The sequence below is a fragment of the Gracilinanus agilis genome, chromosome 1 (genome assembly GCF_016433145.1).
Source record: "Gracilinanus agilis isolate LMUSP501 chromosome 1, AgileGrace, whole genome shotgun sequence".
In the NCBI taxonomy this organism is placed as follows: domain Eukaryota; kingdom Metazoa; phylum Chordata; class Mammalia; order Didelphimorphia; family Didelphidae; genus Gracilinanus; species Gracilinanus agilis.
In genome coordinates this window covers 750,077,735-750,148,315 of record NC_058130.1, presented here as the reverse complement: position 1 = coordinate 750,148,315, position 70,581 = coordinate 750,077,735, and the positions used below count along the sequence as shown (strand labels likewise).

The 70,581-nt window shown below is 45.9% G+C and overlaps 3 protein-coding genes and 5 non-coding genes across 8 annotated transcripts in view; 2 read left to right on the top strand and 6 right to left on the bottom strand.

Annotated features, from left to right (window-relative positions):
- The window catches only part of UBC (ubiquitin C), a 12,654-nt gene extending 12,232 nt beyond the window's left edge, over positions 1 to 422 (bottom strand). Inside the window, exon 1 of the mRNA XM_044658737.1 lies at positions 347 to 422. The gene's annotated coding sequence lies outside the window, so the exon portion shown is untranslated. The remainder of the gene's footprint in view (positions 1 to 346) is intronic.
- A 7,438-nt stretch (positions 423 to 7,860) lies between these two features.
- Positions 7,861 to 7,932, bottom strand: TRNAA-UGC. Its single transcript has one exon. It is a non-coding gene; the product is annotated as a tRNA-Ala (tRNA).
- A 12,956-nt stretch (positions 7,933 to 20,888) lies between these two features.
- On the bottom strand, positions 20,889 to 20,960 carry TRNAD-GUC. The gene has a single exon. It is a non-coding gene; the product is annotated as a tRNA-Asp (tRNA).
- A 431-nt stretch (positions 20,961 to 21,391) lies between these two features.
- Positions 21,392 to 21,464, bottom strand: TRNAF-GAA. Its single transcript has one exon. It is a non-coding gene; the product is annotated as a tRNA-Phe (tRNA).
- A 3,584-nt stretch (positions 21,465 to 25,048) lies between these two features.
- TRNAD-GUC lies at positions 25,049 to 25,120 on the bottom strand. Its single transcript has one exon. It is a non-coding gene; the product is annotated as a tRNA-Asp (tRNA).
- Positions 25,121 to 25,414: 294 nt separating this feature from the next.
- TRNAA-UGC lies at positions 25,415 to 25,486 on the top strand. Its single transcript has one exon. It is a non-coding gene; the product is annotated as a tRNA-Ala (tRNA).
- A 3,127-nt stretch (positions 25,487 to 28,613) lies between these two features.
- On the bottom strand, positions 28,614 to 64,539 carry DHX37 (DEAH-box helicase 37). Its single transcript, XM_044658736.1, has 28 exons — positions 64,352 to 64,539; positions 63,177 to 63,346; positions 61,331 to 61,443; positions 59,617 to 59,959; positions 55,140 to 55,288; positions 54,279 to 54,371; positions 52,091 to 52,187; positions 49,992 to 50,105; positions 45,720 to 45,821; positions 45,122 to 45,236; positions 44,390 to 44,476; positions 44,037 to 44,110; positions 42,546 to 42,548; positions 41,760 to 41,904; positions 40,411 to 40,487; positions 38,818 to 39,050; positions 37,097 to 37,208; positions 35,100 to 35,206; positions 34,666 to 34,854; positions 34,244 to 34,368; positions 34,053 to 34,169; positions 33,198 to 33,370; positions 32,540 to 32,654; positions 32,275 to 32,412; positions 31,519 to 31,613; positions 31,318 to 31,391; positions 30,281 to 30,378; positions 28,614 to 29,391 (listed from the first exon to the last, which is right to left on the bottom strand). The coding sequence occupies exons 1-28, from the start codon at positions 64,455 to 64,457 to the stop codon at positions 29,309 to 29,311; spliced, it is 3,447 nt and encodes a 1,148-aa protein (XP_044514671.1). The 5' UTR covers positions 64,458 to 64,539; the 3' UTR covers positions 28,614 to 29,308.
- A 5,635-nt stretch (positions 64,540 to 70,174) lies between these two features.
- Positions 70,175 to 70,581, top strand: part of LOC123256843 (BRI3 binding protein) — a 17,762-nt gene continuing 17,355 nt past the window's right edge. The window contains exons 1-2 of the mRNA XM_044685399.1: positions 70,175 to 70,210; positions 70,317 to 70,568. Coding sequence (XP_044541334.1) covers positions 70,175 to 70,210; positions 70,317 to 70,568 — 288 coding nt within the window. The remainder of the gene's footprint in view (positions 70,211 to 70,316; positions 70,569 to 70,581) is intronic.

The following is a 70,581-nucleotide window of genomic DNA, read 5'->3' as shown; positions in this document are numbered from 1 at the left end:
CCACCCTCCGCCGCGGCGGCGTCTCCCGCTCTCGACCTTCTCTCCCGTCCTCCTCTTCCCCGGACCCTCCGCGACCTGGTCTCCCGCTTTCACAAGGACTTCCGTCTCGTTAAGGCTCGCCACCGGGCGCCATCTTGTGGGTGCCTTTTTCTCCTTCCCTATTCCCCCACCCCCCCCACAACCGACACCGTCGGGGACCGGGGGCCGAAATAAGCTGCCGCCTCGGCTCCACACTAAGCCGCCCAAACTCGCCTCCTCTGTAGCCCGGCAGCCACAAAGCCCATCCCACCTACAACCCCCACCCTGCCCTGGGGTCCGCGTAGCCTCGCGTCCCCTCCCCCCTCACCAAGCGGTGGCGACGGCGACACACACTGAACAACAGAGTCAACTCCGGTCCTCGGCGGATCTAACTGCGCCACACCCGGTGCGTCCTTATATAGGGGCGCGGCGCGACCGTTCTGAGAGATCCCTCCGCGGAAACGCCGAGAAGGGACTATTTCTCCCACGCTAGCACCGCCCCCTTACACCCTGAATCAAAAGAGAGAGTTCATCGTTCTCACCGTCCCCCGACCCTCCTCAAGACGCTGGCTTCCTCTCATAAAACTCTCTCCCGAGCTGGTTTAACGAACTGGCGTAAGGGCAGGCAGGCCAGGGAAGGGGGAGGGGCCATGGCGTGGAGCGGAAGGACTCTGCAGCGTCCTAGGGAGTGCTTTGACCCACAGAGGCGGACGTGGATCACGGACCTGGGGGAGGGGCGATGGAGTGAGCGGTGGGGGCAGGGGAGGGGGAGGGGAGGCTGGCGCCAAAATCCGGCTTGGCCTCGCGGAACGAACCACCCCTCCCTAACCCCCGGCGCGGGGAAGCTTCCCTTTTACCTACGGGGGTGGTCCGTTAGATTCGAGCACCTAAGCTGCGTTGGGGGAAGGGTCCTGATAAACAAGAGACTTGGAGGGCATTCCCTGGGCTCGTGACCATGAGGGACCCCTCCCCCATCTCCACAGACTGTACTCGGGAGTTCTCCCCAGGCCCAGCCCGTACTCCTCTCCCGGCTACCCCTGCTTTATACATCCCCAGTTATGGGCCTCAGTTTCCTTATCTGTAAAATTAGAGTTAGCTGTTGGCTCTCCTTCACAAATCCCTCGCCTCAGTTTCCCCATCTGTAAAATGGGGGAGTCAGACTCAATAACCTATAATTCTGAGACTCCAAGTCTTCTGAGGTCCCTCCCATCCCTGGAATTCATGACAGGCCTAATCATTATTGGCAGTAATTAGCCACATGTCTAATAACTGATTTGATTTGACAAAAAAAATATTTAGAGGCTTCCAAAGTGTTTTCATCATCCACTTGAAACTCCCACCCCCTGGGATCCTGGAGAAGGCTTTACTAGGGGGAAGGGCCCTTTCCTCACAAGAAGTCCCTTAATCAGTGCTTATTAGCTGGCAATTCGTTTGGTCCACAGTAAAATCAGGAAGTTAGGAGAGAGTTTCAAGGTGGAAAAAGCCCTTTCCTCACAACCCTGAGGCCCTAGGATGGTCACTGGCTTGTTCCTCTCCTCCTTCCCACTTCCGGACTCCCCCAGCTTCCTTCAGGTTTCAGCTAAAATCTCATCTTCTACAAGACACCTATTTATGCCATTATATAGATATATATGCATATATATATATATATATATATATACTGTTACTCTATTTTTAAAAATAAATGTTTTCTATCCCAGTAGTAACACCTCTAAGAAGGACAAGGGCTAAGCAAACAAGCTTAAGTGACTTGCCCAGGGTCACACAGCCAGAAGTGTCTGGGATTGCATTTGAACTCAGGACCTCCCAAGTCCAGGCCTATGCCCCCCAATGACTCAATGCTTATTTCTTCCCTCTGTTGCAATTCCCTAGAGCACAAAATTAGGGAAATGTTGGTCAACCTGCCCCTGACCTAAAGACCTGTAAAGAGAGTTAAAATCCAACTCCAAGAGGAGGCTATCAAACATTAATTGTGTTTTGGGGCAAGAGTTGCAAATTGATGTCTTGAATTTAGATAATTTGTCCCGTTGTATCTAAACAATGAAGAGTGTTCTAGCACGTCCCTGGGGTCTCCATTTCCTCATCTGTAAAAGGAAGGGATTGGACTCAATGAGCCCTAAATTACCTTCTAGCTTTAGATCCAGGATCCCCAGTTCACTAAGGTCCTTTCCAGCTCCAAATCTGGTCCTCATTAGATCTTACGGCAAAAACAGATCCATCACCCTTGAAAATCTGTGATCTCACCAATGGGGCCATGGCCTGCACCATGCTACACCTATGAGTTTGCCACAAGGAACCATCCAGCATGCTGGGGACTTTCCTGAGTTCTCCTGAAGTCCCTGAGCTGCCAAAGGAAGACAAAACCTGTCTGTACCTCACTCTGTCTACATGGCCAGCTCATCTTCACTAACAGTTCATTTCTTTGTGGCTGTCCTTCCTAATTTGTAATGTGGGCCAGCCAGTTCCTCTCTTTCTCACAATTGCCCTTTGTGCAATCCTCACCTTCAATACTTGAGGGCCTGGAATTAAAGCTATTTGGCATCAGAAGAATGAAATGGTGGAATAAAAAATGGGTCTTTGTTCCAGGGACAACCAATTAAAACAATTTTGCCCTGTCCCAAAAGCAATCCAGTTTGTCAGCCTCCTCCTCTCTCTATTCTGACCCCAATTCATTGTCCATCTTCAGTGTTAGTTCACAGTAGATGACTTCTATAGAATTTCTGGCATCCTACTGTGGACAATAAACACTCAAGTATTTTTGTCCACTTAGTTTTTCAGGTGTGGATAGTAAAGCCTAAAGTCTTTGAGAGGGTATGTCATTTAGAAGACTATGAAAGGTTCCTGTGTTTCTTTGTACCTACACACCTTCAACTCTGCAACTGAAATATTTATTTTTTGTTTTTTTTTTTTCATTTTAAAAATATTTTCCATATTTACATGATTCATTTTCTTTTCCTCTCCTTTTCCCTCACCCCTCCCAGAGCTGATGAGCAAGCACAACAGGAATATTTGGAGGACTTCAGATTCAGAAAGGTTTTGTTCCACATGCACTCAGATAAATCCAAGTATACATCTCCCTGTTTTATGCCTCTGTTCTTGTTGCTAATCAAGAGAATTATAAAACAAGGCTGTGTCTGTTACATCTTCCAAGGAATCCTGTATTATTTTGACACATATATAAACCATATCAAAAACAAAAATACAATACAGGAGAGAGAAGACTCTATAAATATATATTTATACTTATGCCTTTATGAAAATCAAACTAAGCAAGGCCAACAACAACAAAAACATTTTCCCCTGAGCTACTCTTGACACTTAGAAATTCTGTTGAGTTTTTCTTCCCCCACCTTTAGATTTTCAGATTCAAAAACTCTTAATTTTTTAATTGATTTAAAATAAGCTCTAATGGCATTTACCTCAGAAACCCCTCTCAAGAGACCAGAGTGTTTTATGATGTCAGCTGAGTATTTATTTATGGTGTCACTTAAGGGAAAATGTGTCATGGAGCAAGTAGTTGGCAAACCATTTCGCAAGAGTGATTTCCACAGGGGTAGGGGACTTTCATCTGAGAAAAGGAAAACAGAGCTATAAATAAATGGCTACCAGTAAGAGTTTACTTAAAAACTTAAAAAAGAATTCCTTTTCCTAACAACCTCCATTGCTCTGAGTAGCATGGTCAGCTACTCGGCCTAGTTTAAAACTATTCAGATGATTTTTTAATGATAGATGGGATTTAGGAATTGAAGGAGACTTTGAAGTCATCTAAGTCCAAATGTCCTTATCTTATAGCTAAGGAAACAAGAAAGTTTCAAAGTCAAAATAAGAGAAACAGAAAAAGACAGAAAATTGTTTATTATTATTAAAAATGTTATTATATATAATTGTGTATAATATTAAATTACATCTATATAATACTATAATAATTTGATACAGGTTTAATATATACACAAATTTACATTTCAATGTCTTTCATATTTAATTTCTATTATGTTTAATCTTCATGTATATAGTTTATTTTCTAGAAAATTAATTCTTTTTATACAATAATAATTAAGTATAATCAATGATGTACATGTCAATATAGAATCATTTCTATAAATTTAATTTCTATTATATGTATTTTAAATCTCTGCAATCAGAAAAAATGTTTCCCTTTCTGGCTGTTTTTTCAAAAATGTATAGAAATCTTCATACACTTTAAACTATTTCAGGGATTTAAGATATGACCTTTCAGGCCAACATTGAAATACAAGTGAAATGTACAATGGAAATTTAAAAGAATTCCCCCAACCCCCCAAAACATTCTTTTAGGTTAAGCACAGAATGGGAAAAAGCCATGTTTCCTTCTGGCTGACCTAGTTTCATGTGAAAACTAACACCACACCCTGCTTTTGTTTTTTGTTTGTGCGCAGTAGGGCTGCTGATTAATATACACACATCACTTGGGTCACAAGTTTTGAAAGACAGAGAAAAAACAGCTGTTAGCAGACAGGCAGGAACTGGTGACAACCCAGATTTGGGAGGTGGGGAAAGGGATGAAAATCACACACTGAAAAATCGAATTCTGAAGCCTGGCCTTCCCCTGCCATCTTGGCTGGAGGTGTACAGGGGGTGGAACATTGCTTATATTTTCAGATTCTTGAAAAATGTACTGAGTGGTTTTACTGATTCTTTTTTTCTTTAAAAAAAAATGTCATTTGGAGTGACTCTTTGAAGGATACAAAAACTAAACGTGTTCATAAAAATGCATTTTTTTTATTTTTTTAAACGAAGATCTTACAGGGATGGGTTGAGGAGACCTTTGTTGCGTGGTAGGCTTTTGTCACAACGAACACCTAGAAATTCAGGGACAATGCCCAGTGACTCTTCAAGGAAACAGGATCTCAAGGCCAGGGACCTGGGGATGAAAGGCAGGGAAATCAGGAAGGAGGGGAAGTGGTTCTCTAGGTGACTTAGGGGCTGGGTTGCTTTCTTTCTCCAATGCCCCACTGGGGGAACTAATGGGCATCCCTCCTTGGATCAGCTGTCCCAAACTGGGCCAGACGGGTGAGTCGTCCATCCTGGGAACAGTGACAAATTCAATGCCGCCACCCCCACCCCCCACCCCCCCATAATCCTTCCTTTGCAGAGATGCTCCTGAGCAGGCGTGGGAGAGAAGGAGCCTTCTCAGGGCATGAGCCAATGGAAGAAGGAGCAGGACCCAGCAACAGATACTGGATTGGTGGGGAAGTGAGCGCATGCACGACCTCCCAGCAGCTCACAAAGGGTTTGGCAGGACGGGGAGGGTGGAGAGGAAAGAGAGACACCTCCTCCAGCTCTTCTCTCTTTCTTGCCTCCCCCTCCCTGCAGAGAAGTAACGGCCCTGGAGAGTTACCTCATTCTCTCTTGCATCTGTTGTTTATCCTTTAATTCAGCTTTAGCTGAATCCTGCTAGCTACAGGCTGAGGCAACAAAGGATGCTCCCAACGGAAAGAGATGGGGAGGCGCCTGGGTTTGAAGGGTCGGGGTACCTCCCCGTCTTCTGAGTGATTTGATCTTAAAGGATGCAAGAAGGAGGCCCTGCAGCTAATCCAGTAGCCAAGGGGGCTCCTTTGTAGTTTATCCCTGCCTGGCTTGGATCTGGCTTAATGAAGTAACCAGTTCCAAAGAATTAATTGCACACCCAGCCCCTTTCTAAGGGAAGGCTTTTCCCTCCCTGAGCACACTCAGAAGAAAAGCTTCTTCAAGTATCTTCTTTCTCCTGATGCATAATGATGGGAGGAAGATTTCATTGCCCCTGGAAAATAACTGGGATCCCATCAGTCCCATTGAACATTCTTGAAGTCTGAACAATGACTCCCAATAACAAGGCCTTTCTTTTCAAAGGAGTATATTCTTGCTGTTTCTAAAGAGAAAAGCAGCTCATCAAAATCCCATTCTCGGCAAAAAGCCTTTCCTGGTCCCTCTGATTTCTAGTGCCTTCCCTGGAAATGAGGTAATATGTGCAAAGCCAGAGCACAACGTGTGGCTCCTGGAAAGCATTCCCATTGTTTCCAGTTTATCTTGTCCATCTCTCACTTGTGCATGGTTGTGCTTCCTGAAAGCTGCCTCCTCCATTTGCCTATGAGCTGTAATAGTTAAAATGAAATGATGAAGGGGCAGCTGGGTAGCTCAGTGGATTGAGAGTCAGGCCTAGAGAAGGGAGGTCCTGGGTTCAAATACGGCCTCAGACACTTCCCAGCTGTGTGACCCTGGGCAGGTCACTTGACCCCCATTGCCCACCCTTACCAATCTTCCACCTATGAGACAATACACCGAAGTACAAGGGTTTAAAAAAAAAATGAAATGATGAGGCTGCTAGGGGCTTTAATAACTTTAGTACATCAAAGATCCTGGAAAGAGTTTGACTGAGGCCCAGGGTCACACCCGTAGTGTCTGAGGCTGGATCTGAGCTCAGGAAGATAAAGGCTTACCTGACTCCAGGTCCAGCACTGGCCTTCTCCAGCTCATTTGACAGATGAGGAAACTGAGGCAAATAGAATTAAGTGACTTGCCTAAGATCACACAACTGGTGTCTCTGCTAAACTAATACAGTTACTAATTAGGTCAATTCTAGCAGCTCATTTAATTCTTTTGCCTTAGAGTTGAGGAATCTACTCTGGTCTTTAAAACAACAATTGAGGGGAAAAATGATTCAGCAGGATTGCTTATCCTTGAAATAATCTACAGCATTTAGTCACAAATTGAGTAGTATTCATTGAGCTTTGGGATGTGCTACAAGCGATGGGAAATTGAGAAATGGCTGCATTTTGTCTTGGTAAAATTGGAAATTTATTTCAAAATGCACCTCCCTCCGTCTTGGCAGAGGTGAAGAAGCCAGGGTGGAAAACAAGGCCTACTCTTAGATCTATCGGCGTCCTCCCCTCCTCCCCTTCTTCTGCCATTGTTCTCTGCGGCTGGGCATGGCTAGCAGGATGGGGGAGGGACGGGATACCGCATGAAACGATGGCTTCACAAATAACAGAATTATTTCAAATGAAGCTGTGAAAATGAGCTTTTTGGCTACGGCTTTAGTACTTTAATAGTGATTTAGACTTTATTCGTTTCAGACAAACTTATTCATGGCTTCCTATGTGCAGGGTGTGTGTGTTAGAGCTGCCCAATATGAACGTGACCCCCCCTCCCCCATCCTTGACCTCCCAGAAGTTTTTAATCTGAGCAAAACGGGGCCAACTTCACAAATAACTCAAATATAATAAAATAAAAAAATAACTGGGGCTTGTCCGCCCCAGACGAGAAACGTTCGGGGCTGGCACCGCAGGAGGAAGGGCTTACAGATTCACAGTGAGAGGGTTACAGTAGTCAGGCTCCCCAAATCGGCCTTCTTAACCTGCGTCTGTAAAATGCTATTTAAAATGGTTTAATAACCGTGTTCAAAAGAAGCGATTTCCTCCTTCCTCCCCCGGCTTTTATTTTATTCATTTAATAAAGTGATTCTGAGCCGGGGCGGGGGGTGGGGGGGAGGGGAGGAAGGTGGCGTCCAAGGGCTCCGCCCCTTTGCCCCAGGTGGGAGGGGCACGGAAAAAGCGCCCTAAAATGGGAGTCCGGTAATGGAAAAAAACCCGGAAGGTCGTTTTATATTGTAGCCAAAGGGTTGTTGAAAAAATACAGGCGTTATTTCCAGGCTAACTGGAGCGGAGGGAGGAGAGAGCTTTAGTAAAAGAACGGGGCTCCCCAATGTTTTGCTAATAGAACATTGGAAGAAACGTAATGGTAACGGACCAGCGCGGGGGGCGGTTCTGAGGAAGCCGGGAAGTGTAACTGACATCAGCTTTGGAGACCCGGGACAAAAAGACCACGTGGAGATGCCGGGGATTGAACCCGGGGCCTCATACATGCAAAGCATGCGCTCTACCACTGAGCTACATCCCCTACTCTGACATCTGCTTGCTAAGAAAATCTCACCAAATTGTGGATTCCTTGTTTTGCTTTTCCTCCTAAAATGTGTCGTTTTGAGATTAAATGAAATTGCTCCATGTTTGGTAACAGAACAATCCACAGGAAAAGTGAGCTAAGGTTTAAAAAAAACAAATCAATCTGGACCTCTCCTTGGAATCACCGACAAAAGTAGATGCTTCTTTCTTGCAAAACTGCTTTGTTTGAAAGCTCTGGTTTTCCAGATTGCTCTAGGAAAAAGGAATGGGGGGAGAAAAAAAGGGGGGAAGAAAAAAATAAGGGAGGAGACAAAGAAAGGGAGAAGGGAGTGGAGGATGGGTTAGGAAAGAGAAAGAGAAAAGGTAGGGAAGAAAAAAGGAAGAGAGAGAGGAGAGAAAGAAAAAGAGAAAAGGTGAAAGAAGGGGAGAAAGAGAAAAAAGAAAGAGGGAGCGAGAAAGAAAAAAGGGAGGGAGAAAAGGAGAAAGAAAGGGGGAGAGAAAGGAAGGAGGGAGGGAGAAAGGAAGAAGAAAAGGAAGGAAGGAAGAAAACTACCCTTTAAGGCCTTTCTTTGTGGAGTTGCAACAAATAAAAAGGATTGTTACAATCTGGAGAAACAACTAGAAAATAATACCAGAAAATCAAGTGTTAAATGATCTTCAATCTGTAAGTAGGAGTGCAGAGAAATCTTTGGAAGCAGACTTTATGGAGGAGGTGGAATGTTGAAAGAGACTTTAGAAATGATTTGTTTCCACTTTATCATTTTAGAGGAAAGAAAAAGATAGTTACCCCAAGGCTAAGGCTAGAACAAGAGACAGCTCCCCAGATTTCTAATCACTTACTTTGGGGGGGGGGGGAAGGGATGAGAGAGGGAATGTTACCTGGGGATGGGAACAGCTCTCGCAAAGATTTAGGGGTGGGAGGTGAGCCTGATGTTTCTGGGGTGTGATAGGCACAGCAGTTTGATTTGAAGGGAAGATGTGGGCTGGAAGGTGGTAAGAGGACATTTTGGATACATCAGATGAAGTCATATTGTGTGAGAACACTGAAAGCTTGACTAGTTTGAATTTGAATCCTTTCCAGGGATTCTTAACATTTTTTTTATGTCCTAGACCCTTTAAATGGACTTGGGAGCGCTATAGACCCCTTCTCTGAATCGTAAATGTATGAAATAAAAGACATAGGATGGCAAGGAAGCCAGTTATACTGAAATACAATTCTCAAAATATTTTAAAAGAAACACATTTTGAAGGTCAGGTAAAGAAGCCCTGCTGAGGCAAGAAGAGGCCAGAAATTTAACAGTAGAAAGACCCAACCAAAGATGGAGTTTGAAACACATGACTTCATAGATGTGAGGATATGCCTTTTCAACTTGAATAGAGTCTTCCAATGAAATTCCAGAAACCTGGATCATAGATTTAAAGCTGGATAGGACCTTAGGGCCCTCAACCCAACCTCTCTGCTTTCCAGATGAGGAAACCGAGCCAGAGGGAAATTAAGTGACTGGTACATGATCACAAAGCTAGTAAGAATCAGAAGCAAAATTTGAACCCAGATCTTCTGACTCCTCTCTTTCCAATGTATCACATTGCCCTGCTCTTGGTCTCTTAATGTTTCATAGATAATAAGATCATTTGTCCTCCTTTGCTCACATTCAGTGCCACCGAGGGGGGCAGCTAGGTGGCACAGCGGGTCGAGCAAAAGGTCTAAAATCTGGAGGATGTGGGTTCAAGATACTTCTGAGCTATTTAACTCCAATTGCCTACCCCCTCCCCTTCTGTCTCAGAGTTGCTACTAGAAAGTAAGGGGATTAAATAAAATTGTCACAGGGCTAAAATGCCTTAGTTTTCTCTGGTCTAGGTTCCTAGATTAACTTCTTTTGAGTGGCCTTGGATTCCCTGGAAGAAACCATGTGGTATTCCAAGCCTGGATAAAATCAGAACAATGTCTTCTTCAGAATGACATGAATTTTCATAATCACCCTCTGCAGAGGTTGTGCCATGATGCCTCATCGTGACACTGAGGTTATTCCCCTGGAGACTCCTTTCCCCAACAAGCAACCTAAGGTAGGATCATAGAGAACCATCAAGTCTAGGGGCTCTCAACCTGGGCCCATCAATCCCAGAGGGGGGAAATAATTTTATCTTTTTTTTTCACTAACCTCTAACTGAACTATAGCATTGTCTTCCATTTAGAGTCTGTTTTTAAAAACTTGATTCCAAGAGAATCCAAAGGTCAAGAACCCCTTAATGCAGGGGTCTGCAACGTTTGGCTCTTGAGCCATATCTGGCTCTTTTGAGGGCCAGATGTGGCTCTTTCTGCAGGAGCCATAAAGTCCATTTTTTTTCAGGCGCTGTTACAGGAGCCACACTGTGAGCACTGTACGGCTCTCACGAAATGACATTTTAAAAAATGTGGCGTTTATGGCTCTCACGGCCAAAAAGGTTGCCGACCCCTGCCTTAGTCCAATCTGTTCTACAGACAAGGAAACTGAGTCTCAGGGGCTTAAATGATGTCTAAAGGAAAAGGAAAGACTCAGGAAAACTTATTCTGAGCATCTCATATCATCGAAAGTCCAGGCATCTTCTTTGAACAACCACCTGAACATCTGGTGATAAGCCAACCCTGCGTCATCTAGACTTCATCCCTTGACACTTGGCAGCCTAAACCTTTGGTGTGGATCTGTAAACAACCAACCGGACGGCGTCTGGACCAGATATGCTGAGATATCTTCCAGGCCAGCCTCCTGCCTCTGCTGAGCACCTCAGTAATCCCAAATCTGAAGAGTCCCAATAAAAATCTCAAATGATGTCTGTAGAGTCCCTAAAAAAAAATTCTCTGTAACACAGATTCGATTTCCATCCTTCAGCAAGTTCTCGCCTTTATTGGGATTTCTCTGGACTGTGGCCTCTTTTTGGGTCACCTAACCTCTCTCTTTTTTTTTCTTTAAAAGCTAGCCGTGGGGCAGCTGGGTAGCTCAGTGGATGGAGAGCCAGGCCTAGAGACGGGAGGTCCTAGGTTCAAATCTGGCCTCAGACACTTCCCAGCTGTGTGACCCTGGGCAAGTCACTTGACCCCCATTGCCCACCTAGGAGCCAATACACAGAAGTTAAGGGTTTAAAAAAAAAATGGAAAAAAACAACTAGCCCTTAACTTCTGTCTTAGTATCAATTCTAAGACAAAGAGCAACAAGGACTAAGCAATTAAGTGACAGCCAGAGTCACACAGCTAGGTAGTGTCTTGAGGCCAGATTTGAACCCAAGTTGTCCTAACTTTAGACCTGCTTTTCTATCTACTGAGCCCCCTAGTTACCCCTCTTCCCTTTGGGTTTGGTTTTTAAGTATCGGTTCCAAGGCAATTGAGGTTAAATGACTTACCCAGGGTCACACAGTTAGAAATGGCTGAGGCCACATTTGAACCCCAAACCTCCCCCCTCTAGACCCGGCTCTCCATCTGCTTAGACACCTCACTACCCTCTCTGTAATTTGATCTTAAAGAGTTGCCTAGAACACAACAGGGTCAAACAGGCTCTAAGTGTACAACTGTAACCCATCTTTTTTTTTTTTTTTCCCCTCACTATACTATCTAAATAAAATGTCGCGTGCTATGACGTTTTCTGTCTGAAAGCTCCGTGTTTTTCTGCTATTTTCGACAATGACTAGCCAAGTCTAAGTGGCAAAGCTCGGATTTTAATCATATCTTCTCCCGGCTCCTCCCCACACCCAGGTATGGCAGTGAGCGAAGGAAAGATCGGAATGGGAGAGACTAGATAGCTGTAAGCTCCTTGAATGGAAGGGACTGTCCCCCTTTAATCCTGGTATCCCCTGAACCCAGCCTTAGCGCCTGGTCCATACGTTGTTGTTGAGTTGTGTCTGCCACTTCCTGACCTCATCTGGGGTTTTCTCAGCAGATCCTGGAGTGGTTTGTCATATCCTTCTCCAGTTCATTTGGCAGATGAGGAAACGGAGGCAAATGGGGTTAAGTAACTTGCCCAAGGTCACACAGCTTGTCAGTGTCTGAAGTCACATTTTAGCTCTGATCCTCCTGACTCCCGGGTAGGCCCTTTATTTACTGTGCTCCCTAGCTGCCCCTGGCACATTGTAGGTACTTAATAAATGCTTGTTGTGGGAATTCTGGGAAGATGGCGGCGGCTTAAATGAGCAAATCTTAAAATAAATGTTTGTTGTCTGTTTTTTTAGATAATTAGTTTAGGGTTCTGTTGGCATGGTGCCATGTAAAAATTAAAGGGGAAGTAAAAATTAAAGGGGAAGAGGGGAATAAGCATTTATTAAGCACCAACTATATGCCAGGAACTGCTAAGTACTTTACAACAACCCTGGGAGGTAGATGCTATCATGATCCTCATTTTATAGTTAAAGAAATTGAGGCAGATAAAGGTTAAAAAGGAAGAATAGCCGGGAGAGAATTCTCTCTTCCTTTACTCCTGAGTTAATATACACTCAGCAAATGCAAGCTAATTATAATAACAGAAGAAGTAAGCCATTGTTAACTTGGAAATAACACAGAACTGCCAAAGTAGTCAGAAAAACCAAGCCTTTAATCAGGAAGGGATAAGTCCAATATTTGGCCCTTTACTCAGAATCCGGCGCCAAGACTTTTACAGGGTCTACACGCTGGGACTCTGGGGACGTTATCCCTGGTTGTAATCCCTCACTAGATGACGACTCCAGAGCCATTAAAGTGGGAAGCTTAAATACCTTTCTTAGGGAAAATGGGAACTGAGGATGAGAGGGATAGTTGATTGACTTTACAATGGTAACAAGGAAAATTGAGGAGTCCCAGACAGGAATCACAGTGAGGGGCTGACTGGGGAGTCATTTAATCTTTCTAGGCTACAAGTTTGGGGGCTTTTGGATTCCTTCATTAATACTAGCCAACATTGGGGTAGCTGGATAGCTCAGTGGACTGAGAGCCAGGCCTAGAGACAGGAGGTCCTAGGTTCAAATCTGGCCTCAGCCACTTCCCAGCTGTGTGACCCTGGGCAAGTCACTTGAACCCCCATTGCTCACCCTTACTGCTCTTCTGCCTTGGAGCCAATGTACAGAAGTTAAAAAAAAAAACAAAAATAAAATAATAGCCAACATTTACATAGTACTTTTAGGTTTGCAAAGTGCTTTACTCATATTATTTCACTGGATCAGTCTGAATAATGCATTTATTAAGCATGTCCTATGCCAGGCCCCAATAAAGCACCACTGAATAAGATCACGATGTGTGGGATAAAAATGACCGCTCTCCCCAAATTACAATTATAAACCTGAAGTCAGAAAGCGAGAGTGGAAGAGACAGAAGTTTATTTCTTTTCCTCGCGAAGAAAGGCAAATGCCCTAGTGCCAAATGCAACGCCTGGGTGCAAAGACAGACAGTATATAGGTTCCCCCTCCCTCCTCTGTCGGATCCGCCCTCCCCCCCTTGTCTGGGGGCCAGGACTTACAATCTAGGCAGAAAGCCTACCCCAAAATAGCCAGACACACGAGCTCATCACATGGGAGGGGGTGAAAGGATTGCCCTGAATTTTCAAGGGCGAGAAGAGATAAGGGGCAGCTGCAGCTGTTTCCTGAACCCTGACGATGCCCTTGAAGTGAGATAAAAAGTCTGGTCCTAAAATAACTAGAATTGCTTGAAGCTGAAAACAGCCTTATTGACTCATTTCATTTCTGGGGTGGGGATGTTAGCTGGGTGCTTTACTTTGAGAATTACACACTTAATTCTCTCCCATTCAATCAGGTCCCAAGAAGGCAAAGAGAAAACGTTTTTTGTATTATCCACTATTTCTAATTAAGTCTACCCAGAGAGGCAGTGAGATGAATGGGTAGTGAGTCTATCACCAAGATCTCATCAAGTCCCACCTTGGATACTTATGGTCTATTTGATCCTTTTGTGTTCTAGGCAATTCTTTAAGACTAAAGGGCAGAGAGGGCATGGAGGTGTCTCAGGGGATGGAGAGCCAGGCCTGGAGAGGGGAGGTCCTGGGTTCAACTGTAGCCTCAGATGCTTCCTAGTTGTGAGACCCTGGACAAGTCATTTAACCTCAATTTCCCGGCCCTTTATCTCTTAGAACAAGACTTATATTATTTTAATTTAAAAAAAGTTTATTTAGAATATTTTTCCATGTTTACAAGATTCATGTTCTTTCCCTCCCTCCTCCTGGAGCTGACAAACAATTCCACCGAGTTATACATGTCAAACAAGACTAAATATTGATTCTAAGATGGAGGGTAAGGGTTAAAAAAAGACTAAATTGCAGAGTTGACCTTCATTGATGAAAGGACTTTCCTCCTTTGGGAGATCCCATACTAGTAAGTCCAGTTTATCCTTACAAAATACTTAGCAAGGCATTCAGGAACTCACTATTTTCCCAGGCCCATCCCTCTCATCTTCCCTTCAACTAGGTGCAACCTTGATGTAGATAAGATAAACTGAGTGCAGTCTCAGAAAGAAGAGTAAGAGTAAGCGGAATCAGGAAAGTATTATTGCAGAAGGCAGGATTTTAGTTGGGACTTGGAGGACACCAGGGGGAGCCAGGAGGTGGGGATGAGGAGGGGAGCCATTCCAGGCCTGGGGGCCGGCCCAGAGATGATGCTCTGAGGTGGGAGATGGAAGTGTCCTGTTTGAAGAACAATTGAAGAACAATATTACTCAGTTTGGGAGGGACTGATGAGAAAGAACACTATCCACATCCAGAGGAAGAACTGTGGGAGCAGAAACACAGAAGAAAAACAACTGCTTGATCACATGGGTCAATGGGGATGTAGACTCTAAACGATCACCTTAGTGCAAATATCAATAATATGGAAATGGGTCTTGATCAAGGACACATGTAAAACCCAGTGGAATGTTGGCTATGAGGGTGGTGTGGGGGGAGGGAAAGAACATGGATCATGTAACCATGGAAAAATATTCTAAACTAATTAACTAAATAAAGATTTTCAAATAAAAAAATGAATGGATTTACTGCCCCCCTCCAAACGTGTATATATATATATATATATATATATTACTCAGATTGTGGAGTAGTAGATAGACAGGAGTAGGAAGACTGGAGCAGGTAGGGAGAGGCCAATTTGAAAAGCAAACAGAGGATTTTCTATTTGATCCTGGATATAAGAGGGATCCAGTGAAGTTTATTGACTAGGGAGGTGATACAGTTTAGGGTTAATGAAATATAAAGATCTTCCATGTTCCCAGCATATTGGCCTTAAAGTGACTCAGGCAATCTTCCTTCTTCCCTTGGAACATTGGCCATGTTCCCAGAGGAACAGGGAATTGAGTACGTGTTTTGACGGTTCTCTCTGTCCTTGGAATGACTGGCCACATTCCCAGGAGGGTCAGAAGAAGCCCAGATTGGCCTTGTATGTCTGGAAAACCCAAATGTCATGCCTAGAAAGTGTGGCTGTTTGGCACCTTGGACTAGGCTAGTTCCAGATGGTACGGGGTCTAGTGCTGACTTTAGCCAAACTCGACTTCCTGCCTTCTCTGTTCTGTGCTCAATATAAGCCAACTCGTTCTACGAGGTCCATATAAGCCATCCCTTTCTACTGGCTCATTATAATTTCACCCATGGAGAGGATGCTCTGCCAGGCTCCAAACTGGACATCTGGAACTGAAGCAAAGTGTAAAGATTAAAATTAATATCATTTATTAATTTTTATTTTATTAATTGTTATTATTATTATATATCTTCATATAATAGACAAATAATTATATAATTAAAATTAATAAAATTAAAATAAAAATACTAAATATTCTATTTATGAATATTTTATTAATAATAAACTAACAAAAGAGACTCACTAAAAGGTACTACCCAGCTCGCTCCCAGGAACCAAAGAGAAAAGAGGGAGGAGTTACAGCCAGCCATAAAACAATAACATGACTCACAAATGTGGAGGCCTAGGAGAGACTAAAGGGAATTTTGGGAAAACTAAGGGACTTCTGGGGGATGACGTCCAAGGTTCAAAATTTCCATTTATACACAAGGAACCCCCCCAGCTAGAAAAACCAGATGTGGGTGCTTCCCGATTTGGGGATGTATTGGATTGTCGGATTCTTCTGCAGCCTCTATTTCCGTATTTCCTTCACTCTCCTTGTCTTTCTTTAAATAAATCTATGAATTCTCTTAGGCAAATCTGTGTGTGCTTATTATGCCGTGCAATCCAAACCTAAATTCAGCAGTGCAAAAACAAATATTGCTTTTATGAATATTCATGGCCCGACATACCTTTTAGGTAGGGTGATGAGTTTGCTGAGTGGAAGACAGACTGGAGAGAGGAGATGCTTGGGATGGGGAGACCCACTAGCAGGCTATTACAGTAGTCCAGGAGTGAGATGATGAGGGCCCACACTAGGGTGATGGCAGGGTCGGAGGAGAGAAAAACATGGCAGGGTTCCACCAGTGATTGGACAGAAGGGATGAGAGCAACGAGTCAAAGATGACGCCTAATTGGGAGCTGGGGAGATGGGGAAGATGGTTGTACTTCAAGAGGGAATTTAGGGGCAGCTGGGTAGTTCAATGGATTAAGAGGTCCTGGGTTCAAATCTGACATCAGACACTTCCCAGCTGTGTGACCCTGGGCAAGTCACTTGACCCCCATTGCCTAGCCTTTACTGCTCTTCTGCCTTGGAGCCAATACACAGTATTGATTCTAAGATGGAAAGTAGGGACTTAATTAAAAAAAATTTAGAAGGGAAACAGATAATGAGGGGAGGGGGGAATCTTTGTAGTCAGTTGTACTGAGTGTACTGTACACAGTAGTGATTCCAAGAAGTAAGGGTTAAAAAAAAATAGTCACTGTTTTGTTTTGGTACATATTGGTCCTTTTCCTATTTTTAAAAAATCTTGTCAGACCTAGGAGTGGCATAGCTGAATCAAAGAGACAGGCAGAATTTAGCATTTTTCCCCCCTCCAGAATGGCTGGACAAATTCATAGCTTTGCTAACAGTGCTATATATGCCTTCAACATTTACTTAGCTTTGTAACCCTGGACAAGTCATTTAACCTCTGTGAACCAATTTCCTTGTCAGTAAAGTAGGAATAATCATAGCTCCTCTCTCTTGGGTATTTCGAGGATCAAACGGGAACATTTCTGTAAAGCATTTTGCAAAGTTTAAAGTGAACTATTATTATTCGTCATTTTCTTTTTCTCAACTTTGCCAATTAGATAGGTATGAGGTAGAATTTCAGAGTTGCTTTAATTTCATTTACGTTTTTCTAATGAGTAGTGATTTGGAACATTTTCATATGGTTTTAGCTAGCTGGGATGTCTTTTGAGAACTGCCTGTTCAGATCCTTTGACCATTTATTGATTGAGGAATGGCTCTTAGTCTTACATATTTACACATTTATAAAACTTGGAAATGAAACTCTTTTCAGAGAAACTCACTACAAAGATTCCCCCTCCCCTCATTATCTGTTTCTCTTCTAATTTTTTTTTTTTTAACTCTTACTTTCCACCTTAGAATCAATACTGTGTATTGGTTCTAAGGCAGAAGGGCTGGGCAATGGGGGCTAAGTGACTTGCCCAGGGTCACACAGCTAGGAAGTGTCTGAAGCCACATTTGAACCCAGGACCTCCCGTTTCTAGGCCTGGCTCTCAATTCACTGAGCTACCCAGCTGCCACTACAATGTCACTTTTGATGTCTGTCACCTTCTCGTGTACACTTTTCAGATTACACCTTCTCTGTATGGATTGTCTTCCTCCTATCAGAACTCAGAGATTTTTTTCCCTTTTGAGTTTGTATTGAGTGCAGTCGGAGTGCTTGGCACAAAGTATACATTTAATAAATACTTTTTCTTTCATCCATTTTCTGTTTTATTTTTTTTTTCTATTCCAATGATTCCCTACTAAACGGCAAGCTCCTCAAGCAAAAAACCGTGATCTCATTGGGACTCAGTTTCCTTATCTCTAAAATGGGAATCATAATTTTCCCACAACCAACCTCAAAGCACTGATGAGAAAGAAAGCCCCTTTGTAAACCTTAAAGGCACCATTTCAGCCTGAGCCATCAACTGAGGCCAGGCACGGCGTCTGTTCCCACTGGCCAAACAGGAGATTTTATACTTAATAGACACTTCAGTGGGGTCTCTTGGATTTAAATGCACTCCCATCCCACCATACCCTCTCTAAACTTTTTTTTTCATGTCAGTAAGTTTATTTATTTGTTTGTTTTAAATCTTTTTCCATGGTTACATGATTCACATTCTTTCCTTCCCCCCTCTTGGAGCTGACAAGCGATTCCACTGGGTTATACAGATATATTATCTCTCGATGCCTACTTCCATATTATTCATTTTTGTAATAGAGTCATTTTTTAAACTGAATCCCCATATCTTATACCCATATAAACAAGTGATCAATCATATGTTGTCTTCTGCGTTTCTGCTCCCACAGCTCTTTCTCCTAATTCTCTCTCAGCTTTTGAAAACATTCTTTTCCTTTAAAGCTTATTGTGATCACTCGCTAGCAAAAATGAATAATATGGAAATAGGTAGCAAGTGAAAACATCTGTACAACCCGGTGGAATTACTCTTGGGCTCTGGGAGGAGGGAGGGAAGAAGGGAAGGAGAGAAAATGTAAACGTGGAAAAATATTTTAAAATAAAAATTGTTTAAAAATAAAGCTTATTAGGGGGCAGCTGGGTAGCTCAGTGGATGGAGAGCCAGGCCTAGAGATGGAAGGTCCTGGGTTAAAATCCAGCCTCAGACACCTTCTAGCTGTGTGACCCTGGGCAAGTCACTTGACCCCCATTGCCTAGCCCTTCCCACTCTTCTGCCTTGGAGTCAATACACAGTATTGATTCCAGGATGGAAGGTGAGGGTTTAAGATAAATAAATAAATAAATAAAATAAAGCTTATTATGAGAGCAGAGAGAGCCCTAGGAATGAGGGCTGGGAGGGACCTCAGAGATGAGGACATTCTGCCTTCTGTACCCTGCAAGCCCCTGGGGAGCCGGGGTTGTTTCATTTACTTTTTGCTGTCATCAGCAGCCCTTGGCACAGTGCCCTAACACGTAGTAAGTCCTTAATAAATGCTGGTGGAGGGCTCAGGGGATTGAGAGTCAGGTCTAGAGATGGGGTTCAAATTTGACCTCAGACATTTCCTAGCTGTGTGACCCTGGGCAAGTCACTTGACCCTCATTGCCTTAACACACTTCTGCCTTGGAACCAATACACAGTACTGATTCTAAGACAAAGATAAGGGTTTTAAAACATAAATAAATAAATGCTTGTGGAATTGCAGAATTGAAGAAATGTTGAGGTCCAGGAAGAAGAAAAGTAGATTTGGGGGGTACAATGGGGTTTATAGACTATTTTATATCTTGCTTTAGGGTATAAACATTTAGGAAGCATCCACCGTGGAGCTGCTATAATATAATGGGCAGCGTCAGGGAGTAGGCAGAGAGCCCTTCTCTAAGCCAGGAAGGGGTGCTCACAGCCTGCCCTACCTAACGGCCCTGCGAACCTCAGCCTACCAGTCCAGTCTTGTAATACGGCCAACAAGCGCTCATTCTGCGCCGAGTGCTGGGGGTTCAAAGAAAGATAAAACCAGGCAAAAACTGTCTAAGAGCTCCCACTCTAAGGGGGGGAATAGCAAATAATTAAGTACATTGAACACATCTCTGTGTGGGTGTGTACACACATGTATGTACATCACGTACAGATATACACATGTGTATAGATATAGAATATTTCCTTCCTGTCTATGATATATAATTTATAATTACACACAGTGCTATTACAAATTATATATTATATATATAATAGTGAGAGGTAATATATTATATACAAATTATAGTCATATTACACATGCCTGATATATAATATAAATTATATATATATCATAGACATTATATATGTCTATTATATGTAATAGTGAGAGGAAACATATACAAATCATAGACATTATCATTATGTGTGTCTAACATATATTAGAGGTAATATAAATTATAGACATATTACACATGCCTGATACATAATATAAATTATATATATTATAGACATTATATATGTCTATTATATGTAATAGTGAGAGGTAACATATACAAATCATAGACATTATGTATGTCTAACATATATTAGAGGTAATATAAATTACAGACATATTATGCACATTACATATGCCTTGTATGTAATAATAGTGAGAGGTACTAGATATCATAGACATTATATATGTCCATTATATGTAACAGTGAGAGGTACTAGATATTATCTACAAATTGTAGACCTTGTCATAAAGTGAGAGATAACATATAGAGACAATTACATGTGTGCATGATATATAACAGTGAGAAGTAATATTTATCACAGCCAAAGTAGAGGCCTGCTCTATGTCTGTAAGAGGCACTAGTGAAAGTCAGTCTCCTGTATGCATGCATCCATGATCTATACGCCATGTGTGTATGTAGCACAGGAGGGAGGTCATATATACGGTGTGGATCCATTACATGTGTGCAGGAGGTGTTGTGTAAATATAGGTGGTGCAGGAGGTGTTGTGTAAATATAGATACTAGATGGGAGGTAACAAACACGTTCTTTGTACATCATTTGTGTGTTTCTCTATACACACACTAGATGGGAGGTTCTATTTGTGTATTTACGGTACATAGGTGTTCTCTATGTGTATATACGGTTATACCTGTGTTATCTACATTGTATATAATAGACGGGAGGTCTTCACAAAGGGTAAGGGAAGTCGTGATTAGGATAAAAGTCGTTTTAATATAAAAGCATTTTAAAATCATAAAGTCTTTATTTAAGGAATACAGGAACCGGTTGCTTTTCGTTTTTAAGTACTAACGAGGAATCTGTATTCAGGAGGAAACGCAGTATTCTTTTAATTGGTATGGAAAAGTAGGTGATTGATTGCTGTTTTTTAATGGAAGAAGCGGGTTTTGTTTATGTTCTTAAAGCGAAGTCAAATCAAAAGCGTGCAGCCTCCCCGTCGGGGAATCGAACCCCGGTCTCCCGCGTGACAGGCGGGGATACTTACCACTATACTAACGAGGATTGGCTTGTGGGAAAGCGCTGGCATCTGCGCCTTTAAAGGCAGCGGGCGCGCGCCCTCTTAACGTTCTATTCTGTATTTTGTGGGGTTTTGCTCAGCCACAAACCGAGAACCCTAGAGCGGGCCCTGCGGCTCCCCCATTCACCCTCTACTCTTTTCTTCTTAGGAAGTCAAAGTCAAGGTCAAGTCCTAGACCCGGGGCGACCGGGCCATCGATGCGATGCGCGCGCAGAGAGCCTACACACGGCCGCCCTCCCCTTCCGCCTACTCCGGCGAGGGAGGGGGTGGGGAGGCCAAAGTCGGTCCCCAAATGCGCGGACGTGCTCCTCCGCGGTTTCGGGGGAGACAGGCCGGCGTGCTCCGCAGATGTAGAAATAACAAGGGATAAATTTTTAAAACAAACCGTGTGCACGTGAGGAAAAAGAACTGCTTCTGCCGAAACCCGGGATCGAACCAGGGACCTTTAGATCTTCAGTCTAACGCTCTCCCAACTGAGCTATTTCGGCCGCTGGAGGGGCGCTTGCCAAGACGTCGCTACTAACTCTTACTCGCCTGGACTCTTTCCGGAAGTTTTTCAGCTTCCCCGTTACGCCGGCCCCTTCTCCTCCGCAGTTTTTGTCTTGTTGGGTAAAATCCTCGGTTCTCAGAGCCCTCTTCCTTCGTTCCAGGTTTTGCTTGGGAGGCCTCGGAGTGGAGAATATTCCGCCCAGCCCGGCTTTACAAAGAGCCTACTTCGGCTTGGAACTTTCCCGGGAATTCCATTGCCCTCCATCTCCCACCCTGGAGCCTTTGCCCTGGCTGTGCCCCTTCCCCCTCCCCGCAAATCTGGAATGCACACCGTAACCTCCTAGTCCTAAAAATTAATTTTTATAACAAATTTTCACATACGTTTTTCAACGTTATATGATCCATATTGTCCAAGGGTTTTAATTAAATGATTGTCAATTGCCTGTCTGACCCAACCTGTGCAAAGGATTGTGGGATTTGGGGCATTTGCAAACCCAAGAAGCCCTGCCCAGGAGGCACCATTTTTTCTAATGAAGTTAATAATAGTGAGGATTTCCCATAGTCCCCATAGTCTTTGGTTTGTTTTCTTTTTAAACCCTTATCTTCCCCCTTGGACCCAATACTGTGGTTTGACTCTGAGGCAGAAGAGCTGTAAAGGCCAGGCAAATGGGGATTAAGCGACTTGCCCAGGGTCACACAGCTAGGAAAAGTTTGAGGTCATATTTGTACTCTGGTTTTTCTGTCTGGCGGAAAGACTCTATCCTTAGCTGCCCTTTAGGGGAATATCCGAGGAGAAAAATTCTCTGTATTTCTCCATGCACTTAACCAAGGAAAGTTAGTCTAGCTCATTTGGGGAGGGCCTTGAATGCCAGACGAGTCCCTCCCCTCTCCAATTACTCCCTAGTTAGGATTATCAATCTAGGGTTGAAGGGAATCCGAAATGGAGACAGCGATTTGGGGCATCATCTTTAGAGCTTCTGAGGGCTCAGGAGATCATTAAAGAAGGAGGAGAAGATGGCTAGGGTGGGGGTTGGGGGGTGTCAAATCAGGTCAAGAAGCATTTATTCAGCGCCTGCTGTGTACCAGGCATTGTGCTGGGTGCTGGGGACCCAAAAGGCAAAGGACAGTTGTTGTCCTCACAAGGAGACCACCTGCAAATGGGCTCTGGCCCAATTATACAGGAGCCCCCCCAGTTAATGGCCCGAGGGCAGGCACTAGTATTGAGATGGTCAACAATCAGAAAGGTCATTATTATCGAGGTAGAGGGCAGGGGCCAAGCAGTGGCGCCTCTGAAGCTATGGGCAGGCAGGCTCTAGGAGGATTCACAGGGGGTCCTTGAGGGGAGAGGCTGCACCCCCAGAAGAAGTGAATACACCAATGGTGGAGACGCGAGCTTCAATTCTGCCTGTGACATTTCTGAGCTGGGTGCCTCTACTGCCCCCGCCTCAGTTTCCCCATCTGTAAAATGTAATGACTAATACTAACCCTCAGCATTTACAGAGGGCTTTAAGATTTGCAAAGCATTTCACTTGCATGGACTAATTTGATCCTGATGAAGGTCAAGGATCCGTGCAGGACCGACTCCACAAGTACGTTTTGAGGCTCAAATGAATTCGTTCCTGTTGGACTCGGGCCAGGAAAGCCCTCAATAAATGTGAGATAGCTTAAAATTCTTGACTACATTTTTTATTCTCTTTTGTTTTTCATTCCCGTTTCTGAATATATTCCCACCCCCTCCCCACCCCCCACCAGCCAGCCTTTGTTACAAAAAACAAACAAAAAAACCAAAAAAAAAAAACGGGCTACCGGGACCTTGTATGCAATATGCCACAGGAGGAAGGCGGAGCTTTCTCCTGGGTTCCCCGGGGCCTAGCGTGGTCATTCTATTTCCGCCCAGCTCAGGCTGCTTTCTCCCCCCCCCCCCCCCCGCCCCCGCCCTTCCAAGGACCCAGTAACTTTGGATATCATTTTCCCAGAACTTAAATGTCAGCTCTTACTAACTGGCGATCACGATCGCGAGCTGGAAAGGGTCCTCTGAGGCCACTCGAACCACCCTCCCACTTTCCATACGAGTAAGCTGAGGCCCAAGAGAGAAAGTGCCCCATGATTATACCTAATGAATCAGCCATACAGGCTAGAGGCTCTGCCACAGTACATAATACAGGCATTGCTTTAGATGTAATCTAAAATCTATCATCATAGAGAATCTATTTATTAAAGTAGTAACCTCTTATATCATACAAATATAATATGTGCCATATATTTCTGTGTTCTATAAAATATATACAATACATACTATAGACATTATTTTATGTATCAGATCTAACCTATCATAGTACAGACAGGATTGATTTATTGAAATGGTAACTTCTTATAGAAATATAGGCAATATATTTGTATTATATATCATATGAAATATATTTGTATTATATATTCTATAAAATATACCACCATACAAAACATAGGCATTATTTTATATATCAGACACAATATATTAATATATTATAATACAGAATTTATTAAAATGATAACTTCTTTTATAAATATAATATATGCAACATATATTATATATTCTATAAAATATATTTTTGTATTTGCAGGATATAAAATATATCACCATACATAACATAGGCATTATTTTATATATCAGACATAATCTATCGTAATACAGAATTAATTTATTAAAATGGTAACTTCTTATAGAAATATATGCAGTACATTTGTATTATATATCATGTAAAATATATTTGTATTGTATATTCTATAAAATATACCACCATACAAAACATAGGCTTTATTTTATATATCAGATATAATCTATCAAAATACAGAATTAATTTATTAAAATGGCAACCTCTTTTATAACTATAATATACGCAACATATGTATTATATATTCTATAAAACATATTTTTGTATTTGCAGGATATAAAATAGACCACTATACATAGACATTGCTTTATGTATGAAATAAAATATATCATAATATATGACTATTTATTAAAATGTTAACTTCTTATAGAATTATATATATAAATATAATAAAACAAATATAAAATTATGCTGCATGCATATGTTTGTTGCATTTTATATAAAGTATACCACTATACATACTATAAACATTATTTTCTGTAGTATATATAATTTATCATAATACATAATCTATTCAAATGTTAAATTATATAACTATAATAAATGCAATATGTTTTTGTTATAAGTGATATAAGGTACCCACTATACATACTTTAGGCATTTTTTTTATGTATTATATATAATCGATCTCAATACATAATCTATAAAAATTTTAAATTATATAGTTATAATATATGCAACCTATTTTGATATATAAAGTAGAGTGTCATACATAGTATAAATAACATTTTATGTATTATATATAATCTATCATAATACATAATCAAATTATAACCATGTTAACTTCTAAAGAAAAAATATTTCTGAAAAGGAGAGAGAAAGGCAAAAAGAAGTGTAACGTTTCCCCCCCAACTCTTTCATACGCTTTCAGTCTGTATCTAAAAGGCTTTCCTTTGCTTTATTGAAAAAGCATTCAAAAAAGAGATCACGGCCTCCCCGTCGGGGAATCGAACCCCGGTCTCCCGCGTGACAGGCGGGGATACTTACCACTATACTAACGAGGATGTGCCCTGCTCCAAATCTGTCAGGAACCACCATGTAATTACCACGTGTCTCGGCCCGGGTCCACCACGTGTTCTTGCAACCTCCAGACCTCATTCTAAACTAGTGCAGCTGAGACGTCTTACCTGGAGGCTGATCCCAGCCGGGCTTTGCAACTCGCCCCAGTGGGATGGCACCTCCTCTCCATTTGGGCAACAGCTTCCTGCATACAAAGATCCGCAGTGGAATTTGTGCACGTTGTTAAAGGAAAGCGGCTTCCTACAGCACCTTTTGCAGCACAACCTGCTCTCAGGCATGGGGATGTAGCTCAGTGGTAGAGCGCATGCTTTGCATGTATGAGGCCCCGGGTTCAATCCCCGGCATCTCCATTGCGTTTGATTTTTCCTCCTTAAATATGAGCCTAAAATTCAAGGGAGAGCAAAGCGCAACGCACCTCGGCGTTCTCGGCTGAGCGAGAGCGAGGCCCTCTCCTCAAGCGGTCAGAGACTTCTGCGCATGTGTTTTCCGCAGGAAAGAGCGAGGGCCCCCTAGTGGCCAGAGGGCTCTGTGCAGCAGGCGGGGCTGAAGATGCTTTGGTTCCACCGTGGTCCATGGGGATGCTCTGTCTCATCCCCACTTTGAGCCTGATAGCTGCAAGAAAGCAACAGTATCCATACTGATGGGGGATCAGGGATTGGGCATCTCGTTCTCCTGATTCCCTAGGATGGTGGTCACTGGCACCTTTTTTTTAAACCTCTCCCTTCTGTCCTAGAATAAATACAGTACCATTTCCAAGGTAGAAAAGCAGTGGGCAATGGGGGGGGGTGGGTAAGTGACTTGTCCAGGGTCACGCAGCTAGAAGGTGTCTTGAGGCTAGATTTGAATCCAGGTCACTAAATTTTTCGGTGCTGTATCTCAACATATGTGTGTATGTATATGCATGTATGTAAAACACATATACATATAAACCAATGTGTATCTGCATGAAAAATACACTGCATGTGCATATAGATTGCTGAGCCAATGACAATCCATATGCATATATTGTCTTATTTTATAAATTACATAGCTAGAGGCCCCACAGTTGCTGGGATAAGAGAATTGGTCCCTGACCCATAGACCGCCTAGATTCAAATACTGCTTCTGAAGCATTGGCTGAGCACTCCAGGGCATATCTTTTTATTCCTTGGTGCTCTTTGTAATTCTTTTTTTAAAATTTTAAACCCTTAACTTCAGTGTATTGGCTCCTTGGTGGAAGAGTGGTAAGGGTGGGCAATGGGTGTCAAGTGACTTGCCCAGGGTCACACAGCTGGGAAGTGTCTGAGGTCAAATTTGAACCCAGGACCTCCTGTCTCTAGGCCTGATTCTCAATCCACTGAGCTACCCAGCTGCCCCCTCTTTGTAATTCTTTAAAGATGGGGATCCTGAATAGATTTCTGGGTGGTCTGTGAAATTTTAAAAAATGCCAACAATTGGGGCAGCCGGGTAGCTCAGTGGATTGAGAGCCAGGCCTAGAGACAGGAGGTCCTGGGTTCAAATCCGGTCTCAGACACTTCCCAGCTGTGTGACTCTGGGCAATTCACTTGACCCCCATTGCCTAACCTTACCACTCTTCCACCTATAAGTCAATACGCAGAAGTTAAGGGTTTAAAATTAAAACAAACGAATAAATAAATGCCAACAATTTGTATCGAGTTGCCAAGATGGTGGATGAATACAAAGAAAACTGATTTTATTGCATTCATTATCCAAATATTTTTCAGAGTATTTTACATGTTTTTATTTTATGCACTTAAAAACATTACGGGGGGGGGCAGCTAGGTGGTTCTGAGGACTGAGAAGTATGAGGTTCTGGGTTCAAATCTGAACTTCCTAGCTATGTGATCCTGGGCAAGTCACTTAATCCCCATTCCCTAGCCTTTACCACTCTTCTGCCCTACAACCAATATATAATATTGATTCTAAGACAGATGGTAAGGGTTTGAAAAACAAAACAACAAAAAATTCCCCAAAGAAGAGGTCCATAGGCTTTGTCATGCCACAAAAGGCGTCCACAGGCCACAGAAAAGGCTAAGAACTGCAGCTCTTAGCCCCTCAGTTATTGAGGTGCTGCCCTGCAATGGCACAGGGAATTCCCTCTAAACCCAAGTCTAGCCCCTTTCTCCAACGATGAAGGCCTAGATGGATGACATGCATATAAAGTGGTAGATTCTGCCAAGGTGGGAAGGCTTGCTAATAATATGGTGGAGGATGGTTATCCAAAGTATTCTTGACAGGCCACAGTGCTGGATTAAAGTGATTGATTGCTCGATATCCCCTGGGCCACCCAGTCACCAACTCTAGTCCCCTTGACCGATAACTTCTTTTTTTACAGATGAGGAAACTAAGGCCTGAAGATTTGGACAGTGAGGGGCAGAACCAATATATGAACCAGATGGAGGTGGGCAGTGATAGAAGTGGGACTCTCATGCTCTGGAGTTTTTTTTTTACCAGTTAGCGCTAGTTAAGCATTGATTGCAAAACCTGCATTCTTAGCAGTAGCCAGGTATAGATTACAAAATCTGTACGGCTGAGCCCTTAAGCGCTGTATATCATTAATCAGTTCTGATGGTCTTACACTGCTCTGTTCTGTATTTCCATCCATCTTGTACTGTTGTGTATCACTTGTACTTTTCCTCCGCTGCAGTTTTCCGCCAGGAATGCCCCAGAAAGCTCAGGGCTGGACTACTCCACCGGCTCTGCAGCTGTTTCATGGCCCTAAACCTCTTCTTCTTCTTCAGATACAGACTTTCAGACCTCTGGACGAGAACAGGGTTTTGGGCCTCCTGTTCTTGGGCCGAGACCCTGCTCCAAACTTTGGGTTGTTTTTCCTACAACAAACCCAGGTCTTCTCCACATCGCGTCCTTTCCATTGTACCATTGGCCCCATGAAACAAGCAGAAATTCCAAAAGCCAGAGTATTCGTTAAATATATTTATTTCAACCAAGTCTCTATTTACATCAGAGCGCATCATAGGGATTTCCTTCTCAATAGTAAGCTCGTTCTTGGTCTTCATTCCTCCTGCCACCAAATGCGACAAAAGGGAAATGGGGAAAAGCAGGGCAAGCCTTCCCCTCCAGGCCCACCTCTCCGATGAGGGAAGCTGGCACTGGGGGGTGTGGGAATGGGTCCACTGGGGTGGGGGGATTCTCTGAGGAAATACTGATCGAGTCCTTATAGTGCGAGGGATGGGCAACTGCAGACAGTGTGAATTGTGTCCCTTTGCTCTCAGGGTTTAGAACACAAGGTGATGGGAAAGGGGAGAAGAGATGAGAGAATACTCAGTCCCATTAAGGCAGGAAGAAAAGGGGGCACCTGGGTAGCTCAGTGGACTGAGAGTGAGGCCTAGAGACAGGAGATCTTGGGTTCAAATTTGACCTTGGACACTTCCTCACTGTGTGATCCTGGGCAAGTCACTTGATCCCAAACACCTAGCTCTGACTGCTCTTCTGCTTTGGAGACAGACAGGAGGGTTTACATTTTTTTTTAAGTTAGGAAGAAAGATAGAAAGTTCAGAATCTTTAAAAAACAATATAATAAGGACAAAGTTTCAGCCTAAACCAGACGCTGCACTGAGCCCTGGAGATCTAACTATAAAGATGAGGTAGTTCCTGCCCTCGAGGGGCCCCGGTACAGTCAGTGAATTCAATCCAGACTACATTGGGGGTGGGGGGGGTTGGACACTAAAACCAGGGCGTTGGAAAAGGCCTCTGGAAGACGGAGTTGAGCCCCAACAGTTGCAGAGCTCGGAGGGACAGAAAAGGGAAATGTGGGGCAGGGTTGGTGTCAGGCTGGTGAGGCACAGGGCAGCCGGCACAGAGCCCCGGCCAGTGCAATCCATCTGGGGATGAGCTGGCCGGGCCCCGCAGGGAAGGCGCCCCATGTACGTTGTCTCAGAGGCGATGGGGAGCCGCTGTGGCTTCTCAGGTGGGAGGTGGGAGGCAGGGCCAGGGTTTGGGGGCTCAGAGAGGGGAAGGAAGGAGAGGAGGAGGTGGCACAGCTGCTCCCCAGGCACGCTCTGTCAGGCAGCTGCAGAAGGGGAGTCTTCCCCCTTGGAGGGGCTTAGCGCCATGCCCAGGGGCCCCGTCCATCTCATCCAGGAGCAGAGAATCCTTTGGGCAGAGGTGGGCACCTCACTGACCCAGGAGAGCCGGGATGGGATCCTGGAGGCTCAGGGCCGACAGGGAGGCCAAAGTCTGGAGACTTCGCTGTGCAAGGCCTGGGGGAGCCACTCGCAGTATTCAGACAGCAGATCTGAAAGGAGCCCAGGGATCAGGGACCCGGAGTGGGCATGGCTGGGGGTCTCTCCTCTGAGCAGGGTGGCTCTCTGGGACAGAGGGAGGCCCCTGGGAGAGTTCTGGACTCGAGGGTCAGGAGATATGGGTTTGAGTCCTGCCTCACACCACTGGTCTGAGGCAGGTCTCAGCCTTGCTTGTCTCATCTGGAAAACGGGGATCTAGAAAGCTGGCTCACGGGGTGAAGAGCTTTGTAGATACATCAGTGCGAGCCAGCCTTGGGGAAGTAATCGTGAGCCAGCCCCGGGGAACAGCTGGCACTGACGGACAGAGAGCTTTCTGGTTCGCCAAGCGCCCTATGTGGCCCTCTCACTGGATGCTCACAACCACCCCGGCAGGGAGCTGCTTCTATCATCCCCATTTTATAGATGAGGAAAGTGAGCCTGAGGGGTTTGGTGTGTCAGAGGTGAGCATCAAACCCTTATCTCCCACCACCAAGTTTACAGCTTTTTCCCCATCAAATTCTGCTGCTAAAGTAAGTGTCAAAGGCAGAATTTGAACTCCAAACTTCCTCATCCTCAGTCTAGCACTCTATCCACCAGCACCCTTTGTGGCTGCCTTTCTTTTTCTTTTTCAAGCCCCTCGCCTTCTGTCTTAGAATCAATACTATGTATTGGTTCCAAGGCAGGAGAGCGATAAGGGCTAGGCAATGGGGGTCAAGTGACTTGCCCAGGGTCACACAGCTGGGAAGTGTCTGAGGCTACATTTGAACCCAGGACTTCCCATCCCTAGGCCTGGCCTCCGTCCACTGAGCCACCCAGCTGCCCCTCTTCATTCTTCTTAAAGGGAGAATAATAAAGGGAACCCCGGCTTCTGGGCAGTTGTGCTCTGGGTGAGACAATACTCACATGTGGGCTCCTGCTTCCAGGCCTCTTGTAAAGCGTTCCGGCAATCTGCCTTCCTCGACACCAGGGCTTTCAGGAGGCTCTCGGTCCTGGGCTGGAGCCTGGAGGTCAAGAGTCACCCCCCAACACCAGTGAAACCCAGGAACCAACCTTGGCCAGAGATGCCCGCTCGTCCTCACCCCCCGGGGCCCTGGGCCAGCCCAGAGGAGGCCTCTGTTACTCTCCCCATTTTACAGAAGAGGAAACCGAGGCTGAGGGATTCAGGGATGCCCCTGATCACATGGCAAATGCCAGAGGTGGGATTCTCATGCTTATCTCCTGCCACCAAGTTCAGGGCTTTTGTTGTGGTTGTTATTTTAATTAAATTCTGTAAACAAAAGGGCACCCAGAGAGGCCCAGGACAAGAGGTGCCCGAGCCTCTGGCAGAGGGGTGCAAAAGAGGAAGGGGCGGGGCTTGTTCCTGTCAGCTAAGAGGGGCTCTGCCTCCCCCATCTCTCCTCTGACTGGGGGGCCCTCATGGTTCTGAACGCTGGGACTGAGTGCGCCTGTGGGTGCCCCCAGTGTGTCCCTAGGAGGCCTCCTGTGCTCGTCCCTCTGGTCCCAGCCTCCTCTGTGGCTGAGTGGGGGCTCTAGCACCACCCCGGGCTTTACAATCGCCCCCTCAAGACCACCCCATTTCACAGGAGAGGAGACTGAGGCAAACTGAGGTGAAGGCCTTGTCTGAGCTCACAGGGCGGACGCTGACCTGGGTCTTCCCAACTCCAGGCCCAGAGCTTGGCACAGCCTGAGCCAGGTCTGGGGGCAGCGGGGTGGCTCAGCGGATAGAGAGCCAGGCCTGGAGGTGGGAGGTCCTCGGTTCCAACCTGCCTCTGACACTTCCTGGCTGTGCGGGCACCCGGCCCTCGCTGCTCTTCTGCTTCGGGACTTGTAGCTCATCTTGGTTTTGAGCCCAAAGGGAAGGGTGAACGCGAGGATGGGGGGCCTGAGGGGGACCAGGAAGGGCCTGCCCCCTGCCCCCCACTCCCCCAAAAGCCACTTACTTGGCCCAGGTCTTGAGCATCGTGCTGGGGCTGGACAGGAGACAGTTCCTGTGGCAGCGGAGGGGCTCAAAGACCTAAAGGGGAGATGGAGAGGCAGCCTGAGCCCTGGCCCTGGGGCCTGCCTGCCCCGCCTGGGCACCCTCGCAAGACGGGGCCACACTCACACCCGGGGTCCCCCCCCCCACCTCCCTGGTCCCTCACCTCTCCTTCCAGGAGGAACCTGGCAAAGTGCTTGTAGCGCTCGAGGCCCTCGGGGTAGTCCACCTGCACGGCTGGAAGTGGCCAGCCCACGCGATCTGGGGGGGCAAAGCTCTGTTAGAAGGGCTTAGACGGCGCAGCAGCTCCCACAGAACAAGTCACACCCCTAAGCCTCGGTTTCTGATCCGCCAAGCAGGTCTAACAGACTCTGAGGTCCCCCCTTTCCAGGCCACTTTCCTGAGGGCCGGAGCTCTAACGAAGGCTTCCCTCGCAGTAAGATAACAGAATGGGAAAATCACTGTAAATTCTGCCCCCCCAGGCGTAAGGACCAATGTGAAAGCAGGGACCCCGCACACAGAGAGGCGTAGACTAAAGTCATGAGTTCAAATCCCAGCTTTAAACCATGAAGCACATCCGGAAACATGCCTGAGGATAGACCGAGGGGGGAGACGCCTCGTCCTCAGAGGCGGCAGCTGGGTGGCCGGGGAGAGGCCGGGCCCAGGGTCCTGGGCTCAGATCTGGCCTCAGACACTTGGGGGCTGGGTGAGCCTGGACAAGACCCTCCCCCGCCCGCCCCTCACGGCTCTCCTGTGTTGGGGGTGATCCTGAGACAAAAGATGAGGATGTCCAAGAAAAGAAAAAAGTTGAGAATGGAAGGGGCGGCTGGGCAGAAGAGGAACCGCCGGGAACCTTCCTGTGGCAGCCATTCTGAGCCTCCCCGAGATGAGGCCTGGAGGCGGGGAGGCCGGCCTCACTCACAGAAGGTGCTGGCCCGGTGACACACGACGCGGCCACTCTCGGGGCAGTAGGCCGGGGGAGGCTCCTCCAGGGGCTTTTCGAAGTGGCAGTAGGAAGGCAGCAGGGTCGGGATCCACTCGGCTTCCACCGCCGAGACACCTGCAGACGGGACAATGCCGGGGGCCGCCGTGAGCCGGGGCAGGATGGGGGCTCCCGCAGAGGGAGGACGGCTGCACGGCCGGGTAAGGGAGCGCTCAGACGGGGCGGCCTTGGGTCCCCCCCGCACCTCTCATGTACATCTTGGTGGTTTCCACGATCTCCTGATAGACCACAAAGTCGGGCAGCTCTCGGAAGAGGACTGAGCTGGGGTGGATGAAGACCGGCTCGTCGAGCAGAGGCGTCTACACGAGGGAGAAACGGCCATCACACACTCTTACACCCCGGGGGGAGGCTGGGGAGGAGGTCGCCTCGGCACTCCAGGCCTCCCACAGACAGCCGCAGTGAGCGGCTCACAGGACGCCGGGGCTCCCCGTGGGGCAGGGCCTCCCCAGTCAGAGCCCGGGGCGACGGGCCAGCGCGAGGGCAGGCGTCCGCCCAGAAACCTGAGCACGGCTGCCTGTGGTCAGTGGCTCTGGGGATGGGGAAGAGGAGGAGGCGGCTGTGCCGGAGGGGGGTCACAGAGGCCCAGAGAGACCTCCAGAGAACACCAAGGAGGGGGCAGAAGGCCAAGCCTTGGTCAGAAAAGAAGATGCGGCCGGACAGATGACCACGAGTGGGCCTGACAGAAGGGGCCGGACCCCGAGGCCTCGGAGGACAGTGAGCGGCAGCCTGGGCTGAACTTGGGCTCTGACCAAACCATGGGGAGAGACTGAAGGCCAGGAAGTGCTTGTTGGCACCAGACGCCAGCGGGGGTTTGGGGGCTGGGCCGGGGGGCTGGGGTCTACCTTGTAGCCGTTCTTCCATTTTCCATCAAGGAGCTCCTCACCCCGGATACGCCGAGCAACGTGGTCTCCCAGGCCGGCCAGCACCACCTGCCGCAGGAACGTCACCTGGTCCTCGGTGGGGGGCTTCATTTTGGGGTCCACAAAGAGGCCCGGGTGTGAACCGAGGGAGGTCACTGTGCAGGAGAGAGCAGGACTAGGGAGGGGAAGAGCGAAGCCCCGGCTGCTCCCTGACACCTCCCAGGCCCCCCCAGCCTTGGTTAATGCAGGTGAAAAATGAGGATCTGCCCCATCCTTGACTCAGCTGAGGCTGTGGAAAGGCCTCCGGAGGGAGCTGGACTCGAGTCACCGGAGACTCCAGCCTCAGAGCAGTCCCTCCCGTGGGGTCCCTGGGACAGTCCCTTCATCGCTGCCTCCGTTTCCTCAGCTGTAACATGGGGATAATAATGGCGTCTCCTCCCGGCTGCGGGGCTCAGAGGAGGTAGAAGATACTCTGCCCAGCACAGTGCCTGGCACCACACTCTGTCTTTGTAGGTGCTCCGGGCCCCAAGAGGAAGTGACTCACCCAGGGTCACCCAGCAGGTAGGCCGGCCAGCCTGTCTGCTCTGCCTGACTCTCAGTGAGCGAGGAGCGGCCCTGAGCTGGCCACTGCTCCCAGACTGCTCGGAGGACTGGTGGTCAGCTGCAGCCGCTACGGCGTCCTTCTGCGCACCTCGGTTTCCCCATTTATCCCCCAAAGGCGGCTGTGTGCCGGAGCCCCATGGAGGTGGGGGAGCAGGAAAGGGAGAGGCTCAGAGGCTCAGGGTGGGGGAGCCCCCAGCTCTTCCGAGACCCCCATGAAGGGGCTGAGGCGGGTACCTGCGGTGGTCAGCTGCCCCCGAAGCCGCCGGACCTCCATCATGGCCTTGTAGCGCAGTCCGTTGGCGTCACAGAAGCGGGGCGTGCAGCCCGAGAACTCGCAGGCCCCCACGGCGCCTACGGGACAGCAGGAGCAGGCTCAGGCCTGGCCTCAATCCCCGAGCCGGGCCGGGCCGGGGAGCCCCACATACCGAGCAGCACCATCATGTCTCCCAGCTTCAGCGAGGGCCCGCGGCCCGCCCACAGCCTCTGCACCTGCGACACGCGCGCCTTCCTGCCCTTCAGCTGGGCCTGCTCCTCCTCGCTGGCCGCCGGCCTGCAAGCACAGGCCAGACGCCAATGACAGAGGCAAGGTCTCCCAGCCCCCCAGCAAGGCCCCTCCGGGGGAGCCCGTGTGCACATGCATACACACATGTACAGACGTGTCATCCCAGCCCGGCTGTGTGCCTGTGTCTGTGTGTCGTTCGTGTGTGTATGCCTCCTCTGTGTATCGTGTGTGCGTGTGTACATGTGTCGGTGCTTCGCTTGCACATGCATGTATATAAAATGTGCACGTGTGCACAGCTAGCTCACACACGTAAGACAGAGCGGCTACGTGTGCCAGCAGCCCCACCTGTCGAAGTCCTCGAAGAGCTCACGGATGGTCATGGCGGCCACGATGGTGATGACGTACGGCAGGCACTCGTGCCGCTGGCTCAGGGCGAGCATCTTGGCGTAGCGGGGGGCCACGGGGAAGGTGGCCATGGTCCTGCCCAGGGGGCTGATGGGGCAGCTCAGCTTCGCCCCCTGCAGCTGCTTCACCCTGGGGAGAAGGGAAGGGGGGCGCCGTGGGTGCTGCTGGGCGTCAGGGAGGCCGCCAGGAGGAGAGGCTCAGTGGGGCCGCCTGAGGCAGATGGTGGTGAGGAGGCGCACCAGGAGCTCCCGGCCAGTGTGGAGCTGGGCCTCCTCCGGGCCTCCTCCGGGCCTCCCCATCCCGCGGCCAGTCCCAGCCGCTGCATCAGCCAGGCCGGATCCCTCGCCTCGGGGGGCCTCGCCGCAGGCACATACCTTCCAGTCTGGGGGGGCTCCCGCAACGCCCCGAGCGCGATCAGCAGCTCCTCTGCGGAGACCAGAGCCTCGAGGGGGGGAGGGGATGGAAACGGGAAGTTGACGACCTAAAACACATGCAGGTAAGAAAAGGAGGAGAAAGAAGGCAGGGAAAGGCCAGAGAAGGGGCGCCGGGTTCGAGGCTCCCTGGGACACTCTCTCCACGCTATCCTTCCTGGCCACAGCTGTGACTTTTTGAACCCCTCCCTCCCCTCTCAGACTCGGTCCTGTGTATTGGGGTTCCCTGGGAGAAGGGCACTAAGGGCTGGGCAAAGGAGCTACGAGACTTGTCCAGGGTCACACAGCCAAGAGGTGCCTGAGGCCCCGTCGGGGCCATCTCCAGACTCGGCTCTATCCACTGAGCCACCCGGCTGCCCCAACACAGCTCTTTGCAAACTGTTTCCCCCACAGACGGAGATCCTGGACAGTAAAGACAACTTTTTGTCTTTGCATCCTCGGCTCTCGGCCCGTTTGACAGGCTTCTTGACGACCTTTGCCGGCCGAGCCAGTGTCAAGAAATGCAGATGCCCGACGGGATACTGTCTGTGGAGATCCAGGGTTGCCCCCTCCACAGAGAGGCTGTGTGAATGGGAGTCACCCCCGCAGGGGCTTGGGCACACGTGGGGACCCCCCCCGGTCCCCTCCCTCACCACCTTCCCGGCCCATCAGCAGCCTCCAGACTCTGTCTAATCCTCGACCTTTCCCGAGCCGCAGGGTCCCCCCCACGCCTGACCCCGAGAGCCAGGGCTCCGCCCTTCAGCCCAAGCCCTGGAAAAAGCTGGGGATCCTTGCAACCTCTGCGTCTCCCCTCACATTTAACCCTCTGCCACATGGCCTCCAATTTCATGATCCAACAAACACAGCCCTCCCCAAAGTTACTGGTCACCATTCTCCCTACCTTCTGTTTTAGACTCAATACAGTGTGTCAGTTCCAAGGCAGAAAAGCAATAAGGGCCAGGCAATGGAGTTAAGTGACTTGCCCAGGGTCACACAACTACAAAATGTCTGAGGCCACATTTGAACTCAGGAACTCCTGTGTCCAGGCCTGGCTGTCCACCCAGCTGCCTCCACCAGAGATCTCCCGTGAAATCTGATGGTCTTTGTTCATCCTTTGGGAGCTCTCTGTAGCCTATGGCACTACCAGGCCAACCCATCTCTGGTCATCACCCCCCCCCCCCCGAGATATCTCTCATTATGAATAAACATTTTCCAGCTATCAAGTCAAGACTTGCTTCTCCGCAGCTTCTTTCTATTGCTCCCAGTGTTGATCCTGGTTACCATTAATCAATCAATCAACAGGCAGGTATTTATTGATCACCTGCTCTGTGACTGGCTTGGAGGGGGGTAGGCCCCGGGGGCAGCTGGGTAGCTCAGTGGATTGAGAGCCAGGCCTAGAGATGGGAGGTCCTAGGTTCAAATCCGGCCTCAGACACTTCCCAGCTGTGTGACCCTGGGCAAGTCACTTGACCCCCATTACCCACCCTTACCACTCTTCTGCCTTGGAGCCAATACACAGTATTGAGTCTAAGATGGAAGGTAAGGGTTTAATTAAAAAATAAAAAAATAAAATAAAATCTTTTGACTTTTTAATCCCAACATAGAAAACTTTATATCCATGTCTAGTAAATCCCGCTGTGGGGATGAGCCAACATTATGAAATCTCTCTGAGCCTGACACTGTCACTGCATGCGTTTAGCCATCTCCCTCCATGGCGAGTAACGTCCAGAAGAGAAAAGCCAGCCAGCACTTCCTTTAACCCAGGCGCTGACACAGAAGTTACCCAGAACAAGGTTTCCCCCAGCCATGCCCAAAGTGCATCTCCTTCCAAAATGACCTCTGACCACAGGGAAGCCTCAGCCTGGCAGAGAGCAGGAAGCTGGGAATGGTCCACAGAGTTTTCTCCTCTTCTTCGGGGAACACCCCCCCCTTCCCTCCTGGGACATTCTCCCATCTCTCACCTTTTCTATGTTCAGAGATTTCATCTGAAGGACTAAATCCTCAACGGGTCTCCGGGTGATTTCAGGGGGAGAAAACTTCTCAAAGTCACTGTAAACAGCTGACGAGTAGAGTCTGTGGGGAACAGAGAGCTTGGTCAAAGCCCTGGCTCAGACTCTGTGCCTCCCTCTGCTGGGTACCCTGTGCCCCTCACTACTCAGGGGGCTCAAGGTTCAGTCCTAAGAAGATAGTTTCGGGGCAGCTGGGTGGCTCAATGGATGGAGAGACAGGTCTAGAGATGGAAGGTCCTGGGTTCAAATGTGTCCTCAGATACTTCCTAGCTGTGTGGTCCTGGGCAAGTCAACCCCCATTGCCTAGCCCTTACCGCTCTTCTGCCTTGGAACCAATATATAGTATTGATTCTAAGATAGAAGGTAAGGACTTAAAAATAAATAAATAAAATAAAAAATACTAGCTTCTACACTCCTGCCCACATGATACTGGGTTTACACAAATTATTCCATGTGTCACAAAAGCCCAGGTATTATCTTCCCCATCTTACAGAAGAGGAAACTGAGGAATAGTAGACAGCCAAAAAGTATCAGTAGGGGAATTGAGTCCTAGGTTTTTCTGCCTCCACATTCATCTCTCTAACCACTGGGCCAGGCAGCCAAAAAGAAAGAAGTTAGAGATTATCAACATTATCTTTTGTTTGTCTATATTTTTATCAAGGGAGGGTTTTTATTTTCTTTGGGCAAGCTGTAAGGGAGATCCAGAAGCCCCAATAAAACATTTAAGAAGCACACAGGAATGAGAATGGAGTTCTAAAGTAAGAGAGAGAGGCAGGATTGGTACTACTGGATTAACTTTAATATATGCTTACAAAAATCCAAGCTGTAAATACCCAAAATTCAGAGTTTCACTTTGTTGTTGTTTAGTCGTGTCTGACTCTTTGTGTTCCCATTTGGAGTTTTCTTGGCAGTTACTGAAGTGGTTTGCCAAGCTCTTCTCCAAGCTCATTTTACAGATGAAGAAACTGAGGCAGGTAGGATGAAGTGCCTTACCTACAGTCACATAGCTAGTGCATGTCTGAAGCTGGATTTGAACTCAGGAAGAGCGTTTATTTGAATGAGAACTGACTACAGGCCTGGGTTCCAAATGCCAACTCCGACTTGATTGCCATGGAACTTTCAGGCAAATCACTGGTCTGTCACCTGCTTTATTTGCCACATCTATAAGATCAGCACCTCCTTCGTAGAGCTGGGATAGGGATCAAGTACCTTAGAGTGCTGTGTAGAGGTTAGCTAAGGGACAGCTCAGTGGATCGAGCAAGGCCTGGAGATGGGAGGTCCTTGGTTAAATTTAGCCTCCAACTCTTCCTAGCTGGGTGACCCTGAGCAAGTCACTTGACCCCCACTGCCTAGCCCTTACTGTTCTTCTGCCTTGGAACCAATACTCAGTACTGATTCTAAGACAAAAGGTAAGGGTTATTTATTTTATTTTTTAAAGGTTAGCAAAGCCAGATGAAGAGTGAGGTGCTGTCAGGAGACATCCCTGGGGACAACCAAAAGACCCTGGCTACAAGCTGAGACCGACCTTGGAGGCCTCTAAGTCCAAACTCTTCATTTCACAGGTCAGGAGCTGAAAGGCCCAGAGTGACTTGCCCCAGGTCCTCGGCCTCCCTCTTCAGGGCTCTCTCCCCTTCTAGTCCCCCCTCTGCCCTCTCCTGCTGCTCCCTCCCTACCTGTAGCAGTGGCCCGGCTCTGTTCTCCCAGCTCTCCCAGCACGCTGATCAGCCGAGGCCTGGGACACCCAGGTTACTCGGAAGGAGGACACGCCGGTCACCTTATCGTAAAACCTCTTCTTGACTTTGCCGCAGTCGACCACGTATTTGATGCCGGGGATGGTTAGGGACGTCTCAGCCACGTTGGTGGCTACAACACACAGTCTCTGGCCCTTTGGGGGAGGCCTGAACACCTGAGGTGGAGAGAAGCAATGAGAGCTCCAGGGTAGGCCCAGACCCAGGGATTTCTTGGGGAGGTCTGAGGACCTGAGGCGGGGAGAATGAAGACGGGAGCTCCAGTCCTGAAGGACTGACTCAAGTCCAGCCCCAAGGAGCTAGAAAGGGCATGAGCCATATTTTTCCTGAGAAAAATCAAGCTCGGAGTATGGATCATGCTGAGGTTTCATCATGAGATGTCCAATGCCTCAGCGACTGCCTGGTCCAGGGACACCTGGAGGATCCCAACAGTGATGGTCCAAGGCTGGCCTCCTTTGAGGCTCACCTAAAGCCCATCTCCTTCCCCCAGTCTCCCTGATGGTGCTTTCTAGTTTATCCTGCATGTATGTGGTTTGCATATAGCTGTCTCCCCCCAGCAAGACTGTGCACTCCTAGAGGGCAGGGATTATTTTTTGCCCCCCCCCCCTTAAATACCGAGCCCTTGGCACAACACCTGACACAAAGCAGGAGCTTAATAAATGCTTACTGAGGGGCAGCTAGGTGGCTCAGTGGATAGAGTCAGACCTAGAGACAGGAGGTCCTGGGCTCCATTGTGCCCTCAGACACTTCTAACTGTGTGACTCGGGTCATGTCACTTAACCCCCACTGCCTAGCCCTTACTCTCTTCTGCCTTGGAACCACCACTTAATAATCATATCTAAAAAGGGAAGGATTCTAAAATAAATAAATGCTCATTGATCAGCTGCCCAAAGCCCTCCAATGTGGGAGATCACCACCCCCACCCAGCTTCCTTGGCAAGAAGGCCCATTCTACTTGGGGCCCATACATCCATGCCAAATAGGATTGTCTCCAGCAACTTCCACCCACTGCTCTGGTCCTGACCTCAGAGGCCAAAGGGAAGTAGCAAAGCCAAGATTCCAACCTTGGCTGTCTCATCTTGTCCAAAAGGCTCACAGATTTAGAGCTAGAGTCCTTAAAGGTCATCCATCAAATCTAATCCTTATTGGATTATGGAAGAAGAAACTGAGGCCACAAGGGAAAGAGAGGTTCATGGTCACACAGCTAGTAAAAGGCAGAATGGGGATTTGAACTCGGGGCTTTTAACCCCAAATTCACTGCTTCCCAACTCCAATAACAGCATCTCCTGCTGCCTCCTCCTCCCTTTCCAAAACAGAAAAAGAAACCCTTATAACAGATGGGGGGGATCCCAGTGAAACAAACAAATCCCACTCAAAAGAGGCCCCATGTGACCAAGGCAAACTGATTTAACTTCCATCTGACACGAGGTCCTGGTGACGGGGAGATGCCCCTCGGCTCTGAGCAGGTCCAGGAGGCCCCCAGAGCGGCCGGGGCTGCCGTGCGCTCGCGTGCTCTTACCTGGGCCTGCTTCTCTGGAGCCAACAGCGAATAGAGCGGCAACACGTGAAGGGGGAGGGAGGCATCTGGCTTCTCACCTGGGACACAAAACAAATGGGCCGAGGTCAGGACAAAGGACTGGACAGACTGGCTCCCCACACTCAGAGACGGCATCCCAAATACTAACAGTATGTAATTAAACATTAATGGTAAATAATATTGTTCATTATTAAGGGGCAGCTAGGTGGTACAGCAGAGCGCCCTGGGCTTAGAATCAGGGAGACTCATCTTCCTGGGCTCAAATCTAGTCTCAGTCAGGTGAGTCTGTTTGTCTCAGTTTCCTCTTCTATAAAATAAGCTGGAGAAAGAAATGGCAAACTGCTCTAGTATCTTTGCCAAGAAACCCTAAATGGGGTCACTGAGTCAGGCACAACTGAAAATGACTGAACAATCATTTTTGTAATTGCTATCTTTATCTCAGATACCTGAGCCTTCAGTTCTCCCTCTAGTCCTCGCCCTATTGCAACCCAAATATTCAGGAAAGAGGAGAGGCTTCCTGGGGCATCAGCTAAGCTCTGACAGAAGCCAGAGAAGGAAGGAGGCAGAAGATTCCAAGCACGAAATAGTCCTTGGTCTCAAAGCTCACGTTTTTATGATTTCAATGTCATTTGATCTTCATAATGACCCTGTAATAATAATGGGGCTCTCATTATACTCATTTTACAGATGAGGAAACTGCAACTGAGAGCAATTCTTTGACTTGCCCAGGACTGTGTGAGACTCAAAGTCTAGAGCTCTATCCGCTGTACCACCATGTCACCTAACAATATAATAATAGCAGCTAGCACTTATATAGTACAGAAATGTTCACATTTGATCCTTACTCACAGTAACCTGAGAGGTTAAGTGACATTATCCCCATTTTACAGATGAGGAAAACTGAGGTACACAGGTTAAGTGATATAGGCACCTCAGGCAGGATTTGCACTTGGGTCATCCTGAGTCCAGGGTCAGTGCCCTAACTACTACATTAGAGTAACAGCTGACATTATCATAGTTCTTTAAGGTTCGAAGAGCACTTTCTGGGCCTTATCTCAGCCCATCTTCACAATGATCTGGGAGGGAGGGTGATAAATCAACACTCAAAGAGGTCATGTCATTTGCCTAAGGTCACACAGCTAGGAAGTATCTGAAGGGGGATTCAAACCCAGCTCCCTCCTGGCCAGAAGCCCAGAGCCCTAACCAGTGGGCAATTCCACAGAAATGGGTGGCAGGAACAAAGCCAGCTTGCTTTGGAAGCAGAGTAAAGCCCACTGCCAGGGCAGGGAAGCATTGTTGCAGGGGGTGATTTCTGAGAGAAAACACTCGACCTTCTTCGTTTTCTCCATCTCCCAGGTCTAGATCAAGGTCAGATCCCAAAGCGTCCTCTTCCTCATCCATTTCCGATTCTCTGTCCTCATCGCCTTCATCCACGGGCATCGCCGAGTAATTATCCAGATCAATCCTGGGCAAGGCCTGCAGGGAGAAGACAGCCCAGTACTGCTCTCTGCCCAGGAAGCCTCAGGGGCCAGGAGGGAGAGATACACAAGAGGGAATAGACAGAAGGGATGAGCCACCACGTTGGGCTAAAGGCGGGGAGGATGGGGTGGGGGGATGGGTTTGTGTATGTGGTTGTCTTCTTTTGTCCTTGACCCCTCAGGCTGCCCTCTGTCCTTCTGATGGAGCCTTACAGGCCTCGACTCACAATAAGGTTGGGATATCCCTGAAGCAAATGGTTCACTTTTGGTTAGACCAGGAGCTCTTAACCTGGGTCTAAGAATTTGTTTGTTTTAAATATATTTTGATGACTTTATTTCAATACAGTTTCCTTTGGCACCAGTCAACCATCAGGTAATCAATCACACATTGCCCAGGGTTTCTAGCTTTGCTTTCTATAGGTCCATCCACTGATGCCAAGGAGGCTGCCCTAGACTATATTTTTATTTTATGCATTTACAAATGTGAGTCTGACAGGAGTCCATGGGTTTCAACAGACACTGCCCAAAAGGCCCAGGACACACAAAAAAGTTAAGATCTGGGGCAGCTGGGTGGCTCAGTGGATGAAGCACCAGTCCTGGAGATGGGAGGATCTGGGTTCAAATCTAGTCTTCAGACACTTCCTGGCTGTGTGACCCCTGGTCACTTAATCCTAACTGCCTGGTTCTTCCTGTTCTTCTGCCTTGAAATAGTACTGATTTTAAGACAAAAGGTAAGAGTTAAAAAAAAAAAAATTTAAGAACTCCCAAGTCAGAGATTAGGGAAAAGAAGGATGTCTTTTTCTTTCCCCACGTTTGTGGAGCCCAGGAGAAGAAGAACCTCTGGCTGAAAAAGAGACCCAAAGTCTTGAATATCTGTTTTATCAACCTTGGTGTCCAATCCTCACACACCAGGCCCAAATATTTCCTCTAGTTCAAAAAGCTTATGTGGTTTTAAGGGCAAAGAAAAGGGTGCATGAGAAGTTGGCTGGACTTCCCATCACCTGCCCAGAAGGAAAATGCTTTCTCTTCCCAACGTCCTTGTGGTCTGAGTTGTGTTTCAGGGGCCAGCCCTGCTGAGCCACCAGCCCTTACTTATGGGCAGCCCCAAGGAGCCACTCGAGCATTAAGTATTAATGCCTTCTGCATTAGTGCTCAGCCTGGTGGCGCCTACTGGCCCTTAGGCACTGCCCCAGCCCCCACCAGCACCAGGAGATCCTGTAAGTCCGGCCCTTAGCAGGGAGAGACCTGACCTCCCAAGGGCCCTTTGTCCATGCTAGATCAGCCTGGTTCAAAAGGGAAAAGACTTCTAAATGCTTTAGATACTTTTAAAGCATTTTGGTCTGATTTTCATGGAAATGATATAATTGAAAATGATAACCACACCCGGGAATGTGGGTCCAGGACAAATCTAAGCTGCAGGTCAGGAAAGGCGCTTGTTATGGGTAAGAGCAGCTGAAGGCCACACGTGTGGTCCCAGAGGGAAGCTCCTTGGGGGCACGGCCTACTTTGGTTGTGTCTGTATGTCCCAGCACACAGCAGGCACTCAATAGGATCTGAGGTCTGGGCCATCCTCCCTCATTTTACTGATGGGAAAACTGAGGCCCAGGAATGATAAGGGATTTGAACAAGTTCACAAAGTTTAGCATTAAGTGTCAAAGGTGGGAACTAAACCTAGGACCTGTATGCCCAGGCTGAGCTTCTCCTACAGGACCATGGTGTTGAGGGAACTGAACTAAGTTGAATTAAGCTGAGGAAAGGGCCCATCCAGAAGCTATAAGTAACTTGGGAAATATTTAAGATTCTGGCTTCTGGAGTAACCCAGGCTGAGCGTTGGCAGAGGGGCAGAGGAGCACCCAGGCTGAGCGTTGGCAGAGGGGCAGAGGAGCACCCACGCAGCCTGGGGCATAGTCTCTCTTAAATCTAGGTCAAGGATGAGCCACAGTGCCTGCCCCATGTGGCGTAGGAAGTCCCAGGACAGTCTTGGCTTTTGTGCTGGAGAAGCTGCAGGGATCAGGCAAGGGCACAGAGCTGTGCCTGGGAAAGGGCTGCCCAGATGACCCTTCTTTGGCACCTGAGGCTGCACAGAGGCCCCTGGTCCCTCCCAGGCCACCTACAGAGCCAATGACATACCGCAGGGGCCTTCTTAGAGCGAGACTTTTTGAATTTTCTCATCTCTTCCACGGAATCTTCTTTCTCTTCTGTTCCTTTAAGAAACAAACAAGAGAGAGCAAGAGTTTGATTGCTCGTTCCTCAATAAGGCAGGTAGCCTTACATGGTCCGTCCCCTTGCCCAGGCCCGGACATGGTAGCCTCAGAGGCACAAGCTGCCAATTTCTCTGGGGAACAAATATCCCAGGTCCCACTGCCCACACCAATGTCCCAACAGACCCCTTGGGCACACATGGAAGAGCTCCTCTCTTGTCCTGTCCCTCAGCCATTCGCTATTTAATGAGCCCCGGGGTCCTGCTGGCATACCCTTGGTGCTGCCTCGGTAGCATGGGAAGGCTTTCCGGAGTCTCCGGCAGAGGGAATGCACCTCCGCCTGCCCCGTCAGGAACACCAAGATACCTCCTTGGGGGAAGAAGAACAAGAGCCAATGATGTGAGAGTCTGAAGGCCACGAGGTGGGAGCTGCTCACCCCCACCAGCTGGTGCCAGGCAGGGGGCCCAGAGGCCAAGTGGGTGTTCTCTGTAGAGCCTGCAGGCCTCGCTGGAGCACTTTTACCTCAACAAGTTCACAACTGAAAGAACTGGGGCTGTTAGAGCAGGGGAAGAGGGTGTTCAGGGGCAGGGAGGGCCTCCCATGGGAAAGGGGTTGGACTTCTTTGGTCTAGCCAGAAAGCCCATAACCAGGAGTGATGGGGGGAGGGAGTGCAGCACTGCTGGTTTTGCAGAGGCCTCTATTAGGGAGTCCTGATTCAAGTAGGGATCAGTCAAGCCAGTCCTTACAGTCCTTTTCTTGCTCTGATGTTTTGAGAAATCATCTTACAGAGAGAGGATGAGTACCGTCACTCCTATTCTACAGATGTGAGGAGTGAGGAGCAGGGAAAGGCATTTTGTGGAAGAGGGAACTGAGGGTAGGTGACTTGCCCAAGGTCACACAGCCTCTTGGTGACAGAGCCCAGCTTTTCTGGCCCTCTAGGACAGGGTAGCCTCCCCCACACCATGGATCACAGCTTCCAAAGGAGGAAGAGGATCGTCTAGGGCGGTACCTCACCTGGAGGTAGCATTCGGTGGATCTTGCAGACTTTTCGGAAGCACTCCCCACTGTAGTCCTGGAGGGGCGTCCTCTTGTTAAAGTGCACAGTCACGGGGAACTGCCTGGCATCCACCTAGCAACAAGAGCAAGCGGGCATTGTTGGGCCACGGGCCCACAGGGGCTGCCTCAAAGGGGAATGGGCAGTGCCAGGAAGGAGTGAGCTCCCCATTGCTCCCTGGGGACCCTGCCCACCCAAAGTGGGCAATGTGAACATGCCACTTCTCTGGCCTTCCAATTTACTACCACAGAAGGTCACTGCCCCATTGCCTCATGAGCAGACAGGACCTTAGAGGTCGGGGTTCCAGATAAAAGAAACGGAGGCCTGGAAAAGCTGGGCCCGAGTGACCCACCAAGGGCCAGAGGCATTCCTAAATCCCAAATCCCCCAAATGATCCAACCAACTCCAGACTCCTGGATTTCTGAGCACCAGGAGAGTCGGTGCAGAATGTTCTCCAGGGTCTCTGGCAAGGGACTGCCCCCCACTTCCTTCCTGCCCAGGCCAGGCCCTCAGAGTGGAACCTACAAGGGGGCCTGGCCTGGCTGGGAGGAACCTCACCTTTACAACCGGGGGAGGCACTGAGAAGAGCCGCGAGTTCTGGGTGAAGTCTTCCACACGGAGTGTGGCCGACATGATGAGCAGTTTCAGGGGCTGCTGCTTCTGGGGAGACACAGAGACCCACCACAGTCACACCAGGGCCGGCACACGAGACGCCTGGCCTAAGTGACCTGCTGAGGGGCCCTGGCCAGGCTCAGAAAACGTTTAGGAGGTCCACAGAAGGTGACCACAGTCTGGCCCCGAGACTGCACGGGTGGCAAGGAACTTCTCAACAAGGAGGCTCTCCCACAATGAGGATCCATGTTTCTGCTGCATCTTTATAGTCTTAACAGAGAGGTTTAGTAACTTTGCAGAGCCATGCGGCCAGGATGGGCCAGGGGCAAGACTTGAACCCAAGAACAGAAGACCAAAGGGTTAAGTTTTGTTCCAGCTCTGGTCTTTACCAGCCACTTACCTAGACCAGAGGCCACATGCTTCCACCTAAGGAACCCGGGAGCCCTACGTCCTGGTTAGGGATGACCTCACGGGGCCCTTGGCTCACTGCAGCCAGGCTTGATGCCATTCTTGGCAGATTCCTTCCAGGCAACCACAACATCCTCTGGCCCTCCCCTCTCACCCTCACTGCCCCATTCCAGAAGCATCACTGAATCAGTCCTGGCAAACAGCAGAAGTACCCCTGGGGCTGCCCTCTTCCTACCAGGCAGCTACCACTGCCTCAAGAAAATGGAAGGTCCTTAGGAACCCCGAGAAGCTGATGTGAGAGGACATACAGGTCAGCAGAACTAGGAGGGCCACAAGGCACAAGAAAGAGCCCTGAGTGCAAAAGAACCAAGAACAGGAAGTGCAAGACCAGAAAGACCAGGCCTGGCCCCAATAAGAGAAATGAGAAGACCCCACCTCCGGCTCCTTTGCAGAGGGGCAGACCCCACCCCCAGATATGGAATACTGCAGGTAATGTCATAATCTTTTGATCAGGTAGTCATATTTGCTGAAATTTTTTTCTTTCTCTTTTTAAAAATTATTCATTATTGGGCAGCTAGGTAGCTCAGTGATCAGAAAACAGGGCCTAGAGATGGGAGGTCCTGGGTTCAAATGTAGCCTCAGGCACTTCCTAGCTGTATGACCCTGGGCAAGTCACTTAACCCCCATTGTCTAGTCCATAACGCTCTTCTGCCTTGGAACTGATACACGGTATTGATTCTAAGACAGAAGGGAAGGGTTTAAAAATAAACGAAACTATTTATTATATGGAATGGCTTTTTGGAAAAAGAGCAGGGGAAAGATCTGGAAATCTAGTCAATATGAAAACAAAACAAAAATCTATCTTTTAAAATAATGCAAGCTTCTGAAGGGCAGGGCTGTCTTTATTTTTGTATTTGTATTCCCAGCACTTAGCCCAAAGATCAGCATACAGTAAGCGTTCAATTGTTTGTTGTTTTTTTCCCCTGCATTCATGTATAAATGGTTTAACAAACCTAGATATTCCAAAATTCCCAGAAGGCTCCCACTCACCCACTGATATAGCTACAGAGGAGTCAGTTAAAATAGTTTTCCCCTTTTTAAATAAAGGTTATAAAGCAAGGAAGCAGGGTGCTTATAAACAAATGGCTTCCCTCTAGCCACTGCCCAGTGGCCCTGGCCTTCTCAAGCTTCCATGTACTACAAAGCAATCAGCATGGAGGATGAAGGGAACAAGGGGGAATTCTGGCAGGCTAGAGACCACTGGCTTATTTACCCAGCAACTGCTAAGCTCTGGAGACTCAGGACCAGGCATCCCTGCGACTGCTGGAATCAGAAACTCACATATGGAACAAAGGAAGGGCCCCAAAAGCCTGGGATGGGGAGGCATGACCCCAACTCCAACCAAACAGCACCCAGAAGGCCCTTGCAAGGCCAAGGCAGGGCTCAGCCCCCAGGAGGCCCTTGAAGAGAGGTTGGCTGAATCCAATCGGCACAAAATGAAGAGTCAAGAGAAAGCAAAAGAACAAACATAGAGCATGGAGACAGTAACTGAAGAATCTGAAGATTCTTTCCATATTAGTAATTATCCCTGGGGAACAGAAAAAACCCTGAGGACCACGGAAAAGAGAGAGTTTTAAGCCCCTTTTAGTCAAGTGTGAACGGTTTACAGTTGATGTTTTGTAGAGGATTTTGTTTCTTATTTTCTCTATTTATACACTTTCTATCAATGATAATTAGGTTGTTAACAAAAAATTGATCTTAACTAGAATATTTCCACCTTCTGGGGGGAGCAGAGGGAGGTGTATACAGGACAAGAATGTTACAAACATTGCCAGAGGGTCTTGTTAAAACTCCTTTTCTTTACAAAGAAAAGTTCAAACAGGGGAAGGCACAGAGAGAAGAAAGATACCCGAATACTGGGAAATAACTGGTGTGAAAGACCAAAGACATCAATAATTCTTTTCAAAAATTGTTCTGCAGGCAGTTTTCTGATGAAGAAATCAAAGCTATCTGGTGATATGAAAAAATGTTCTAAGTCGCTAATAGAGAAATGTGAATTAAAACAACTCTGAGGTACTATTTTACACCTATCCAATTAGCTAATGTGACAGAAAAGGGAAATAATAAATGTTGGCAAGGACTATAAAAGTGGGCATACCCTTTGGCCCAACAATACTAGGTCTGTATTCCCAAAGAGATCCAAAAGAAAGGAAAAAGATCAACTTGTACAAAAATACATTAAAAAAAAATTTTTTTTTTTAAAAACCCTTATCTTCCATCTTAGAATCAATACTAGGTATTGGTTCCATGGCAGAAGAGTGGTAGGGGTTAGGCAATGGGGTCAAGTGACTTGCCCAGGGTCACACAGCTAGGAAGTGTATGAGGCCATATTTGAACCCAGGACCTCCCATCTCTGGGCCTGGCTCTCCATCCACTGAGCCACCCAGCTGCTTGCTTTGTACAAAAATATGAACAGCAGCTCTTTTTGTTGTGGCAAAGAATTGGAAATTGAGGGGATGCCATAAAAGATAACTTAGTTAAACTGTTTTAATTAAGATATAATAATTTGTTTTATTAACATTTTGTGGGAATATAACTTCTGCATGTAATCCTATTAGATGGCCAATATTATAATAATAAATTGTAATCATAATAGAATTAATGGCAAGGAATAACCCCAATTATTAATTAATTGAATAATCAAGAGATCCTTGCCAAGGGGAGCTGTGTGCATGCACCCAGAACTCTGGAAGGTGTCCAGATAGGATGATAGCTCAGTGGACTTGAAGCTTACTAGAAGTGACTGTCCATGATCAGCTGTGAATCTGATCACTGTTCCCAGCAATACAATGAACCAAGACAATTCAGAAGGATTTCTAATGGAAAATGCTCTCCACCTCCAGAGAAAGACCTGATGGAGCCTGAATGCAGAACAAAGCATACTATTTTTCACTATATTTTCTTCGTGGGATTTCTTGTTTGTTTGTTTGAGGAGTCTTCTTCCACAACCTGACCAAAGTGGAATTATGTTTTTACATGATCACACATGGATAATCTAGAATCTAGATCAAATTACTTATCATCTCAGGGAAAGGAGAGGGGAGAAGTTAGAACTCATAACTTTGGAAAATGAATGTTAAAACACAAAACTGGTAAAAATATTATAGATACACCTATAAAAATTAAAAATTGTTCTGGAGTCAGTAGAGCTGGGTCTAATTCTAACTCAAATACTCTTTGGGGATCAATTTTCTCCTCTGTAAAATAAGGTCCCTTCCAGCTTTTGGTGCCCAGCACAACAGATAGGATGGTGCTGGACTTGGACTCGAGAACATGGGTTCAAATCTTGCCTCAGACCCCAGGTAAGTTACTTAAACTTCTGTGCCTAAGTTTCCTCATGTATAAAATGAGAGAATTGGGCCCAATAGCCCTAGCGTTTTTTTACCTCCAAAACTAAAATAACTGAAAGTTAAGTGATTTTCCCAGGGTCACACAGTTTGTGTGTGTCAGAGGCAGAATGTAAGCCAAGGCCATCCTAACTCAGAAGTCCAATCTCTGTTCCCTATGAAATGCTGCTTATCAAATTAAATATTACTTAAAAAAAACAAACTGGGGTGGTGGTGGTGGTAGCAGCTGGATAACTCAGTGGACTGAGAGCCAGGCCTAGAGATGGGAGGTTCTGGGTTCAAATCTGGCCTCAGACACGTCTCAATTGTGTGACCCTGGGCAAGTCACTTCTTAGAATTAGGAAAGGAGCTCTCAGGAAGGCCCAGCACCTTCTCCTCCCCTGCCCTCTCCTGGCTGTCATACCTTTGCCCGAAGAGACACAATTCGAGACAAGAGGCCAATCAGAATGTCCGTGTAGACGCTTCTCTCGTGGGCCTCATCAATGATGACCACTTTGTACTTGGAGAGTAAGAAGTCCTAGGGAAGAGACAGGAGACAAAATATCAGAGTGGGTATTGGGCTCACAAGAAGGGAGGCCCTCCTCCTCCCTCTAACCCCAGGACCATCTTCCTGGCTCAGCAATAGGCCACCATGACATCCCTCATCAATCCATCAATCAATAAACATTTATTACTAGCCTACTATGCTGCATGTGTAGGACAGTTACAAGCTTTTACCATTTTTATCCAAACTATAAAACTGAAGTGATTAAAACTTATTGAAAACATTTAATTTTAATAATAATAAATATTTGAGACGAACACAGCACTTTCTCAAAAGGGGATCTTTGTGCACTTTCTGCCCTGGGTTCAAATCCCACCTCCAACAATAACCGTGTGACCCAGGGCAAGGAACCTCCTTCTTTGCCTTAGTATATTCCTCTATAAAATGAGGGGTTGGGGGCAACTGGGTGGCTCAGTGGATTGAGAGTCAGGTCTAGAGCCGGGAGGTCCTGGGTTCAAATCTGACCTCAGACACTTCCCAGCTGTGTGACTCTGGGCAAGTCACTTGACCCCCATTGCCCACCCTTACCACTCTTCCACCTAGGAGCCAATACACAGAAGGGTTTAAAAAAAAATAAAAATAATTAAAAAAATAAAATGAGGGGTTGGACTTAAAGGCCTCTCTAGTCCCTTCCAGCTGCAAACACAACTGTTAGATCTTGTGATTCTCTGACCAATGAGCGGAGCAGAGAGATTATTCTCATTTGGTAGAAAAAAATGAAGGCCCAAAAGTTAAGAAGGCCTGGTCCTGACATGGTTATAGCAGTGAGCAGGCCTGGAGATGGGCTCAAATCTCTGGATAGGAAATAACCATGGAGTGAAGCCCAGGTCTTCTGCTCTGCTGAGGACACAAGAGGCTAGACAGACTATCCCAGGAGAACAAAGGGAACAGGGAGGTCTCCCAAAATGAATAATTTTGATAATAATACTACTGATGGCAAAATATGGGCATTTCTATAGCACTTTAAAGTTTCTGGAGTTATTTATATTCATTGGTTCATCTGAACGTCATAACTATGGGAGGATATTATTATCTCCATTTTATAGGTGAGCAAACTGGGACTCAGAAGAGGTTAGGTAATTTGCTCCATGTGCCACAGCTGGGGCTATACAGGTTGGAGTTGGGATTCGAACCCAGGTGTTCCTGACTCCAAGAGGAATGATCTATTGGTCCAGGTTAAGGCCAGATTGAACAATATTCTTGATGGTGGGCAACAGCAATAGACGTCCATGCCTAGAATCTGGCACTCAGAATGGAGGAAGAAAGTAGGATCTCAGCCAAGTACACAACATTCATGCCTCCAGATATAAGCTGGGCTCTAGAACCTAGCAATAATCTTATGCCAAAGAACTCTGTACCCATACAACCATGCTAGGAGTCGCTGGTCACTTACGATCTCAGAAAAACACCTTCTACGACATGGGGAGGTGTAACACCATTCTTTTTGAAAGAATTCCCATGGGAAACAACTAAGAGGCATCTTCTTGGGCACAACCCCCTCTCCCCCAGCTCAGTAATTCCTCTCCCCCATATAGAGCTCTCAAGAATTTAATTCAATTTAAAAGGCATTTATTAGTAGACTGAAATCCAGGTCTAGAGACAGGAGGTTCTGGATTCAAATCTGGACTCAGAGACTTCCTAGCTATGTGATCCTGGGAAATTCATTTGATTCCCATTATCTAGCCCTGACCACTCTTCTGCCCTGGAACCAATACAGAGTACTGATTCTAAGACAGAAGTAAGGGTTAAGTTAAAAAAAAAATTTTTTTTTAAAACACTTATTAGGTGCCTCATGTGTGCTGAGCACAAGCACAGACAGACAGAAATGAGACATTTCCTGCCCTCTCGAAACTCACATTCTCCTGTAAGGATATAACATGCACACACCAGGCAAGAACTCTGTATAAAAGTGAATTCTCCCCCACATCAGGAGACGGGACAGATGATGAGCAGCCTACCTTCTGGATCTCTCGGAGTAAGACTCCATCTGTCATGAACTTGACTTTGGTGTCCTCTGTCACATTCCCTTCATAGCGGATTTGATAGGAAACCACCCTGCATGAGAAACCCCCATATTCACCAGTCAGCAGAGCCCACGGGCAATCATGTCTCCCAAGGAAAACAGTGGAGTTTAAAGCCATGTTACACCCACGGCCCTCAGACTGAAGTCAGAAGGTCTTTAGCTCACAGCCAGCTAGAGAGCCCCAAATGTCACTCAAAAATCCTCTCCAAGAAGCCCTCAGTCTCGGCTGTTGTGTAGCTTTCTAGCTCTCTCTCACTTCAGGTGTGTCTCTCCCATATCTCCCTGTGGAGGGCAAAAGCCCTCCTTTAGGTCTGAGGTAGGAAACAATGGACTGCCTCAATGGGGGCAGGTTCCCTCCCTGCTGGACATCTTCAAGCAGAGACTGAAACCCCATTGGCTGGATGTGTCATGATGGCGATTCTTATTCGGGTCTCCATCTAAAAAGGGCCTCTTGGGGCCCTGACAATTTTAGAATTCTGGGCAGTGGCTTCTGCCTGAAGTCTTCCATAGATGAGAGATGCACTTCTCTTCAACATTAGGAAAATACATCTACCTCTTGCTCCTGATCCAGGCCCTGAGGATCACAGAGTAAGTCTAACCTCTCTTCCACATGACAGCCCCTTAAATCTTTAAAAGTTATCACTCCTTCCCAGCTGTGTGACCCTGGGTAAGTCACTTGACCCCCCCACTGCCTAGCCCTTACCGCTCTTCTGCCTTGGAGCCAATACATAGTATTGACTCCAAGATGGAAGGTGAGAGTGTTAAAAAAAAAAAAAGTTATCACTCCTTCCTGCCCCCCCCACCCCCCCAACCTTCCCTTCTCTAGACCAAACACCCCTGGCTCCTTCAACCAATCCGTGTATAGCCCGTCCTTTGCCACCTGGTTATTCAATAAGTCATCAATGACCTTTTTAAACTGTGTACCCAGATCTGGGCACCATCCTCAAGATGTGGCTTAAGCAAAGTGTCCAGTGAAACTATTGGTTTCTTGTTCCGAGCAGTTATGCCTCAGCTAATGCAGCTCAACATTCAGTTAGTTTTTCTGACTTCCATACTACTGGTTGGGGCATCTCATCATGCTATAAACTGGATTGAAGAAATCCATGACCCTCGCTGTCAGCGGCTTAGCCTGGTGCCAAGCCCAGAGCAGGGCTGGATCACCTATGTTAATGCCATGAGAACTTAGACAGGCCACGAACTAGAGACAGCTTCCTAAGTTTTCTCATAATAGAAAAGGGATCCAGAAGAACCAGGCTCTGATCTCCTTCCACACCCCCACACCCCTCATCCCAATGCTCCTGTGTAAAGGGAACCCCTTCCTCAGGGTCGTGAACTTTCTGCTCATCCAAACCAGCCTATTAGCATGGCTGGAACACTCCAAACAGAGGTCACAGGTTAAGAACCCTAGGATCATGTCCCAGAACTGAGGGTTACGGGTCCAGGTCAGAGAGACTTTGATTGGTTCCTGAGATGTGATAAACCAGCACAGAGAAAGACTAAAAAATGAGACCATAGAGGAGATGGGGTGCTTCTCTGGAGGTCTTTAGCTGGGGGTCTTTCTTTGATTTGGTGTTGGTGGCTCAGGTGGAAGATACTCTTGTGGCCTGGTAAGATTAGGGTGGTAGGCTGGGAAATATTTTTCTATTTCCTTCCCTCCTTATTTCTTTCTTAGACTCCATTTATATTAAAATTAAACTCTTAAAAGCTACTATCATCCTTGTGACTTATGGGTTAATTATTTTATTTTATTTATTTATTTTTTTAATGGCCCTTACCTTCCATCTTGGAGTCAATACTGTGTATTGGTTCCGAGGCAGAAGAGTGGTAAGGGCTAGGCAATGGGGGTCAAGTGACTTGCCCAGGGTCACACAGCTCAGAAGTGTCTGAGGACAGATTTGAACCTAGGACCTCCCGTCTCTAGGCCTGGCTCTCAATCCACTGAGCTATCCAGCTGCCCCCTTAATTATTTTATAAACAGTGACCATGACAATCTTTTTTAAACTAATATTATATTTCCAAAACAATTTCTAAATATTACATTTAGCATATTACATTTGGCATAATATTAATTTTTGATATTACACTCCTACAAAGCCAAGAAGGACCTGAGCTTTCTCTCTCACCTTTGGGAAAGATTCATTTCCTTGGCCACTCGCTGGGACATGGCCACAGCAGCCACTCGGCGAGGCTCAGTAATACCGATGAGGCCACTGCTGCTCAGTGAGAAAGAAAGAATTGGTTTTTAGCTGATCTTCTCTCTTTTTCTGTGTGTGTGTGTGTGTTTGTGTGTGTGTGTGTCCTTTTGTCTGTCTGTCTGTCTCCACTCTCTCTCCCTCCTCCCCTCACCCCTCTCAAACTCCAACCTTCCATCTTAAGAGTCAATAATAAGTATTAGTTCTAAGGCATAAGAGTGATGAGGGCGCAGTTAGGAAGTGTCTGAGGCTACATTTGAACCCAGGACCACCTGTCTATAAGTCTGGATCTCTATCCACTGAGTCACCTAGCTGCCCCTGGTCTCTTTTCTTTAGCAAACATGGTGAGTATTCCATAAATGATACAAAATATAGCTTTCTTCATTATGCCTATGTAGCATGACAATGGCAAATGAGAGACCCCAGGGATTTCCTTGTCTCTCAGTCAATTAAGAAATAAGTCCTTATTGAGTGCCAACCATATGCCAGGAACTAGAGCTATAGAAACAAAAATGACACAGTTCCTGCCTTCAAGGGGGCTTAAATTCTGGTAGTAAGTGATACAGAATTAAAAGATAAGCGGCTGTACCCTTTAAGCCTTACCCACTAAGCCATCCCTGGCAAGGACAGGCTATTATCCCAGAAATCTGGGGTCTATGGGTCCCACCCAGGAACAAATTCTCTCTGTGGGAATCTGTCTACAGTGAAAGAAAGACTTCCTGAAGAACCCGAGGGACCCATCAATACACAAAAGGCTAGAGATGCCCTGTGAAAGTGTTATCTAGCATTTACCTGCTATACCCAGCTTCATACAGAAACTGGGGCACCTGGGTGGTCTTCCCACTCCCCGTCTCACCACACACGATGACAGTGGGGTTCTCAGAGACAGCCTCCATGATCACTTGCTCTTCTGAAAGAATGGGGAGCCTGAGCCGGGCTTCCTGCCAAAGAAACAAGAGCCATCGACATCTTGAGAAGTACCTCTCTGGAGTTAGGGGGCTCTGAGGCCACTAGGCCAAAGCCCCTTCATTTAGAAGATGAGGAAACCAAGGACATAAAAGTCATGGGAATCATATGTTTATACATATTGGAGAGAGATTCTGGAAGCCAATGAGTCCAACTCCTCCATCTGACAGATGAGGAAACTGAGGCACAAAGAAATTAAATTACATTACAATGCCCTGAAATCATCTAAGTTTTTCTGACTCCAAGTTCTCCTGCTTACCTATAATGCCCCACTGCCTCCGCTGTTCTTACATGGTGCTGGCTCCCTTGAGGGTCTTCTCCTGAGCAAGAACTGGACAGACTTTATTCCATCCATAATATATCCTAGCTTCATCCCCCCCAACTGACATTTTCCAAGCCAGGACCCAAACAGTAGAGACAAACCCCCACTTTAAGGAAAGAAAGACACCAAACTGCTGAATTTGAGTTGGTAAAGCAAATAAATCAAATGACAATCTTTTGCCTGGAAAAAGGATGCTTTAATCTGCAAACAGGGACTCCACTGGTAGGCAGGGTAAATATGCAATATGGTACTGGCTTTGGAATCAGAGGATCTGAGTTTAAATCCTGCTTCTGTCTGCCCTCTCTGAGGCTCAGTTTCCCCATATGTAAAATGAAGGGTTTGAAAAGATGACTTTATATAGTCTTCCTTAACTTTAGAAGTAAAATGTTAGAAACTAAAGCTAATCAAAGATCAATCAGAAAAAAAGAAATTTATTCCAAAACTATAGATGTAACTGAGAAAAGAAGATCTATTTTGCAAAAACATTATTTTCTTTCTTTACTTATTTTCCAGAAAATCATCATTTCCCCCCCTCAAAATGAAAAATGCCTACCAGTCCCCTACTCTAGGAATTCCAGGACATAGGCCTTGGTCTTTCTATTATTGGACTAGTTGGAGAGAATGATAGAATTTCAGAATTGGAAGGAACTTGGGCTTCCACATAATTCAAATTCAACCCATTTTGGAAAAATTACTTAGGCATAAAGAATGGTATCATAAAAGAGGGGAGCATGGAAAAATTGCCTGTCAGATCTATGGATAAGAAAAGAGCTTTATGATATAAGAGACTGAGGGGATCACAAAAAATAAAATAATTTTGGAAATTTTAAAGGTTTTGTACAAACATAACTAATGTAGCCAAAATGAGAAGGAAAGAAGGAAAATTGGGAGTGGGGGGTGGAATTTTACAGAAAGTTTCTTTGATAAATGCCTCATTTTTCAAATATATAGGAAACTGAGTCAAATATACAAAAAGAAGAGCCATTCCCCAGGGAATAAATGGTTAAAGGATATGTACAGTTTTCAAAAGTAGAAATTAAAGCTATCAATGGTCACATGAAAAAATGCTCTAAATAACTACTGATTAGAGAAATGCAAATTAAAACAACTCTAAGGTACCACCTCGCACCTATCAAATTAGCTAACATGACAGAAAAGGAAAATAATAAATGCTAAAGGGGATGTGGAAAAATAGGGACACGTGCATTGCTGGTGTAGCTATGATTTGGTCCAACCATAATGGAGAACAATTTGGAACTTTGCCCACAGGATTATAAAACTGTGCATACTTTGATCCAGCAATATCACTACTGGGTCTGTATCCTAAAGAAAAAATTTTTAAAGGGAAATTTGTATAAAATTTGGTTTTGCACAAAAATCTAGTATTTGTACAAAAATACTTATAGCAGAAACTTTTGTGGAAGCAAAGAATTTAAAATTAATAGGTTATTCATTAATTGGAGAATGGCAAACAAGTTGTGATTTATGATTGTGATAGACTATAAGAAATGATGAGGGTGATGGTTTCAAGAAAACCTAGGAAGTTTCATATGAACTGATGCAAAGTGAAGTGGGCAGAACCACATCCTATACACAGCAATATTGTACAATGTATCAGCTGTGAAAGACTTGGCTATTCTGATCCATGTCCAAAGGACTCAGGCTAAAAAATGCTATCCACCTCCAGAGAGAGAACTGATGACATCTAAATGCAGTCTGAAATGTAATTTTTTCACTTTTCTTATTTTTCTTTTTTTTTGGGGGGGAGGGGCATCATGATGAATGTAGAAACCTGTTTTGTATAACTTCATATGTATAACTGATATCATATGGCTTGTTTTATCAATGGGGGTATAAAGATTAAAAATAATAAAGGCTGAGATAAATATATAGATTAGTATTTTAATTAAAGCCATGCTGATAGATAAAGTTATTAGACCACGCGCTTGTAAGAATTCAAAACTGCCGCCCCAGCCATTATTACCTCCCGTCTCTTCCTGAGTCTGCTGGCCAAGAGCCACTCCCCCCTAACCCAGGAGATTTAAACTGTTCTCTGCGTGGTGACATACGTGTCCCTACGCCCAAAGAACAGGAAATGGAAACCCGTTGGACCACGGGAAATGTAGCTTGATAATTTCCACGTGTCCATAGAAAATACAAATATATACTTAAAGATGGCATCTCCCAAATTTCATTCTTACAGGGGAGAGAGGAATGGAGAAAATTAAGAACTCAAATTTTTTTTAGTGTTAAAATTTTTTTATGTAATTGGCTAATATTCAATGAAATAAAATTTTTTAATTTTTTTTAAAGTAAAATAAACTGAATCCATTCTCCTATAACATACCCACCCCGTGGGTATCTCTATTAAGTCTTATCTCTTTAGATTCTTATGGTGCATTAATTAAGAGGGGCATCTCTTCAGGACATGATGGTCCATCTTCACTATACATGGTCAGTTCACCAATGTATCCATTTGTCTATCCATCCATCCTGTTTGTACGTACCTGTTTGCCTACTATCTCCCCAATGTACTGTTATCTCCTTGAGAGCAAGAATTATTTTTCTGTCCTTCTTTGCATCCCCAAAACATGGCCTGATATATAGTAGGCACTTAATGTTTACTGATGTCTATGTGGTCCTAAAGGTAAGAACCAAGAGGGACTGATGAAGGCTGTAAGGATGCTCAATGTCAAGAAAAACCTAACTTATCCCCAAATGGAATAGACAGCCTGTGCTCCCCGTCCCTGTATGCCTTTAATGAGAGGCTAGATGGCTACTTATCGATTATGAAGTAGTAGAGATGCTTTTTAAGGGAAGGTCCCTTCAAGATCTGAAATTCTGGGACTCTCAGAATCTATCTCTGACACTTAATAGCTGTATTAAGTTGACATGGGTAAATCACTTCACCTTTGAGCTTGCTGCCTTGTGATAAAATGGAGATAATAAAATACTGGAGTACCTGCATCATGGGGTAACATTAGAAGGTCAAACTGAGATAGCCTATGTAAAGTACTTTACATAATTTAGTATGAGAGAGCAGCTGGGTGGCTCAGTGGGTTAAGAACCAGGCCTAGAGACGAGAGGTCTTGAGTTCAAATCTGGCCTCAGACACTTCCTAGTTGTGTGATCCTGGGCAAGTCCCTTAACCCCCACTGCCTAGGCCTTACCACTCTTTGGCCCTGGAAGTAATACATAGTATTGCTTCTAAGACAGACAGAAAAGGCTTAAAAAAAAAAACAAAACAAAGAATTTAGCATGGTCTATAAATGCCAGATGGCATTATTATGATGATTAGGTTTTTTTGGTATTTGTAGTGTTATTGTGGTTGCCACCTCACTACCTAGGAAGGGTTCTATTCCTTCGGCATATGCCAGCTATGCTAGAGGAAGAGACTGAGAGTTATGTCAGGGAAACCTTCCACAGAATTCTTGTGAATCCCAATTTGGCCACATTAAATACACCTAAGCTCTCTTGTTTCTAGACAATGGTACTACACAGCTCCTCTCCTTTTGCCATGAAGGAAAGTGCCCTAGTAATGATTGCTTGCCATCCAATTCCATCCAAATCAGGTTAACAGTCATTTACTAAGGGTCTATGATGTGGGCCCTTAATAAATATGTTAGGTAGCAAGATGTCCAAAGGAGAGAGGGCTGACTTGGGAAATCAGAAAAAACTCCCTTGCCTGGGACACTCATTAGCTGTTTGACCATGGACAAGGCAATTCCCCTCTCAGCCTCAGTTTCCTCATCTGTAAAAGAAGACAAAGACCAGCACCTACACTGCAGGAGGGTTATGAAGACCAAAGGAGAGAACCCGGGAAGGACTTTGCAAACCTTCCGTTTAGGCTCCCTAAACCAGCACCAGCACCACTGAGACAGTCTCCAAATAGGAGCATAGCATTAGGGCTACAAACAGCCTTGGAGACCATCTCATCGGATGCATTCATTTCATTGAGGAGTGGAATGGGCAGAGACAAACCTGAACCTCAGGAGAACGGTCCACTGGGATGAAAACAGCCGGTTTTGCAGATGGCTCTTGGGAAGCTGGGGAAGGCAGTGCCAAGGCAGGGGCAGGCTGACTGCCCAAGAGAGAAATTGGGTCCTTAGCCACAGGCTTGGCAGGCTTCAAATCCACTGTCGTCTCTGGCTTTCCACTAACTACGGCTGGGGCCGGGGCTTCGATGGCCTCTGCCTCACTCTCCATCTCAGCTTCACTGGACGACTCAGACTCCTCTTCTGACGGATGTCTTTGTCTTTTCCTTCGAGCCCCACTGAGGCTACTAATCTTCTCCGGAGCCCTGGGTCCAGTCTCTTCTGTCTTCCTAGAGGGGCAAGTGTGTATATCACATAGGTCAAAAGACAGCAAGATGAACTTGGGAGTTAGAAAAGAGACCTAAATTCAAATCCTGCCTCATACAGTACTAGCTATATAGTTGATATACTGTATAACTCTAGTGTGAGTGCAATGACTCTGCCTCCAGCTGTTAGACCAGGATGGTCCTATAGGCCAGGGTGATCACTGAAATATCCCCTAGTAGAGCACTCACACATATTAAAAACAAACAACCCCCCCCCTTAACAGTTTGACAGTGTGTATGTTTATCCATAGAAACAGCATTTATGCAGAAGTTTAAGAAAATTAAATAAAACTGGGCGCAGCTTTATTATTATTAATAATAAAATTATCAATAGTATTTATATTTTTATAATGATCAAAAAGCTAATTATAACAATTAATAACTGACATTTATTAGGGCCTAATTACAGATAGTGCAGCATATTGGGCAAAGCATCAGGCCTGGAGTCTGGAAACCCAGGTCTAAATCCTGCCTTAAACCCTGGCTATCTGTGTAACTCTGGGCAAGACTGCTTGGTGGCACAGTGGTAGAGAGGTCACTGGGTCTGGAATCAGGAAGATCTGAGTTCAAATCCAGATTCAGACACTTACTAGCTGTGTGAATCACTTCACTTCTGTTTGCCTGCTTCTTCAACTATAAAATGGGGATAATACTAACACCCACCATATGGGGTTAGTAGGAAGATCAGATGAAATATTTGTAAAGTGCTCTGTAAGCTTGAAAGCACCCACAGACAACACCTGCTATCCTTATTAAGCCATCTAGCCTCCCTAATCACAAGCATTTATTAAGTTTTTACTCCATGGCAGGTACTGTCTATTTCCTTAACTGTAAAATGAAAACTATCAATTCACAGTGTGGTTGTGAGACTTGATGGAAAAGTGCTTTGCAATACTCTAGGAAACAAGCTAATATAATCCATGATAAGGAAATGGAGGCTGATGAGAACATAAGAAAAGGAAATGATTGTCCCAGGGTCACACAGCTAGTGAATTCAAACCCAAGCCCCACATGAGTCCAAGGCCAGCATTCTTTTCATCACCTCTGAAACTACTTCTCAAATTTACAGAAAAGTGTAATCACATACATATAGCAAAATACATGTATGCCCAGACAGTTTCCAAATCATACATATACCTACACTCATACAATTAAATGTCTGCACATATTTCCCAACACGATTCCCTTGGGAAGTTTTCCCTTTTAGCATCTGCCAATAAACTCAACTAAGTGAGCAATGAGAGAACCCTGAAGCCAGGCTCGAGACCCACACTCCAACTCGAAAGTGGCTCTCCCAAAGGGCAGCAGCACGGCCTGGGCCAGGGGGCACCTCACCTTTTCCTGCAGTACATTCGCTCACCAGTCCCGAGTTTGGAGGTGGTATACAGAAGCCGCATTTCGGCCTCAGAAGCCTGGACTTCACTCAATTTCTGCAGTAATTCTACTCGCTGGAGGGGAAGAGGGAAGAGAAGAAGGTGTCACACACATAGGGCTACTGTCCTCTACCTTTTCAGGAGATGGAGAAAGAAAAAAAGAGACTTCAGATGAGAACTTCTGAGAGATGGTCAGGGAAATGTTCAATCTCTTGTCTGTGAACCTTTGGATGAAGGGAGACAGCCAAGGTTGGGGATGACTCTCCTTCTAGGAAGGATTGGAAGATGGCTGGCTACCCAGGCTCTTTGAAGAGATCACTCTGGGGCGGGAGGAGGACCAGAGCTGCCACCACTAGTCCTGTTCCCAGAGGCAAGGGGCTGATTCTCAAGTCTCATGGGCAAAACCTACTAATTCAAGATAATCACAGCTAAGGAACTGTTAAGGGTCACTAGGGAAGTATACATTCATTCATTCACTAGATAATTCATTTAGTCATTGAGTCACTGTGTTCAGTTACCAAATCTTTCATTGATTCATTAATTATTCCACTCATTCACTGAATCATTCATTCATCCACTCACTGGATCATTGCATTCATTCATCCATCCATCCATCCATCCATCCATCCAAAAATTTATTAACCTATTAATCACCTACCAACGACAAAGAATCACCCTGCTGGGATACAAAATTAATAAATACTGTTCTCATCCTGCCTGCTACTCATCAAGAAGTTGCTGGGAGTGAGTCTAAAGATGAGCTTATATTCTTTTGTTCAATTTGTTCACTGATTCTGATTCAATTTTTAAAAAACAAACCTTTACCTTCTGTACTAAGTATCTGTTCCAAGGCAGAAGAGCAGTAAAGGCTAGGCAATAGGGGTTAAGTGACTTGCCCAGAGTCACACAGATAGGAAGTGTCTGAGGCTGCATTTGAACTTAAGACCTTCCATCTCTATGCATTGCTCTCAATCCACTTAGCCAGCTAGCTGCCCCCTCTTATTCAATATTTATTGATGCAAACTTTTTTAATTATTCAAGTCTATCAATAAAAATGTTGTCAAGCATTCATCTTCACTGCATGTTTATATATACACACTCATATATGCACATATTATACACATACATATATGAATTATATGCACACAGTATTGTACGCAGAATAAAATATTTGCATAATGGACATTTAAAAAGATGAAATAAACATTATTTTAAATTTATTCAACTACAAAAAGCTATATTATCCAACTGTGTCATCAATGTACAAAATATGAATTAAAAAATCAATATTAAGTATTGATTCCAAGGCAGAAAAGTGGTAAAGGGGGGCAGCTGGTCAGTGGATTGAAAGCCAGGCCCAGAGATGGGAGGTCCTGGGTTCAAATGTGGCCTTAGACACTTCCTAGCTGTGTGACCTTGGGCCTAGCCTTTACTGCTCTTCTGCCTTACAATCAAAACACAGTATTGATTCTAAGATGAAAGGTGAGATTTTTTTTTTTTAATGATAATTTCTTTAAAGAGTGGTAAAGGCTAGACAATGGAGGTTAAATGACTTGTGTCACAGCTACAGAATATGAAATATTAAAATAAATAATAGCAGGACAGTGACTTGCCCCAGGACTGTTCTACATGAAAGCCATTAAAATGGACAAGAACAAGATTTAGCATTTTAAGGACTGTGAAGGGCCCTCACTGGAAAGGGGCATGGTGGCCACCTTACCCCTAAACAATGCATTCAATGAGGACCCAGCCACCTCTTTCCTGAAGCTGCATGAAGGCACCCCTTCCACTGATGGGTCATGTCATACCTCACTCTTTTTTCTCTTTTGCTCCAACACTTTCTGCAGGAGCTTCTTCTCTTTCTTGGTAAGGGGTTTCTTCTCCTTCTTGGTGGTAGGGATAGGCTTCTTCTTCTTCTCCCTGCGTCCAGGCAGGACCAGTGCATTGCTCTCATCCACTCCTTTCAATAGGTCCCTGTCTGGAAGGATATACGTGCCTTAGTCCTCATAGCTTATGTAGGCCTCAGATGGAGCTGTCCAGCTTAAGACAACTGCAGAATGGCAAGGGCTCCAGAGTCTGATTTTACCCCAGGAAACCAGAGGATATAGACAGCAAAGGCTCATAAAGAAGGGGAGAATTTTACTCAAGGAAGAACCAATTGTCTGATTGTACAAGGATGACCTCATTTCCCTCTTTTGACAGGGCAGGGGGACTAATTAGATGGACAAGGAAAAACTAATTGGTGAAACAAGGAAAGGCAATAGATGTTACCTGATCAAGAGGAGTTCAGTCTAAGGAATACTAGATTTGTACTCAGGACTTAAGAGTCCAACCTCAGCACTGTCACTCACAAGCCCACACCATCTCTGGCCTCAGTTTCCTCATCTGTAAAATGACATGGTCATATTGATGATCTCTGAGATGTCTTCTAGCTCCAAGCCTAGGGTCCTACAATTCCAGGGTCTCCTCCAGCTCTGAGAGTCTGTGATTATAGGAATTGTTCTGACAGGTATTAGATTGGCTGAGAAGGAGGTGACTAGTTCACAATCCAAAGAGCTAGTGATAACAATCCTCACTCATCCCTCTTATTTCTGTAAGGCTTCAAGATGGACAAAACACAAAATGGGGGAAAAAAAACAACAACAGTCAACTGAGTGAAGAGAGAGAGAGAGAGAGAGAGAGAGAGAGAGAGAGAGAGAGAGAGCGAGCGCGCAAGTTATCTATATCCCATTTCACAGATTAGCAAACTGAGGCTCAGAGACTTGGGGAACTCAAATCCTTTATTCCCATTTTACAGATGAGCAAACTGAGGTTCAGAGAAGGGAAGACAGTTACGGAACACAGCTCCTTCATACCCATTTTATAGATGAATAAGCCCAAGCGAAGAGAGAGGGGATTTAGGGCACACAGCTGCTTTGTGCCCATTTCACAGATAAGTAAACTGAGGCGAGGAGCAGGGAAGGCACATTTAGGGAGCCCTTACCGTCCAGCTCCAACTCCACCTGGACGCCCGGCCTCTTAGGCTCAGGCCCCGGGGGCGGCTGCTGCTGCCGCCCTTTGATATTATAGCGTCGGCGCAGCCTCCCCATGGCGCCGGCTCCCGGACACGCAGCCCCGGTAGTGACTGTAGAAGAAGCGGCTACAAGTAGCCACGGAGACCACTCACGTGCGGCGGCGCCAGACTCAGAACGCACGAGACTTCCGCCTGCTGCTCTCGCGAGAGCCGCCGAGAGAGGAAGGGGTGGGGCTTGAACTCATTGGATGGAAATTGACGAGAGAGGGAGGGCAGAGGGAAAGAGCGTCTAGGACTGGAGGCGGGGATGGGAACGGAAACGGTAACCTGAGGCTTGTGGAAATGGAGGGCTGAGGCTCTGAGGCTCCATACCTTGTCTAAGCTGGAAAAGGGGGACAAGAAGGGACCAGGGTAGGTGGTGGAGTGGGGAGCAGGCACACTAGGCGCCTTTGGTGGGTTAATACTGTGTAGGCAATGTAGGTCTAGGCAATGAAGGTTAAGTGACTTGTCCAAGATCACACATCTAAGACGTATCTGAGGCCATATTTGAGCCCAGGACCTCCTGTCTCTAGGCCCGCCTTTCCAGATACTAAACAATCTAGCTGTCATCTACCTGATTAGTTTTTGTTGTCTTTCCGGACCCCATCTGGTTTGTTGTTGTTGTTTTGGTAAAGATACCGAAGGTATTTGCCATTTCCTTCTCCATCTCATTTTACACGTCAAGAAACTGAGGCTAAAAGGGTTAAATGACTTGCCCGGGAATCACACACTTACTAAGCGTCTGAGACTAGATTTGAACTCGGGTCTGCATGATTCCTGGCCTGGCACACTACTATGCCATCTAGCTCCCTAGCCTGCCACATAGTAGGCACATAATAAATGTTAATTGCTTGATTGATTGGTTATCTTTTGACCCAGCTATTTCTTATATTCTATATGTTCAAAAGAATTTATAGTGGCTCTCTCTGTAGTGGCAAAGAATTGGAAACTGAGGAGTTGTCCATCACTTGGGGAATGAATGAACAATTTGGTATATGGTTGTAATGTAATACTATTGCATCATAAAGAACAATGAACAGGATGAGTTCAGAAAAACCTGGAAAGACTGATATGAACTGATGCAAAGTGAAGTGAGCAGAATCAGGAGAACAGTTTTTACAGTAATAGAAATATTATATGATGATCAACTATGAAGGACTAAACCATTATCAGCAAAGCAAATTTCCAAATAACCACAGGGACTCATCATGAAAATGCTCTTTCCAGCCAACAAAAGAACTTATAATCTGATTGCAGGTCAAAGCATAACCATTTTCCACTTTATTTCCTTCATCAGATTTTTATTGTATGTGTCTTCTATCACAACATGAGTAATATGGAAATATATATTATATGAAAGTACTAGTATAACTTATATCAGGTTATTTATCACCTGGGGAGGAGGGAGGGAGAAATTCTGAATTCTAAAATATCAGAAAACAATTGTCAAAAATTGTTTCTACATATAACTGAAAAAAAATTTTTTTCTCTGGCCTCCATTCTTGGAATAAACTGTCTCCCACACAAAAAATATTCTGTTTTCGTTCTTCAAGATCTGCCTTTTCTTCCAAAAATAAAATCCTAACAAACATATATAGTCGATGAGAACAAATTTCCACAATGGCCATATCCAAAAAATGTGTCTCATTTTGCATCCTGAGTCTGCCTCTCTTATCAGGAGGAGGGCAATATGTTAACAAATGCTTGTTCACTGGTTCAATGAGATTCTCAAATCGAGGGTAACTCTACGATCAAAGGAAAAAACCCATTACCATCCACTTGGATTCTTGCAAAAAACCTCTCAACCCATCTTCCAGTTTCCAACTCTCTTCCTTTCATCTATTCTTCATTTGCTGCCTGAAAATTTTTACCCAAAGGATCTAGATATGCTATTCCTTTGCTCAGAAGCCTGACTTGGCTCCCTACTGTATACCAAGTGTAGAACTCAAACCCCTTTGCTTGGTGACTTTCAGCAATCTCCCCAATCTTGTGCTTTTTGACCTTCTAAACCTAATTCCATGTTTCTCCCCTCCCCATACTCTGTGCTCCAACACAACTGTCTGTGTACTCCCTGACATTTATATCTTTACTAAGCTCTTCCTCCCTACCTCTTTTGTCCTTACCCATCTTATAAAGCCCAATTCAGACATGTACAGCCTTTCTGATTCTCTTCTCACACAACTCCTCAGATCATACATTGCAACACTCTAATGTACTTGTGATTTTTTATTTTTTTAATTAGCAACCTTTCATTTTCTTTCCCGATACTTCCCGCTCCAAAAAAAGAAACAGACCTTGTAATAAATATGTATAATCAAGCAAAACAAATTTCTGCAGTGAAACATATCCAAAAATGTATTTCTCCTGTAAATTGGGCCCTTCATCTTTCTGCCAGGGGATAAAGTAGTAATGCATTTATATTCCAATATTTTGGGGGAATTAGTGGTTTCATCGCTATGGAAACTCCTTCCATCAACCCAGATCTCAACTCCCATGTGCCTTTTATTCATCGGCAATGCTTCAATTTGGCTAGACTGGCAATAAGTTTCTCTGCATTTACCTAGATTGTCTATTACTGAGCAGTACCCAAAGTGTGTGGTGGACTAGAAAGAAAAGGAGCCACAGGCCTGGGTTCAAATCCAATCTCTATCTTCATTCAGGCCAAATTATTTTACTTTTCTGAACCTCAGACTAGTTGCCCTTGAGGTTCCTTCCTGTCCTAAATCTATCATCTGATGACTTTCCAGCTTGGTAGAATCTACCAGAATTTGTGTGCTACTGGCATAGCCAATGATTTAATTAAAAGTTTATATTAAATCACCATGTAGGGGCAATTAGGTGGTTCAGTGGACAGACAACCACATCTAGAGATGGGAGATCCTGAGTTCAGATCTGGCCTCAGACACTTCCTAGCTATGTGACCCTGAGTAAGGCAACTTAACCTCAATTGTCAAGCCCTTAGCCTTCTTCTGCCTTAGAATCAGTACATAGTAATATTGATTCTAAAGAAATGAAGTAAGGATTTTAAAAATAAATAAATTATTTATTAAATGGAATAACTCTCAGAAAAGAGCAGGAAAGGGACCTTAACAGCAAGTGTCTAGCCCTTACCTCTGTTCTGCCTTGGAATCGACACTTAGTATTCATTCCAAGATAGAAAGTATACTATGTGCAGAGAATTCGACTTGGCTGGGGAAACAAAGGCAAACAACTATCTTCAAAGAGCTTATATTCTAGGGCTAAGGTAGTTATAACAGATGCAGATAAATATATACAAAGTAAATATGGAATAATTATAATATGATGAGGAGAGAGAACTAACAATTATGGAGATCAGGAAAAGCTTCCTGGAGGAAGTGCTATCTGAGCTGTTCTCTGAAAAGAATTAAGAATTCTTCTAGGTAGAAAGGGGAAGGAGAACATTCCAAACTTAGGGGGCAACCTGGGCAAAGATCTGGAGAAAGCAGATGGAATATTCTGTACAGAGAATATTGAGCAGGTCATTTTGACTGGAATTGAAAGCATACATAGGGCAATAATATGAAATAAGACCAAAGACAAAAGCCATTGGAGAATTTTAGTGGAGGTTTTGACTAATTATTATTGTGTGTGATTATCTATGGATGCACTTTTTAAAAATATCTTTTTATTTGTTTTGTTAAATATTTCCCAATTACATTTGGAAAATTTTTTAGCATTCATTTTTTTAAATTTGAATTCCAAATTCTTGCCCTTCCCCTACCTCTTGAGAAGGTAAGTAATATGATATCTATAATACATGTGAAGTCATGCAGAGCTTATTTCCATATTAGCCTCTATGGTCGAATCTTTTTTTTTTATTAAATTTTAAATTAAAACCTTTACCCTCTGTCTGTTCCAAGGCAGAAGGGCAGTAAGGGCTAAGCAATTGGGGTTAAGTGACTTGCCCAGAGTCACACAGCTAGGCAGTATCTGAAGTCAAATTTTAACCAGGTCTATGGTTGTGTATCTTAACCTTTTGCCCACATGAACTGAGTAGGCAGGGGTCGTGTCTCATCTAAAGTTTGTACTTCTCCCATCACACCCTAAAGTGTTCTATAAACAGTGGACACTTGATGTTTATTAAATGAATTAAAATCCTGAAGAACTTATGAGGTTTGGGTCCCTGTGAGTTGGAGGTCTCAGAGAACCAGGGTTTTAATTTCCAACTTTGCCACTTACTATCTATATGACCTTGAGTGAATCACTTTAATTCGTAGGGCCTCATTTCCTCAGAGAGAAAGAGAATTGTGGACTAGATGGATGGCCCGTAAGGCCCTTTAAGTTCTAGCTCAATGTTTTGTTTTGTTGTTTTGTTTTTAATCTCTTCTCTTCCACCTTAAAACTGAGACAGAAGAGCAGAATGGGGGTAAATACTAGGCAATTAGGGTTAAGTCACTTGCCCTGGATCACAGAGTTAGGAGATACTTGAGGTCAAATAATGAACCCAGGTCCTTCTAACTGCAAACCTAGCACTCTGTCCATTGTGCTTCCTGGTTTCATGGACCCAAAGACTATTTTTTTCATTTATTAAGTGCCTCCTATTAATCAACAAATATTTATTAAGCACCAGGTTAAGCACTTGGAATACAAAGAGAGACAAAAGATAGTTCCTGCCTTCAAAAAGCTTATAAACTAATGGAAAAAATAACATGTAAATAAATCTATACAAATTAAGATATCTATATGATAAATAGAAGCACTGAAATTAAGAGGTTTTGAGAAAAACTTCCAGTAAAAAGTAGGATTTTAGTTGTCACTATGTTAAGAACTAGGGATTCTAACAAGGCAGAAAACAGTCCCCAATTTCAAAAAGCTCACACACAGTTTAATGTGGGGGACAATATGCAAGCAACAATATGTCAAATCAACAAGTATTTTTATTAAGCACTAGCTAATGCACTGGGCACCAGCCTAAGCACTAAGGATACCAAGAGACAAAAGATAGTCCTTGCCTGCAAGGAGCTCACAATCTAATGGAGGACACAGCATACAAACAACACATGAACAGGATAAATAAGAAATAATTAACAGAGGGAAGGCATTAAAAGTAAGAAGGGTTGGAAATGGCTTCCTGTAGAAGGTGGGGTTTTAGTTGGCACTGTGCTAAGCATTAGAGATTCAAAGAAGGCTGAAAACAGTCTCTACTCTCAAAGAGGTCATAAGCATTTATTAAGCACCTACTTTTTGCCAAGAAAACCCCTTTAAAGAGTCACAAAGAGTAGGACACAACTCAATGTGCCAGGCATTTTGCTAAACATTGGAGATTCAAAAAGAAGCATGACAGTCTGCCTTCAAGGACCGTACAATCTAATGGAGGAGACAACATGTAAACACATATTTAGATAGAAAAAGAACAGCTCCTGCCTGCAAGAAGCTCACACTCTGAGGGGGAGATGCCAATGTAAACCACTATCAACAGGAGAAACTGGAGATAATTTTAGGAAGAAAGCACTGGCATCCAGAACAGGAATCTATTGATTAATAAGAAGAGATGATAGGTTCCAAACTCTTCTCTGATAAACTTTTCTTGGGATGGATGGATGGTGGATAGATGAGTGAATGGACAGATAGAATAGTAGATGAATGGAAGAGTTGGTTGGTAGATGGAAGAGTGGATAGATGGATGGATGGATGGATGGATGGATGGATGGATGGATGGATGGATGATGATGCATGGGAGGATGGATGAGTGGATGAGCAGAGAGATGGATGAGTGGGTGGACGGATGAATGAATGAATGGAGGTGGGCAGATCGGGAGGGAGGCGGAGGTACAGGTGAATGTGCTGAGGGGCTAAAGAGCCCCGGGTTCCATTTCTGGGTCAGGCTTGTGGGTTGGCTTTTCTCCCCCAATTCCGCGCCCTACGTGGGCGCCAGGTGCGCTCAGAGGCGGAGCGGGGCGGGGCCGGCCCGCGCGGCGGCGTATCGTGTCGGCGGGTGCTGCGCGGGGCTGCGGAAGCGGAAGGAGCGCAGCACGGCGGCGCGAAGGCGCAGGCGGCCGCCGGGGCACACCGTCCGGCAGGAGGCGGCGGCGGCGGCGGCGGGGGCGGCGGGAGCGGGAGCCCCGGGCCGCGCAGGAGGCCGCTAGATCCGGAGGCGGAACGCCGCACGCGGGCCGCCGCTTTCCCTGCAGGCCCTTGGG

Coding starts and splice junctions, on each gene's coding strand:
- DHX37 (XM_044658736.1), bottom strand. CDS start 64,457: ATGGGGAGGCTGCGCCGACGCTATAATATCAAAGGGCGGCAGCAGCAG. Junction 34,170..34,243: donor AGACATGATGGTGCTGCTCG/GTATGTGGGGCT, acceptor GCTGTCCCGTAG/GCGCCGTGGGGGCCTGCGAG. Junction 29,392..30,280: donor CTGGAAGCAGGAGCCCACAT/GTGAGTATTGTC, acceptor GGCTCCTTTCAG/ATCTGCTGTCTGAATACTGC.